The 72,089-nt window shown below is 47.2% G+C and overlaps 1 protein-coding gene across 1 annotated transcript; it reads right to left on the reverse strand.

Moving 5' to 3' along the window:
• Positions 1–21,503: 21,503 nt before the first annotated feature.
• LOC129707215 (RNA-binding protein 38-like) lies at positions 21,504–57,474 on the reverse strand. Its single transcript, XM_055652049.1, has 4 exons — positions 57,166–57,474; positions 51,278–51,401; positions 49,119–49,173; positions 21,504–22,891 (listed from the first exon to the last, which is right to left on the reverse strand). Exons 1-4 carry the CDS (start codon positions 57,331–57,333, stop codon positions 22,597–22,599), a joined length of 642 nt encoding a protein of 213 aa, XP_055508024.1. The 5' UTR covers positions 57,334–57,474; the 3' UTR covers positions 21,504–22,596.
• Between the last annotated feature and the right edge of the window lie 14,615 nt (positions 57,475–72,089).

Genomic DNA, 72,089 nt, shown 5'->3' on the forward strand with positions numbered 1-72,089 from the left:
CCAGAAGTCAGGATCGAACCTGCGTCACTGGAGCTGTGAGGCAGAGGTCTTCTCTGTTGTGCCCCTGTGCCGCTCTGCTCTCGCCTTCATGTCCTGATTCCACTCTACTCTCTCCTGTCTTGTGTGCTCTACCCTCACCTCGGGACCAATATCCATTACGTCTGAATCTGAAGAAGGGTCTCGACCCGAAACGTCACCTATTCCTTTTCTCTGGAGATGTCGTCTGACCCGCTGAGTTAGAAACTTAGCAACATAGAAACATAGAAAATAGGTGCAGGAGGAGGCCATTTGGCCCTTCGAGCCAGCAACGCCATTCATTGTGATCATGGCTGATCGTCCCCGATCAATAACCCGTGCCTGCCTTCCCCATGTCCCTTGATGCCACTACCCCCTTGACCTCTATCTAACTCTCTCTTAAATCCATCCAGTGATTTGGCCTCCACTGCCCTCTGTGGCCGGGAATTCCACAAATTCACAACTCTCTGGGTGAAAACGTCTTAAATGGCCTCCCCTTTATTCTTAGAACTGGGTGGATACTCCAGCATTTTGTGTCTTTCTTCCAGTACAAGCCCACATCCTCCTACTGCTCCCTTGCCAACATTCCTCCAGTCCCACGTCCTGTAAGTTCTCCTTCTCAGGCCCAGCTTTCCAGCCCCACTACACGTTCCACACCAGTGTGTCCATGTTCTCTTCCTTTTTCCTCAACGAAGATTGTATCTATGTCTATTGTATCAAAGTCTGAAGAATGGTCTCGACCCGAAACGCCACACGTTCCTTCCCTCCAGAGAGGCGGCCTGTCCCGCTGAGTTACTGCAGCATTTTGTGTCCTCAGCCTTCCCAGAGAGACTGTAGGGCTGTAGGGAGGGGGAGTGGATCCACACTGCATCTTGAGCTATAGATGGCAGGGGGCAGTCACCCACCTCTCGCCCGGTGCCAGAAACATTCACCCCTTGCTAGGGATTAGCAGTGCAACGGTCAGGAGGTGGCTGTAAAGCCGGTGGGTCGACCTGTCACACACAAATGGCTTCTGCTGGCAGTTCAAGTTATAGTTAGACATTCCCCTTTAATCTCACTCTAATACGTTTCAGGAACAGCTGCCTCTGTAAATAGGCCACTGTCCTTTCAAGATTAGTGGTGTTGTGCATCACATTGAGCAGCTGTCCCGCACAGCGCTGGTGTTCAGCTTCCAGGACCAAGCCCTTCATATTCAGCGGGCGGACATGACTCCCCGCCTCCAACTTCACCCGACACACGAGCTGTTTGGTGTATGATGTGCCGTCCTGCCTTGAGCTCGCTCTCCAGAATGACACAGTGGAACTGGGCAGCGAGGGAGAGCTCCTCTCTCAGTCAGACACAAAAAGCTGGAGTAACTCAGCGGGTCAGGCAGCATCTCTGGAGAAAGGGAATAGGTGACGTTTCGGGTCGAGACCCTTCTTCAGATTTCTTCCCAAAACGTCGCCCGTTCCTTCTATCCAGAGAAGCTGCCAGTCCCGCTGAGTTACTCCAGCTTTTTGTGTCTATCTTCAGTTTAAACCAGCATCTGCAGTTTCGGGTCGACATACACATGCTCCCCCAGAGGTGCTGTCTTCCATTGAAGTTGTCTGTGGGATTGACTTAGGCCAATCCGTAAGATCCCATGAAAGTATTTGAAGCATCCTGGCCAACATTTATAGGTTACCCCATGGGAGCTTGCTGTACATGGTTTAGCTGTGGCATCTCCTACATTGCATGCAACATTGGCCTAGGTTGGCTGTGAACGGTCTTGGGGAATTAATTATCTGTGTATGAAGGAACTGCAGATGCGGGTTTACACGGACGACAGACACGAAATGCTGGAGTAACTCAGCGGGTCAGTCTGAAGAAGAGACTCGACCCGAAATGTTGCCCATCCTTTATCTCCAGAGATGTTGCCTGGCCTGTTGAGTTACTCCAGTATTTCAGGGTGCTCTGCTGATAATGGATCGTGGATAGAGGAGTGGCATCGCGCTGGGCATCCAATTAGTGGATCATTTAGCGAGTTTGCTTTGTGGAAACTGACATTTGTGTTTCCTATGCTGCGATAGTGTTTGGGCTTCTAAACTGACTATAAATCCACTGTTGTTACTGATGTGACCACAGCTGAGGCCAATACCTTCAATACAACATGCACTAATGCAGTAACAAACATCCAATGCAGGAAGCGTCATGCATTTCGTTGTCTCTGTACTGTACAATGACAATTAAAATTGAATCTGAATCTGAATCTGAATCAGTTCAGGCAGCCGATTGCTGAGTATTTCACAACAGTATTTTCTGGTGTTATTTCAGCTTTCTGGTTTCTCATTTACCACTTGCTGTTTTGATCATCCCGGTTTGCCCCCATCCCTCCTCCTGCCCCAACCCCACGTTCACTTGAGGTGGATGGTGTGAATCTGCCCTTTCCCCAGGCCTCGGTTCCTCGACCCAGCATGAAGAGAGCTGGCCCAGCTCCTCCTGAAGGCCCGGGAGCTGACAGCCGCTCAGGAATTACATGGGGGAAAGAGGATTGTGTCATCTCATGGATTACTGTCAAAAACGGATTCGCAGACCTGAATTTGACCTCGCTAATCAGATTAGACGAGAAGACTGGTGATAAATTAGTGTAATTAGATGATAAATTTCCAACAAGCCTTTCCACTGATCCGGCTACAACTGCACCGCGAATTGTGCTCGAGAGCCATGTTGAGGGAAGGAAGATCCTGGCTACTGCTAGGAAGCAAGGTTGTAGATTCTTTCAAACCATAGAACCGTAGAACTGGAGATTGACACGGAGTGGACCAGACCCTCGTCCCACCCGGTCCGCACCCACTGTCAGACACACCTTCGAACGTGAATCCTACTGTTCCCGATTTTATTCGTCCCACTTTCCCCATCAACCTCCCCCACGACCCTCCCCCCCCCCCCACACACACACACACCCCCCCCCACACACACACATACACACCCACACACACACACACACACCACCCCCCCACACACACACACACACACACACACCCCCCCCCCCCACACACACACACACACACACACACACACACACACACACACACACACACACACACACACACACACACACACACACACACCCCCCCACACACACACACCCCCCCCACACACACACACACACACCCCCACACACACACACACACACACACACACACACACCCACACACACACACACACACACACACACCCCCACACACACACACACACACACACACACACACACACACACACACAAACACCCCCCCCTCTCACACACCTCGCCTCCCCGTCTTAAGTGAGTGCATAGAGAGAGAGAGCGAGGGAGAGAGGGAGAGGGAGAGAGGGAGAGAGAGAAGGACAGACGGAGGGGAGAGAGGAGAAGGGGGGCGTGAGAGAGGGGGGGGGGGGGGGTAGAGGGGGAGAGAGAGGGGGAGAGAGGGCGAGAGGGAGAGAGAGGGAAAGTGGGGTCGAGAGGAGAGGGGGGGAGAGAGAGAGGTGGGGGAGAGTGGGGAGAGAGGGGAAAGAGGAAGAGGGGGTGGAGGGGAGAGAGGTGTGTGTGTGTGTGGGGGGGGGGGGGGGAGGAGGGGGGGGGGGGGAGGGGGAGAGAATGTATAAACTCCAAACAGATATTGCAGGAGGTCAGGATGGAATCAGGGCCATTGAATCTCTTGCCTCTGAGGGCACATCCCAATTATTCCAGGGCTTTGGATCTGACAAGTCGGGTTTTGTGAATCTTAGACTATTAATTTATTCTGGGTCAGTTGCAAGCCCGTGTGAGGCCCAATGAATGGGCTCTGTACTCAACTCAGTGTTCATAGACACGAGGGTGAGGGATGTCCACCTTCTGAGTCTCTGGCAGCCAATAGCATAGCACAAGGAAGGGAAATCTGTTTACTTATTCCTGATAATCACACACATGGACCAAAGATTCAGACCCCAACCTCTATGAGCCAAAAACATACCTGCCCCAACCAATGGCAATGGGTCCTGATAGACCTGAACCAAGAGCATCAAGTTATATAGAGAGTCGTTGAATCATGCAGCAGAGAAACGGGCCCTTTGGCCCGCTGAGTTCATACCAATCATCAGCCACTCATTAACCACCCACAATGTGCAAACAAGAACCACAGTTCCATCCCTAAGTAATCTCCAGTGGGAATACTATCCCTTTAACACTATGCATCCTGGCAGTTTTCAGCTGCTGTGTATGTGGTACAGCCAATAGCCCAAAGTTTGGATACTCAATGACTGGGTCTTGATAACACTCAACCTCATGATGAGGATACTCCAGGCTGGACAAGCCCCTGCAGATTGAATAATTGAGTCGATTCTTGTGAAAAGGGAAGAGCTAGGGTGTAGAGAACCACTGGGTCTCAGAGCAGAATTGCTGGCCTCTCCTCAGCAAAGGCACATCACGGCTTAATGAGCAGTCAAATGCCTTCATCTGAAAAATTGCTCTCCCCCACACAATGTTCTTAATCGTATTCCCTTACAACAGAGAAGGAGACCAGTTTGATCCATCTGCTGCCTCTGGTGTGCAAGTGAGTAGTAAAACTATTAAGAAACGATGAGAGAGTAAGATCAGGTAAACTTGGGATCAATTTGAGAGGAGGGGTGGTGAATGCCAAACTAAAGGTGTTATATTTGAATGTATAGTATAAGGAACAACGTGGATGAGCTTGTATTTAAGAAGGAACTGCAGATGCTGGAAAATCGAAGGTACACAAAAATGCTGGTGAAACTCAGCGGGTGCAGCAGCATCTATTGAGCGAAGGAAATAGGCAACGTTTCGGGCCGAAACCCTTTTAAGAAAATTAGGTCAGGCAATGGATTACCCTATGAGCCGGAATAGAATTGATAGACCAAATTACCTTTTTCTATGTAAGTAAGTAAGTAAGTAAGTAAGTTTATTGGCCAAGTATTCACATACAAGGAATTTGCCTTGGTGCTCCGCCCACAAGTAACAACATGACATACGGCGACAGCTACGAATTACTCAGAAAACACTAAACATTAATAATAATAAAACATTAATGATAAAACACCACTGATCAAACATGTGAATCAACAAAATACAAAAATGTTGAAATCATATGAAAATCATATGATATTGAATATCATATGAAAATATTGAAAAATAAATAATGATGTTGGATTCTAACTATCTGTGTCCTCCAGGTTAACTGTGTATTCTGGTTTGGACTACATATTACTGATTTAATGCACAACATTGGAGCAGTCTGCTCTGAACTGGTTTGAACTCAAAACTCCCATTTAGTTGTTGTCACAGATTTGGTCGCATAATGCAGTCTAGTTGTGCACTGCACATCACTTGTTTAATCATGGAGACACACGAGATTGCAGATGCTGGAATCTTAATGAAAAACAAATCACTGGACATTCTCAGCAGACAGGCTGCACTTGTGGAGGGACATGGACACACGGCGTTTTGGGACTGGACCTATCGCAATAGTCAAGTCAAGTGTTTTATTATCATACCTGTGTGTCACAAAATGGAACAACAAAATCCTTACTTGCAGCAGTACAACAGATACCTGTATATAAACACAGTACTTTCTGAACACCATAATAAGCAACAAAAAAAGTTAAGTATAGATATATAAAAACAATAATGGTGCATAGACAAAATCAATCCGTCCAAGTCTATGTAGCTTGGAGCTCATTTGTAGGTTGGAGTGTTTCATCGCCTAACAGTTCTGGGGAAGAAGCTGCTCTTGCAGGAGTGAAATGAGAGTGTAGCCAATATGATGTGGGGCTCCGATGATGCTGGCTGCATTTTTGAGACAAAGACTCCAGTCGATGCCTCCCCTGATGGTGGGGATGATGAGATTGATGGAGAGGAGAGGAGGTGGCTGATGGAGAGGTGGGGAGAAGGGTGGGGCGAGATGGGTGGATCTGGTGAGAAAGGTGGATTAGCAGATATAATCATGTTGTTCCAACTCACCGTGTGAACAGGAGGAGGCCCTTTGGCCCATCGAGTCCATGCCAGCTCTGGTAAGAATCCAATTTCCCACTAATCCTCTTTGTAACCAAAGCTGTGTGACCAAATGATTGTGCATTTAAAGCAATGATCTGTAACTAAACTATAATAAATGGTTAAACTAGGAATCCATGAGTAAATCACAGATGAATTACTAAACCAATGATGTGTAAACAAACCTATACTTCACGATTCGCTAATGCGCTGAGAGTTTGGTTATTCAAGGTTGGATTTATTGCATATCACAAGTTCAGAATTTAAAAAAACAGAATCACTCATCTCTCTGTTGAACAACTCTGCTCTCTACACCTTTACAACCACTCCGTCTGTTATTTCTTCACCTCTCCTTCAATGCAACACTCTCATTCCCTCTTCCTCACTCCCCTCCCCTCCCCCACTGCCCCTTCACCTCCACACCTGCCTATTCTGATGAAATGTTACCCCCTGTTTCCCTCTACAGACGCTGCCTGATCGGCTTCTGGTTTTATTCCAGCGCGGACCTCTTTAGATGTTAAGACGAGCAGCTGCCTGCCTCTCACTAGGGTGATGGTGCCACACATACTGGGACTCGACCCGACCAGTGGTCAGAGCACTGAGGGAGTGCATGACACAACTGGATACAAATCTGTAGCATTCAAAGGTTTGGCACTGCAGCCGAACGTTGCTGTCTGAGACTCAATCACACGGAGACTACAGATTTATCGAGTTACACCGTTTTTAGATATGGCTGGCAATGAAGTATTGTGAAAGAGATTAGAAAGGAGGTCTGGCCACTCATTCGTTTCCCTGCTCTCAGATTTAGAGCTCTCCTTTGTTTCTCTTTGCCTTCTGAAGACAGCATGGAGCTTTTTCATACTTTCGACTTTAGAGGTACATTACACCACGGAAACAGGCCCTTCGGCCCCAGAGTCCGTGCCGACCAACGGCCACCATACACCAGCACTATCGCCACACTAAGGACAATTTACGTCTTTGGAATGTGGGAGGAATCCGGAGCACCGGAGAAACCCCACACGGTCACAGGGTGAACGTACAGACTCCATACAGACAGCACCCATGGCCAGGATCGAACCCGCGTCTCTGGCGCTGTCCTGGCAGCAACTCTACCGCTGCCCCCCCCCAGCTCGGAGCACAAACGGGTCAAAGCTGACAGCAAGGGAGCTGCGCTGCCAGAAACGGTATCACCTGCTCACACAGTGTTCCAGCTTCTACAACTAACTATGACGAATCGCTCTGCACTTTTAACTCTTTCTTTGCCTTGGCCCAATAGCAAGAGACAATTATAATCCCAAATACAAAACAATGAAGGATCAAAGGGCCCACAGCGGTAGAGTTGCTGCCTTACAGCGCCAGGGACCCGGGTTCGATCCTGATTACGGGTGCTGTCTGTACGGAGTTTGTGACCTGCACGGGTTTTCTCCAACATCTTCAGTTTCCTCCCGTACTCCAAATACATAATTGGCTTTGTATAATTGTATACACGTAAAATTGTCCCTAATAGTACGCAAACTCGGTGGGCCAAAGGGCCTGGTTCCGCACTGTATCTTTAGACTAAACTAATCACAAGAAGTAAAGAGCTTGTTAAATGACTCGGATTCCTGATGCCCCTTGTACTAGCTCAAGTGATGGTCAAGCTGGGCCTGGGCCCACTTTGTATCTTACCGGCGGTGCTGTGCCCTGATTCCCACTTCAGTCCAGTTCAACTGGGTCTGGTGGATCAGGTCCATCTAATTGATTAGGTTGTCATGGCAACATGAAAGCAGTGAGCTAGGAGCAGGCATCAACCATTCAGCCCATCCAGCGGGCCTTACCGTCCAAGACCAGCATGACTGACCATTCACTTTGGTATCCTGTTCCTGCTGTCTCCCAAAACCCTTCAGGCCCTTTAGCATTGAACATGAGGGGGGGGGGGGGGGGGATTATTGAAACTTACCGAATGGGGTAAAGCCTGGATAGAGTGAATGTGGAGAGGATGGTTCCATTATTGGGAGAGTCTAGAACCAGAGACCATAGTCTCAGAGTAAAAGAATGGACCTTTAGAAAGGAGATGAGAGGAATTTCTTCAGTCAGAGGATGGTGAATCTATGGAATTTATCGCCACAGTCAGCTGTATCAGGATATTTTTAAGCAGAGGTTTACAGATTCTTGATTAGTAAGGGGTTATAGGGCGAAGGCAGGAGAATGTTCTTTTTCTTCTTCCGTGTGGCGTGCACAGCCTAAATTTGTTGGACAACTTGAGGAGAATGTTGAGAGAGAAGGATAGATCAACTATGATTGAATGGTGGAGTAGACTTGATGGGGTGAATGGCCTAACTCTGCCCCTAGAACTTATGAACATGACATAAATCTCCTTCTTGAGGTATTTAATGACCGCCTTCCGTGCTGGAGACATCGGCAGGTTCAGGTCTTCCATGAGGAGTCCTCCTCCGACCTTCCACAGGAGTCTATGGGTTCACGATTCCTGTGGTAGAGGAGTCTATGGGTTCACGGTTCCTGTGGTAGAGGACTCCACATGTTCACCACCTATCCTGGTGAAGCTCCCTATCCTGTGACCCTTGGTCCTGGACTCTCCAACCTTTAGCAACATCCTCCCCACATCTAGTCTGTCTCATAGAAACATAGAAACATAGAAAATAGGTGCAGGTGTAGGCCATTCGGCCCTTCGAGCCTGCACCGCCATTCGATATGATCATGGCTGATCATCCAACTCAGTATCCCATCCCTGCCTTCTCTCCATACCCCCTGATCCCTTTAGCCACAAGGGCCACATCTAACTCCCTCTTAAATATAGCCAATGAACTGGCCTCAACCACCTTCTGTGTCAGAGAATTCCACAGATTCACCACTCTCTGTGTAAAAAATGATTTTCTCATCTCGGTCCTAAAAGACTTCCCTCTTATCCTTAAACTGTGACCCCTAGTTCTGGACTTCCCCAACATCGGGAATAATCTTCCTGCATCTAGCCTGTCCAACCCCTTAAGAATCTTGTAAATTTCTATAAAATCCCCCCAATCTTCTAAATTCTAGCGTGTACAAGCCAAGTCTATCCAGTCTTTCTTCATATGAAAGTCCTGCCATCCCAGGAATCAGTCTGGTGAACCTTCTCTGTACTCCCTCTATGGCAAGAATGTCTTTCCTCAGATTAGGAGACCAAAACTGTACGCAATACTCCTGGTGTGGTCTCACCAAGACCCTGTACAACTGTAGTAGAACCTCCCTGCTCTTATACTCAAATCCTTTTGCTATGAATGCTAACATACCATTTGCTTTCTTCACTGCCTGCTGCACCTGCATTCCTACTTTCAATGACTGGTGTACCATGACACCCAGGTCTCGTTGCATTTCACCTTTTCCTAATCGGCCAACATTCAGATAATAGTCTACTTTCCTGTTTTTGCCACCAAAGTGGATAACCTCACATTTATCCACATTATACTGCATCTGCCATGCATCCTCTGAATATATACATGACCTAACATTGCCTTGCCTCATGCACCTGTCCTGCTACCCTAGAAATCATTCTGGCCACGAGCTGCTAAACATGGAAGCCCAACACACCCATTATCCGTCTGAATCAGTCTGAAGAAGGGTACAGCAAAAGGTGTGGCTTAAATGGTCGAAGACTTGTCAACAGAAGAAAGCATCTCACAAAGGTTTGTTGACCTGAAACATTAACTGTTTCCCTCCACGGATGCTGCCCAACTTACTTAGTGGATTTGACATTTTGGTCATTCTTTTGATTTCATTAAACAAACTCTGGGTTAATCAACTAAACTAATAAAAGGAACTGTTTATGAATCAGCCAGTCTCTCGTTTGTTGACCGTCTGCCTATCATTTTAAAACAGGCCTGCTTTTTTTCTTTTGACTACAGTTCAGATCTGCTTTGTTATCAGTGTAAACAAACAGCCTGAAAACATAAATGTCAAACATATTTATCAGTTTGAAACTGAATACGTTAATCTTCCTTTACAGTCCTTTAATCCAGATCGTTAGAACGTGCTCGGACATGTCCTGGGTATCTGATTGCATCAGAGTTCTCTTGGATTTCCATTCACACTTTGTTTAAGCAGCCCAGGCGTGTCCATCTGAGCTGAAAGATCTCAATCTTGATTCATGTTGAGGAAACTTGTTAAACTAGGTCAAGTGGAAACGAGAGCAGTGGCCATATGATCACTGACAGCACTTTCACAGACTCAGTGGGGAGTTAAATACAACATGCTCTGTTCAGACGTTAGTGAGGTCTTTGGGCGTGGACATGGTGCTGGTCAAGTCAAGTCAAGTCAAGTTTATTCGTCACATACACATATGGGGATGCAAAGGTTGGTGGAAGGGTTGGGAGGGTGGGAGCAAGGTGTGGAGAAGATAGTTGATATCGCTGCTGTTCCTCCATTGCCCCATCGCTCCGCAATTTAAACCAAGGGTGATTTTTCACTTTACCCAGTTCTAAATGAAAGGGCTTCAACCTCTAACATTAACTCTGTTTCACTCACCACAGCTGCTGTCTGAATTTTGTTTAGTTTGGGAAGGAACTGCAGATGCTGGTTTACACCGAAGATAGACACAAAATGCTGAAGGGTCTCGACCCGAAACGTCACCCATTCCTTCTATGCAGACTGTACGGCTGAGTTACTCCAGCATGTTGTGTCTATCTTTACTTTAGTTTAGTTTATTTTAGTTTGGAGATACATGGCGGAAACAGGCCATTCGGCCCACCGAGTCGACCCCCCCCGCAGTAATGCTATCCTACACACACTAGGGACAATTTACAAGTTTACCAAGCCAATCAACCTGCAAACCTGTACGTCTTTGAAGTGGAGTATTTCCCGCAGGGTTGGGTTTATGCCTGAATTTATATACCACCTTCAGCATACTAAACTATCTTTTGAGTGATCAGATGAATTAAGCGACCAAAAAATTGGTCATAAATTTGGATTGTAAGGAAGGTCATAGAGAAGGGGTTGGGGGTTGAAATGTTGGGGTTAAGGGGAGGAGTTGCAGAACTCAGGAATTAAATGTTATTGACAGTGGTGAAGTGATCGAAATGGAGGATATTCCCAGTACTAGATCAGGACGGACTCTATTATAATGACTCACAATGGACTTGCTGCTTTGTTGCTGATGTCCTTTCATTGAACGTCAAAAACAGAAACAGGCCCTTTGGTCACAAGATCTGTGTCGACCACAATGCCAATTTAAACGCCACATCTGCTTGCACGTGGTCCGTACGTACCCCCTCACTCATCGCATGAGATTGTCTGGGAAAACCCCACATGGTCACAAGAAGAACATTCAAACTCCATACAAAACAGCACCGTAGTCAGGATCAAACTCAGGTCTCTGGAGCTGTAAGACAGTAACTCCACCGCTGTGCCACCGTGCCTGCTTGTTTAGGAGGAAAGAAAATAATCTTACCCATTTGCAACTCTGCCTGTAATATTCACGCTTGTGTTTGGGGTTGAGTCTGCAGGTGGGGGCTTTCTAAATCTCCGCACTGGACCTTGAGCTGCGGGTTATGCCTCACCAGTAGACTGTGTCAAAGAGGAAGCAGGCAAACTGCATTGGAAGCTTCAGAACTACTCATATCCAGAGGCCAGATCCACCAACGACCCCTCCCATTCCCTCTCCCGCCCCGCCCCTCCCCCACCCTAGTTCTCCCACTAGTTTCACTGTACTCCCGATTAATTTTACTGACATTTGACTGATTGTATGGCTCATTGTCAGCTAACAATGAACCATTTTACATTTCTTTGATCATCGTCCACTTTGATCTGTCATTTTCACACCTTACCCTCCAACATCTCTAGTCTTCCCTGACTCCCCTTTATGTGTATACATACACATAAAAACAAACAATAACAGTGCAAAAAGACAAATCCAATGCCTCCATGTCTATATCGTTCAGAGCTTATTTGAGGTTGTAGTGTTTAATAGCCTAATGGCTGTAGGGAAGCAGCTGTTCCTGTACCTGGGTGTTACAGTTTACAGGGTCCTGTACCTTCTTCCCAATGGCAGGGGTGAAATGAGTGTGTGACCAGGGTGGTGTGGGTCTTTGAAGATGCTTTTTGAGACATCGACTCCCGTTAACCCTTCTTCAGATTGGGAGGTCAGATGGACTGGGCAGCGTTCACTACATTTTACAGTCTTCTTCATTCCTGGGAATTCAAGTTGCTGAACCAGGCCACGATGCAACCAGTCAGTATGCTCTCTACAGTACATCTGTAGAAGTTCAAGAGAATCCTCTCTGACATTCCGAATCACTGCACTTCTCAGGAAGTAGAGACGTTGATGAGCTTTCTATAGAGTGTGCTGAGTCCAAGAGGCATCGGAAGAGGGAGGTGAGCCAGTTGATCTGAGGGGAAGGCTTGTTTACCTCCTTTTCTGTCAGGTTTGAGATGGAGATCATACAGTTAATTCCTCAAACACCCACAGGATGAGCAGAGAGTGCAAACAACAGTGACTCTCAGCAGTAATGCCTGCCTCCTCTGAGGTGGCTCGCACATTGTGGGAAATAGTCCACATCTTCCCAAGATCAGGGTCGGGACAGGCAGTAGTGGAGAGTCATAAATCAAGGATTGGCAGCAGCCTGGAATTGGGAATGATGCAGGGAGATCTCGAGAGGTGGGTTGGTGGGTTGGGAGAGGGTCGAGCCGCATTCTCTGCTTCCGTTACTGTTTCAGCCTCTGATGGTGGCCTGCTGAAGCAAAGAGCAGGCATGGCATAGAATGAGAGCCAGGGGCGATATGCAGGGAAATGGCATCGAAGCTTTTCGAAAGCTGTGTAGGAAGGAACTGCAGGTGATGGTTTAAACCGAAGATAGACACAAAATGCTGGGGTAACTCAGCGGGGCAGGCAGCATCGCTGGACAGAAGGAATGGGTGATGTTTCGGGTCTGAAGAAGGGTCACAAGCCGAAATGTTTCCTCCGAGTGCTCCAGTGTCCTCCCACATTCCAAAGACGTGTGAGATTGAGGTTAATTGGCCTCTACAAATTGTCTCCAGTGCACAGGGAGTGTCAAATGAGAAAGTGAAATACATAAAGCTAGTGTGATCGATGGCTGGCATGAACTTGGTGGGACGAAAGGTCTGTTTACATGCTGTATCTATCAATCAATTAAAACCACTGCTTACTTGCAAAACATTTTCCTACATCCAATACTGGATATTGGACAGGCAGCACAATGTACAATTAACCCTCTCACCCCACAACAAACTTTCCAAACGAGAGCAAAAACTAAACAGCTGGAGGACCCAGCAGGTCAAACAGCCTCTGTGGAGGCCAAGAGTTGGTTACTGTCACAGTCAAGTCCTTGTTGATTCCTGATGAAAGATCTCGAACTGAAACATCGACCATTCCTTTGCCTCTCCAGCCTCTGCCTCTGGAGAGTGCTGGACCCACTGAAATCTTCTACCGCTTGTACTTGCTTCAGATCCCAGTCTCTTGCGTCACCTCTTTATTTACAAAACGAGCCAGAAACAGGGACAAAAGCAGGAAAGGCCCAGGCTGGGAAAGCCAATGGACTTGACAACAGCAGTCAATATATTTCCAGGCTTGGAGGACAAGGAGCACTGGTCTTGTGTTATTGCATGTCAGACCTACACAGCAAAACCTCAACCTTCCCTCTCCCAACCTCATAGAAACATAGAAACATAGAAATTAGGTGCAGGAGTAGGCCATTTGGCCCTTCGAGCCTGCACCGCCATTCAATATGATCATGGCTGATCATCCAACTCAGTATCCCGTACCTGCCTTCTCTCCATACCCCCTGATCCCCTTAGCCAGAAGGGCCACATCTAACTCCCTCTTAAATATAGCCAATGAACTGGCCTCAACTACCCTCTGTGGCAGAGAGTTCCAGAGATTCACCACTCTCTGTGTGAAAAACGTTCTTCTCATCTCGGTTTTAAAGGATTTCCCCCTTATCCTTAAGCTGTGACCCCTTGTCCTGGACTTCCCCAATATCGGGAACAATCTTCCAGCATCTAGCCTGTCCAACCCCTTAAGAATTTTGTAAGTCATCAGATGAGCTCTTTGTGAACTCTCCGCCCCCACACCTCCTGAAGCACCAGTAAATCCCCACAGCACTACAGTAGCCAGGTTGTTGAAGCCACAATCTCCAGAGGCAGCTCCAGAACCTGAGGTCACAGTAACAATGCCAGAGTCCTATGGGTTAGTCCACAGGCACAGATTGAACTTAGGTCCAACCCATCTGATGGGGCATTGGAAGGCGGGCAACTCTTTGCCTTACACCCAGGCACTCAGTGTGGGTCGACACAAAATGCTGGAGTAACTCAGTGGGACAGGCAGCATCTCCGGTTAGAGGGAATGGGTGATGTTTTGGGTCGAGACCCTTCGACTGAAGAAGGGTCTCAACCCGAAACGTCATCCGTTCCTACTCTCCAGAGATGGTGCCTGTCCCACTGAGTTACTCCAGCATTTTGTGTGTAAACCAGCATCCGCAGTTCCTTCCTGCCTCAGTGTAGGTGTTGTGCTCTGCACTACAGAGACAAGGCTCAGCCCCGTGACTCCCCGGCAGGAATATAATATAGGAGCCGTAACTTGTGGCCGACATTCACCCCATCATCCATCACTCCAACCTCCAAAAGAAGACTTTCTGCACCGGCTAGGTGGCTGCTGCACGCCACTTGCCTTTGAATCTGAAGTGAAATATTCCTTTGTTATTTAATGACGGCCACATGCTCAGTGTTTGCACTGTTGCCACGTTACACAATCCTGTTTAATGAACGCTCCTCAGTTTTTACACAGACTGAGCACACACACACACACACACACGGCCCGAGTGTACATCAAGTCCCCAGTATGGAGTGAGTTATAGCTGCTGGAGATTACCATGGGCACTCCTGTAAGCCGAGAGAACTCAGTGTCGAGCTGATCTTTATTAAGAAGAGGGTTAATGGGTTTGATTAGCGAACTGCCTAGTACAAGAATAACCAAGATTCAGAGCCGTGGCAGGATTGTGTTGGAGGCTGTTTTTTCTTTAAATTCAATTGTTCCTCTCCTTTTGGTCAGATGCCTTTTGTAATGCGGCACCTCCTCTAAGTTTTGTATCTAAAACACTGTGCACCCATTACACAGCCCAGAAGAACACACGTGTAGATGAACCAGATAAAACCCTGTGTTTATAAATTCTAGATAATAAATAGCCTGGAATTCCCAGCAGGAGGGGCCCCTGAACCCGTGTTGCTTTTTAAGGTTATTGCTAGTTTGTGCACCTTGTAATAGAGAAAGAAATAGAATGGAAGGGAGGGTGTTATGAATAGGGTGATTTCACCAAATGTCAAATGAGCGTAGATCCCCCCTCACGTGACCAAAAATTTTAACTGGAGGACATATGTCAGTTTGGTACATGTTAGTGAATGGGGAAACACGCACTTTCCCACCCGTTAAAAACATGGAAAACGGCCGATTTTTGAGCTGGAATTTTCTGTGCAAGCACAGCTACCTAAATTTCCAGGTAAAAAAGAAGATAGAAAGTAAGGTAATTACAAGAGGGAACTGAAGGTGGAAAACAGCGGAAGTGAACAGCCGACATTTGCCGTGGAGATTTAAAGATCCAAAATATCGGGAATTATCGCGTTTGCTCGCTGAATTTCATCAAAAGTAAGGCATTATTAACTTACTTTTGATGAAATTCAGCGAGCAAACGCGATGTGCTTCACGGTCACCCCGACTAGCACAGAACATTTCAGCTCAAAAATCGGCCGTTTTCCATGTTTTTTACGGGTGGGAACGTGCGTGTTTCCCCATTCACTAACATGTACCGAACTGACATATGTCCTCCAGTTAAAATTTTCGATCACGTGAGGGGGGATCTACGCTCATTTGACCTTTGGTGAAATCACCCTATAGTGCTTGAATTATTTTTCTGTGATCTCCATTTTCCTTCCACTTTGTACAGTACGTATTGAGACAGGAGACAAACCCCTAACTCACCCCAACCCTAAACACAATCCAGTCAAACTTCTAGAGGCAGGCAGGACTAAGACTTTCAGGGCAAAATGTTTTCATGCGAGTTCAATGACTATCAACGAGCAGTCTAGAGCCCTTCCGCTGGGGACAGAGACCGGTGGGGAAACCCCTCAAACAAGAGAAGGGATATCACCACAGGGGGGCACATAAGTGGTAGGGGTATTCTGCTCAAAGTGAGGGGCACACACTACTGAGCATGACACTAATCAATGTACAGGCGCTGAGAATGTCTGAAGAGGTTTTGTACAGTTTTTGTTTTCTATAGATTTTTTAATCATGAATAAAGTTTATTTTTGAAAAAAATAAATCCAATGAGCAAGTAGAAACATAGAAATTAGGTGCAGGAGTAGGCCATTCGGCCCTTCGAGCCTGCACCGCCATTCAATATGATCATGGCTGATCATCCAACTCAGTATCCCGTACCTGCCTTCTCTCCATACCCTCTGATCCCCTTAGCCACAAGGGCCACATCTAACTCCCTCTTAAATATAGCCAATGAACTGGCCTCAACTACCCTCTGTGGCAGAGAGTTCCAGAGATTCACCACTCTCTGTGTGAAAAAAGTTTTTCTCATCTTGGTTTTAAAGGATTTCCCCCCTATCCTTAAGCTGTGACCGCTTGTCCTGGACTTCCCCAACATCGGGAACAATCTTCCTGCATCTAGCCTGTCCAACCCCTTAAGAGTTTTGTAAGTTTCTATAAGATCCCCTCTCAATCTCCTAGATTCTAGAGAGTATAAACCAAGTCTATCCAGTCTTTCTTCATAAGACAGTCCTGACATCCCAGGAATCAGTCTGGTGAACCTTCTCTGCACTCCCTCTATGGAAATAATGTCCTTCCTTGTAACTGCCTTGGCCCTTGCGCTGCTTAGTTAGCTTTTACAGTCTACGGCCAGTGAATCCCCACATAATTATGGTCATGGATCGAAAGAAACAGAGCAACAGCAGGCAATCCAGCCCTTGTACCTGCTCTGCTGCCATCAAGCCATCATTGATCTTTCCCTGACTGCTGCCACCTCCATAGTCCTTGGTAGTCTTAATATTCAACAGCCTGTTCTCTGCTCTCCACTATTGCTGGTGGGGGGGGGGGGGGGGGGGGGGGGGGGGGGGGGGGGGGGGGGGGGGGGGGGTAGATTAGAAACATAGAAAATAGGTGCCATTCAGCCATTTGAGCCAGCACCATTCAATATGATCATAGCTGATCATCCAAAATCAGTATTTAAGAAGGAACTGCAGATGCTGGAAAATCGAAGGTACACAAAAAAGCTGGAGAAACTCAGCGGGAAACTCCACTGAGTTTCTCCAGCTTTTTTGTGTACATCCAAAATCAGTACCCTGTTTCTGCTTTCTACCCATATCCCTTGATTCCGTTAGCCCAAAGAGCTATATCTCTCTCTGGAGTAGATTGATTCAACTCATTGCCAATGGCAGCTTACGGCAAACACATGATGGAACATTTTTCTTCGCGGACCAGTGGTGGCACAGCTGCTGCCTCACAGCTTCGGTAACTGGGTTTGATCCTGACCTCAGGTGCTGTCTATGTGGAGTTCACACGTTCCCCCTCTGATCGAGTGGGTTTCCTCTGGGTGCTCCAGTTCCCTTCCACATCTAAAGAGCTGGGCCTGTACTCGGTGGAATTTAGAGGGGTGAGGGGAGATCTCATTGAAGCCTGAATTTGTGGCCACTTTTGGTGTAAACCAGCATCTGCAGTTTCTTTCTACACACTCTCACTGGAGTTTACTGGATTATGAGAGGGCTGGAGAGTGAATGTGGAGAGGCTTTTTCCAGTGCCGATGCTGGGAAATTGACCAAGAATATTATGCAGCCCCTCCCTAGAAGCCCTACATCAAGGAGGCAGACCTTCCACACCTGCTGTTGGAGCAAGTCAGTGTTTTATCATTCTGAGGGCCACATAAACTGAAGATGCTGGATGTCTGAAATAAAAACACTCAACAGGTCAGGCTGCATCGGCGCAAAGAGAAACAGCCATCATTTCAGGTCAGAGACCCTTCCTCAGAACTGGGAGGAAGAGAACCATAGCTCGTTCCTGGAATGGAGACAGTGAGGTCCAGAAAAGGGACAAGTCAAAGATTGACCTTGTGAATGTGAAGGCAGGGGTGACATTGGCAACTGAAGTAATGAAACTATTAAGTTCTGCATGAGCAGCCCCAATGCAGTCATCGAGGTGTCAGGAAGCAATGAAACAAAGACTGTTCCACACACCCCACAAAAAGGCAGGCATAGCTTCCACCCATGCCATGCCCACAACTACGCATTTGGACTGGAGGAGGTGAATGTAGTTGGAGAGGTTGTTCAATGTGGGAACATGTTCAGCCAGGTGAATGGGTGTGGTGGTGATGGAGGGGAATTTGGCTGGGCCCCTTCCCCCTAAAGGAAGTGGGTGGGCACATGGGGATGGGGGAGGGACTGGGGGTCGATGGCTCAGATCTTCCTGCCGTGGGACTATTTGTCCATGGTGAAGACGAGTCTGCCGGGATCATGGAATTGGAAATTGTCAGAGGGATCCACCGGGCCAGAGGACCGAGGATAGATGATGATAAGAAGCAGTAGGTTTGCTAGGGCAAGAGTAGGTTGTAACAACACGTCTGCCGGGGCAATGCTGCTGGTGGATTTGGGGCAGGAGAAAGAAGTGGATGCAAGGGGCTGGGCCACCATAATGTTGGAAACTGTGCAAGAAAGGAAATAAGGCCCGTGACTGTCTGAGTGACCATGGCTTGGTGTTCAGTGGTAGAGCCATGACCTATAGGGACTGCAGATGCTAGTTTACCAAAAATAAAAACACAAAATGCTGGAGTAACGCAGCCGGTCAGGCAGCATCTCTGGAGAACATGGATATGTTTTGTTTCCTGTTGGGACTGTTCTTCTGTCTGTCTCCCAAAGCTTCACCAACCTATTCTCTCCGTTGATGCTACCTGACCCCCTGAGTTACTCCAGCTGGGCGATGCATGAAATAACAGGAGAGGGAGAATCCACTGATATGTGGAAATGCAGGATACAAGAATCTGAAACGATTGAACAGAGCATCGAGTCCTTGGGGCTGCGGCACATTCAGAGTTAAGTGTACAAGTGCAATCATCTCCCTTTCAATGAGACTCAAATGTGTTTTTGTTTCAGGAAGGCTTTTGGTAGTGGCTCCTGTTTAGTTAATAACATTAACCTGTTCAACCAACTATAGAAGTTGATAATCCTGTTTTTCATGCAGAATATGGCAAATGTTTGTTTTTTTGTGTACACTGCTAACAGATCTGCAGATTGTAAATCCCTAAAGGGTATTACTGCACGTTTAATCCTACAAACAGGACCAGGCCAGCTCAGTGACATTGCTCGACAGACAGACAGAGGCACATCCTCTTGGCCAATGGACAAATCCAGGTACTTTGAAAACTGGCATCAGACGTGGAGATGGACCTTGGTGTGGTGGCGCCATAGAGTGTGGCCATCTTTTTCCTACAGCTGTTCGTTCTTCCCCCTTTTAAAATGTTTTAGTTTGTTAAAAAAGTTTTGTGCTGGAGGCCTTTTAATATGGGGGGGGGGGGGGGAATCCGTTGTCTCCAGTCCCTACCTGCGCAAGGAGGCGTTCTTCCTCCGAGCCGCATCTTCGCCCCCTCCTCGCGGCCTACCAGCTGCAGTGCTGAGGTACCAGCGCGGAGCGGGCGATGTCTTATCTGGGTCGCGGTGTTGGAGCTCCAGAGTTCTGGGACCGCCGACTTCAACATCGGGGAGCTGTGGGGTCTGCGGAGCGTCCAGCTGCGGGCGGCGCTGACTTTAATCACCGCGGAGCATGGGATCTTTCGCCGAGATCGCCAGTGTTGGAGCTCCGCCCAGCACGGCCTGTGGACTTCGGGAGCCGCGGTCTTCGGTAGCAAGTGGCCGTTTCGAAACTCCCAGCCGCTGTGAGTGTTCTTCCGACGCTGGAGTTCCATCATTCTGGCGAGAGAGCCTGAAACATCGGGCTGGAGATGCCTCAAATAGGCCACGACCACGGGTGAACTTGGAGGAAGTGGAATGAACTTTGCTGCCTTCCCTCACAGTGGGAAACGTTGATCCCGCTGTGGGGGGGGGGGGCGGGGAGGGAAGGGGAATGTATGTTTAATGTTAAATTCTATAATGTTGCGTTTATTTTATTGGTGTGCTGCAATGGGAACTCAAATTTCACTACACTAATTGGTGTATTTGACAATAAATGTCCTTTGTCCTTTGGTGTCCCAATGTCTTCTTGCATGACAGGTTTGAGGCAAGATCAGGGCCCACCCGCTGATCTCAGGCACGATCTCTTTGTTCAGTCAACTGCTCATGAGTTGCACCTGTCCTGGATCAGGAATAACACTGGAGGAGTATCACACACTGGACCGTAATGCTCCTACTGAGCAGGGAGGCCAGTGAAGCAGCGCACTCTGCTCAACCACAGCCTCTCCTCATCTGGAGTGTTGCAGTTGCCATGTTATCTTGAAACGACCTGGCATATAGACGGCTAACCTAATGAGAACTGACTGCATAATTCAGGCTGATATTCAGACTGGGCTGATTTTGTTTAGTTTAGAGATACAGCGCAGAAACGGCCCTTCGACCAACAATCCTCATGCACTAGTTCTATCATACACTCTTGGGTCAATTTACAGAGGCAAATTAACTTACAAACCCGCACGTCTTTGAAGTGTGGAAAGAAACTGGAACACCCAGAGAAAACCCATGTGGTCACAGGGGGAAAACGTGCAAACTACATACAGACAGCACTCGTAGTCAGAACTCAGGTCTCGGGCGCTGTAAGGCAGCAACTCTACCGCTGCGCCACCATGCCGCCCATCCAAGCAGATCCAAACACGATCTGAGGAAGGTTGCGCAAAGATTATGCAAAGCCTCAGCTGGTGTGGAAACAGTGGAATTATTTCCTCTGCTGGAATATCAGCCACAAAGACAGACAAGGAAATCGGAGATGACTCGTAAAGGGATAATATCAGGAAGCACTTTGTCCAGACAATGATCAGCAAAAATGCAAGATCTTTTAAAAGGCAGTGAATTGGAGGGGTTGGTTTCAGCATTCCTGGTAAGATAATCGAGGGCACACAGTTGAATCAGAGGAATGGGGGTCAGAGCATATCAGCTGTGCTCTCATTGAATGTTGGAAATTCCAAGGATCTTTGACTGAAGACTGATATCTGTGGTAGAAGGTTGGTGCAACTCACCCAGCTGCATTCTGCAGAGCAGGGTATCGGAAAAGTCCAGAGAGTGCCTGCAGAATCCAGGGTTGAGTAGGTGAGGTGTACAGGAAGGAACTGCAGATGCATGGTCTGAAGTCTTGACCCAAAACGTCACCCATTCCTTCTCTCCATAGATGCTGCCTGTCCTGCTGAGTTACTCCAGTATTTTTTGAATAGAGGAGGAGTAACTGCCAGGTCCCTCTGCATTCTCACTGTGGCAGGATGCAGGAGCCCAGTGCTCCAATCCACCTTCCAACTATTGAAACAGCATCAGAAGGAAGAGAACAGCCATGTTTATATTTTATGCTCCTTTAATATTACAATGAAAACATTTCTCCCAATACCAGCTACAGTTCAAGAAGAACGTTGTTATACAAATGTAGCTTTGAGCCTAAAATAATTCTGCTTTCTTTTTTTAAAAACCTTTACAAAAAATTAAAAATTGCATTTATAACTTAAAATGTCTCATTCATTCCAGATGGATTTAAAATATTTGATATCCAATTTGAAACTTCCGGTCACGTTGCTTCTCAATATAGCAGATCATCTTAAAAATAAGTAGTTTCAGTACCTTGTAGGATATCGCATACAGAGCGATCATTAAAAATTACTGACCTTTTCACAGATAATTAGCTTTTGAAAAAATATATACCCAAGTTGAGATGATTTTAAGATTAATTACAAAATTAAGAAAATAGAACAGTGTTCTGACTACAGAAATATTGTTTCCCTTCCAAGTTTTTTTTTTTGCATATTGAAATTAATTAATAGCGACCTATTAGTTTTGTAGTCTACGAAGAATAATTTATACAATTGTAGCTGAATAACTTCCTCTTTCCCCATTTTTGGGCATTGCTCATCGCAATAAATATGTAAAAGTAGTCACAATTTATCTTCTCGATAAGATGTTGATAAATAATACGTTTTTATACATCAAAAATAGCATTTAGCATGTGTGTGTGTGTGTGTGTGTGTGTTTTTTAAACACCCTGCATTGTTCTGCTGCAGCTCATACCTTACAATTTGCTACTCAGACGTGGGGATGAGGAGGGTATGATGTGTAACTGGGGAAGGCACAGGGGTAAACAGAAAGGCAGGAAGAAGGGGAGCGGACCAGAAAGGGTTAACTGCATTCCTGGCTTGATCAGTTTCAGTTTGGAGGCATTTCCTTCCAGCGATTAGGGGGAGAGGGCAGAGCTGTCCCTGCAGCCCATGTGTCAGGCTGCTCCCATCCCTGTTAATACTTGAAGCAGCTCTCCACGTTCAGCTGCTCAAAGATCCGATAGCAATGTCCCATGAATCACCCACATGTCATTCCACCTCAGTCCCGAGCGGATGGTCTTCCCGTCTGCAAACGGGATCCTGTCTCCCGCGCTGCGTTTCCCTCTACTGCAGGCGGTCGGGCTGCAGGGACTGCGCGGGATACTGCACGAATGCGGCGGCGGCGGCAGCGGTGGTGGGGCTGGTTGCGGCCACCGGCTGTGGCAAGGCGGAGTAGCCGTATCCCAGGTAGCTGGCGGCAGGCGAGAGGGCGTACGGGTACTGCTCGTAGGCGGCGTACTGCGTGTAGGTGGCAGAGGCAGCGTAGTCAATGAAGGGAGAGGCCATCGAGTGTAGCTGAGTTGGCAGCACCACTCCTGGCTGCATCATCGCCTGTGGGTAGAGGTACTGGGCAGTGAGCCTGTGAATCAGAGCGGGACAAAGTTAGCACTGCGGTGGAGAAACACAAGAAAGGAAAGCAAATTGACCAAACTACTCAAAGATAATCATTTTTAGAAGAGTGAAACAGAATACAATTAACTGCATCTAGACACAGTGTGCAGGAGTAATTCAGCGGGTCAGGCAGCAAATCTGGAGAAAAAGGACAGGGGGACATTTGGGGTTGGAACCCTTCTTCAGACGTGTAATTACTGGAAACACAAGCAACTGTAGATGCTGGAATCTTGAGCAGACGCACAAAATACTCAGCGGGTCAGGCAGCATCTGCAGAGGGAATGGGCAGACAATGTTTCGGGTTGGACCACTTCTTCAGCCAATAAAGGGTCCCGACCTGCCCATTCGCTAACACATGTGCTGCCCGACCTGCTCAGTTCCTTCAGCACTTTGTGTTTTTCATCCCTAATACGATTTTTTGAATGAATAATACTGCAGATGATGGACATCTGAAACAAAATCAGGGTCACAGTCTCAAGGCAATGGCCTGAGACATCTATTCCACTTCTACTCTCTGCAGATGCTGACTGACCTGCTGAGGTGTACAGCATTTTCTGTCCTTGAATCTCAATTCTAAAATTCCAACTTTAAAAACATAATTTTTATTTTCATTCGGCCTCAGAATTGTCTTCCCAGTTACACAAATAACCAACTTGCATTTATATAACTGCCGTTCACAACCTCAAGACTTGCGAGACATTTCCATTTCAGACTGGACAAGATTCTGCAGCACACCGACAAGTCCATTCGATGAAGACCATCGTTACAACTGGTTCAGATAAAAAGCCACATGTTCTGTCGGAAGGGGTGAAGGGAGTTCATCAAGAACAGCTTGCAACCCAGCAGTATGAATATTTAGGAGTCTCGAACCGAAGCATGGGTCTCGAACCGAAGCGTCACCCATTCCTTCTCTCCAGAGATGCTGCCTGCCCCACTGAGTTACTCCAGCATTTTGTGTCTATATTCACCATCTCAACATGAAATTAGAGCAATCTACCTGGGGCTTTGTCCACTTGAGTTTGACCCGATTATATTCATGTATAGGGGATCTGACTAGATAGCTTTTCACTTCACCTCGGCACAGGGACAATAATGAACCTAAACTTCGGGTTGTTGGAGGTGAAGCCTCGCGATGATGGGGCCTCGGTGGTGGTGAAGCCTCGCGGGGCGAATAGGGGGGGGGGGGGGGGGGGGAACCCTTCTTCAGGGCCAGGGGGTGGAGAACCCAGCATGCTTTGTCACTTTGTCAGCACTGTATGTGCCTGGTATCTGTACATTGCGTTTGCAAGGAAAGAATTTCTCTGTGCCTAGTCACATGTGACAATAAAGTCTTCCTATTCCTGATGATAACAGAGTAAAACTAGTCCCAGACTTGGCTGATGATAATTTAAATGCCAATCAACCAGAGGAATGGTGTGTAACTCTGGTTTCTTTGAATGATTCAACATTATTCCAGTATCATGCCACACCGCTAACAATTTTGTAGCATTTCTTGAGGGCGAGAAACACAATTGACAACACGCAATGGAAAGCATTTAATCAATACAAGGGCAATCCGAGCAGCAAAACCCGTCTGGTCTCGGATGCACCCTATATGAATCGTGCCATGCAGTTCATAGACTATTATCAGCTACCAATGGTGGGTGGGTGCAGCCGACATTATGTGCTTCATGTGCTCTGAGCAGGAGTGAGCCGACCTTTCTGTCCTGGGCCTCCTCCATGGTCAAGAGTGAGGGCTACCACAAATTGGAGGAACTATTGCAACTCACTTCTCCTTGGCATCAGCTCCACCTACATCAACCGACTCCAACTGGTCCAGAACGCAGCCGCCCGACTCATCACCCACACCAAATCCTGGCACCACATCACTCCAGTCCTCAAACAACTTCACTGGCTTCCCATCTCCCACCAGATCACCTACAAAATCCTGATCCTCACCTACAAAGCCCTCCACCATCTGCCCCCCCCCCCCCCCCCCCCCCCATATCTCACTGACCTCCTCTCCCCCTACCAACCCTCACGGTCCCTCAGATCCACATCAGCTGGTCTCCTCTCCATCCACAAGTCCAACCTCCGCAGTTTTGGGGACAGAGCCTTCTCCAGGGCAGCTCCCAGGCTCTGGAACTCCCTCCCCCAACTGATCCGCAATTCCGTGTCCCTCACCATCTTCCAGTCCCGCCTCAAGACCCATCTCTCTTCACCTCTGCCTATCCTTAGCCCCACGTCCCCCTCCCTTTTCATCTGGGCATTAATTGCCTCATACTGTGTTTTGAATTGAATTCTGTATTTACCTTGTGTACCAGTCATGTCTCTACTATTTATTTCATTCCACTTACATGTTTTTCCTCTACCTGCTAAATTTTTGTAAGGTGTCCTTGGGACTCTTGAAAGGCGCCCATAAATAAAATTAATTATTATTATTATTATTATTATTATATTTTGCTTGGGCAACTTACAACCCAGCGGTATGAATATTGACTTCTCCAACTTCAAGTTAGCCTTGCATTCCCCCTCTCTCCATCCCTCCCCCTTCCTAGTTCTCTCACCAGTCTGACTGTCCCCCTGATTAAATGTTATCCCTGTATGCTTCGTTGTCACCTACCCCATCCTACAATGATCTATTCTATATTTACCTTGACCTTCGTCCCCTTGGATCTCTCGATTTCCACACCATACTCTTCCACATCGCTTGTTTCCCTCTCCCATGACTCTCAGTCTGAAGAAGGGTCTTGATCTGAAACGCCACCCATACCTTCTCTCCAGAGTTGGTGGCTGTCCCGCTGTTACTCCAGCACTTTGTGTCTATCATCTGAGAAAACCACAGCTGACTGAGAAGAAATTCCCTACTAGGAATACCCTGTGTTCTTCAAGTCGTAAACCAGGCCTTGCTCACACAGTTGTTGCCATTCAAGGGCCCTAAAGCAGCAGGATGCAGAGGTTGTCAGCTGTCCTGTCACACAATGATTATATTGCACACCATTTACCAAAGCAAAATATAATTACCGATGCTCTCATCGTTACCTCATAAATTGTCTATTAAACAAAGGAGAATAATTGCAGCTGAGGGCAATGACTAAGGCGAGAGAAAGTAAACATGACTGAGTGGGAGAGTTGATCACCAGACCACTGAGCAAGTAGGAGACAGCCTAGAGACCTGGACAAAGTAACCCAAGTCGCTGGTACACATCTGCATCAGAAGTCTCCATGCCAATCAGATGGTCACCGCCAGTGACTGAATGGGGATGCTCAAGCGACGGATGGCATTAAATCAACACTGGGGTCGATAATGGGTCAGAGATCAGCTCTAGTTTGTCCTTCAGGTAGGTTCTTCATTTTAATGAACTAACACAACAGCATATATCTGTTCACAGCTGAGGAGCCAGAATCGACTTAGGAAGTCAGTAAACAGGTTGAATCACTTGTGACACTATAAACAGGTGACAAATATTGATCCTTTTGCTTCAAAGAGGGGAAACAAGGTCTGAGCTACAACACCTAAGAGTTTAATCCAGTGCATGTATAATATTAGCTGCACATGTTGACCGTGTCACTGGTGGACAGAATGATACCCTTGTTGTGGAGTGATAGATATTATTGTGACTGGAGTTAATCAGCTGTCCCAGTATAGGCCAAATACTTCTCAAGTATCACATGGCATACGTTGTTGGGTCTGACACAAAATGCCCATCCGTCCCTTTCACCACACAGATGAACTCCTTGGCTGCACTTTTCCCTCACTTCACTATTCCAGAGCTGCCCAAACTCTCCTGCTTTTGGCTTCTTCAGAAGTTTGTTCTCTTCCACCTCCCCTCCTCAACTCTGTACACTCTCAACTTTAAAGGCAATTAAAATCAGATATATTCATAAGTGTGTCTTCATTCTAACTTTACAGGGGTCCAACTCAGTTTGAAAACAAAGGCAACATTCAATTAATTCACTATTTCTTACAATAATTCAACAGTGCTTCCCCTAAATTCCCGTTTGGTACTCCACAACTTCCTCATTGTTCAAAGTTCCCTTCCCTGGACGTTGTACTCCAGTGGGTTTAGTTTAAATGACACATAACTTAATAAAACCGACCAAGAGGCTGAACTTCTTTCAGTTTGGGCCGTGGCTCAGCAAAGAGACCATGGTCAGGGCAGTGGGGAACTGAGCCACACATGTCAGCCTCACCACATTGATAAAATCCAAGCGCACTCACGCTACACCGTGAGACAGAGTCTCACAATTTGCCAACGTTCATATGTTTTTACCCGATACACTTACAACTCCTTGTCCAGTCACAAATGTCCTACCCTTGGAGTCTCACTCGGTAATTAGCTGCCTGCAGGTGGGAGCGTGAATCTGCTCCATCTTTCAGTTTAGTTTATTGTCACATGTACCGAGGTACAGTGAAAAGCTTTTGTTACGTGCTAACCAGTCAACGGAAAGACAGTACATGATTACAGTCGAGCTATCCACAGTGTACAGGTACATGATGCATGAAGGCATCTTGAAGCAGATGGGATGAACCAAAATGGTGAACAAGTTCTTGACTAGTTCCACAGAGCTGGTGCTCCATCGCTAATTCCTCACCGCTTCCTGCACTCAGACACCAGCTTCACCTCCACGCTAGACTCTGGACACAACATGGGGCAGAACAACGCAGGAGAAACCTTCCATGCCCCCCTCACAATGAACAAGGAGCTGAAAGCACCACATGGCACAGTGGTAGAGTTGCTGCCTTACAGCGCTTGCAGTGCCAGAGACCCGGGTTCAATCCCGACTACGGGTGCTTGTCTGTGCGGAGTTTGTACGTTCACCCCATGACCGCGTGGGTTTTGTCCGAGATCTTTGGTTTCCTCCCACACTCCAAAGACGTACAGGTTTGTAGGTTAATTGTCCTTAGTGTGTGCAAGAAAATGTTAATGTGCGGGGATCGCTGGTCGTCGCAGATTCAATGGGTCCAAGGGCCTGTTTCCGCGCTGTATCTCTAAACTAAACTAAAAAAAAACGAAACACCTGGGAGATGCTGGAAGAACCCGGCCAAGCAACCAAGCAAATGCCACTCAACGTTTCAGGTCGGGGACCTATCTCTGACCACAAGACGACAGGAGCTTGTTGACCAAGCTCCTAAACAGAACAACACTGAAGAAGAGTCTCGACCAGAAACGTCACCCATTCCTTCTCTCCAGAGATGCTGCCTGTCCCACTGAGTTACTCCAGCATTTTGTGTCTAACCACACGGCAGGGCCTGAATTTGAACCAATGTAAACAAGGTATCAGGTAGCACTCTGCAAGCATTTGATAGCCGATGCTGCTCCCTGTTCTGAGGCACCCCGTTTATTCTGAAGCTGGGCTCACATGCTGGTTACTCAACTCGGTTCCGCAGGGACACGGTGACCTTGGGATGGCGAGGGCAGCGTCAGAGCTGTTCACAACCTCTCAGATGCTATTTACAGCAGCTCGCTGGAAACCTAGAGCAGCCGTGCTTTGTATAGCAGCCCAGGGAACACGGGGATGCTTTGGTCTGCAGAGCCATACAAGGTGCTGTCTATCCAGAGAGTAACAACTGTCAAAGGGGCAGCAGGGAATCTTTCCACTTGACATAAGTGGATTAAGCCAGATGCAAGATGGCAGCTGCTTCAGTCCCTTCCTAGGTCTGGTGACATCAACACAGACACATCCACTCTCCACTCAAGATCCACCGCCCTAAACCACAGCTCACAATTATAGGGACGTTTAGAGTATTGTGTTTTGGGCACCATGTTATAGGAATGATGCTGTCAAGCTGAAAAGGATGTGGAAAAATGTGTAGAAAAGAACTGCAGATGCCTGTTTACACCAAAGATAGACACAAAATGCTGGAGTAACTGAGCATGACAGGCAGCATCTCTGTAGAGAAGGAATGGGTGACATTTCGGGTCGAGACCCTTCTTCAGAAGAAGGGTCTTGACCCGAAACATAACCCATTCCTTCTCTCCGGAGATGCTGCCTGTTCCCACAAGGGTGCAGAGAAGATTTACGAGGATGTTGCCAGGATTTGACAGTCTGAGCTATAGGGCGAGGTTGAGCAGGCTGGGGCTTTATTCCTTGGAGCACAGGAGGATGAGGGGTGATCTTATAGACGTGTACAAAATCATAAGAGGAATAGATCGGGTAAATGCACAGAGTCTTTTGACCAGAGTAGAGGACTCGAGAACCAGAGGACATAGGTTTATGGTGAGGTGAGAAAGTTTTAGCAGCAAGGGGTAACTTATTTTTTGACACCAAAAGTGGTGGGGGTATTGAATGAGCTACCGAAGGAGTTAGTTACTATTGCAACATTTAAGAATAATTTGGAGAGGTACTTGAATAGGATAGGTTTAGAGGGATATGGGCCAAACGCATGCAGGTAGGGCTAGTGTAGATGGGGCATGTTGGTCGGTGTGGGCAAGTTGGGCTGAAGGGCCAGTTTCCACGCTGTACGACTCAAGTTGGTAACTGGATCCATCGCTGTTGGACAAGAAAGAGAAGTACTAACAAAAAGGTTAAAAGCCACTGCGGCTCCAGAGGGTCATTATTGTGCAGCTGCTGCAAAACCCAACTCTTCTTGTTCAGTTTGTTGCTCAGATACAAGGAGGAAGACCCCAAACAACTGAAAAACGGCAAAACCTGCCCAGCGACTGTCACTTGTTGAACTAAAAGTCAAGGTCACTGCAGGTCATTCGGGTTTTTGATGCACCAGTGATAAGTTCGGACGGCACAAGGTGAATGTCACGGCCAGTACTACCAGTGTCGGGTAGATGCCATTAGTCCAGACACCACACCGTTCATCTGTCACATAGTGTTTACCAAATATAACAACCACACAAACCACTGAGGTAATAGGCTTAGGCCACTTCCGTCGTATAGTTACAGCACAGAAACAGACCCTTTGAGCCTTCACCAACCATCCACTACCCATTCATGCCCATTTCATGGGATATGGGGAAAAGCGGGAATTTTAGATGATCAGCCATGATCGTATTGAATGGCGGTGCTGGCTCGAAGGGCCGAATGGCCTACTCCTCAACCTATTTTTCCCTATGTTTCTTTGTTTAATAATATATTTTCAATTCTCCCCCACATTCTCATCACTGCCCCAGGTTCAACACATTCCACAGAGGCCAATTAACCGACCAAGCAGCAGGTCCTGGCGAAGTGGGAGGACACAAGAGCACCCGGGGAAAAGCCATACATACGGTCACAGGGAGAACATGCAAACTCCACATGGACACCAGAGGTCAGCATTGAAGTTGGGTCTTTGGAGCATGTGAGTCAGAGGCTCCACCAGCCGCTCCCGTGTCACCCCCTTGGATTGTTCGAGAACATCCCAGCACCCAAACCCACACTTTCCCCACTCATAATAAACTGCAGATGCTGGATTACACAAAAGGACACAAAGTGCTGGAGTAACTCTCTGGGTCAGGCAGTATCTCTGGTGAACATGGGTGGGTAATGTTTCTGGTCAGAATTCTTCTGAAGGGACTTGACCCGAAATGTCATCTATCCATGTTCCCCAGAGAAGCTGCCTGACCCCGAGTTACTCCAGCCCTTTGTGTCCCTTCTAGCTCATGTCATCTACTAAATACAAAACCCGACAGACAAAATCGTAAAGTCAGCTCCAGTCACAAATACTGCTGGTAACAAAAAGCAACCGTTATCCAGAAATGATGGACATTTCTTTCAGTCGAGGAGCAGAGAACACAAGGGATGTTACTTTGTTCCCATGGTTGCAGAATGGGCTAGCGGATTGTGGAACATACATATGTAAAAAAAGAGAAGCATTGAAAATAAATTTCCTTGAAGCTTGTTGTTTCTTCCTGGGGAGGGAAGAAGGATTTCAGAATAACTCATTGGGAAATTGTCTATTAAAGGGGAAGGAGAAATGAAGGCAACATAATTGTAGTAAAATGTCCCAGAAATTTGGAGAACCTGCAATGAAAAATCAACAAAGATAGACACAAAATGCTGGAGGAACTCAGTGGGACAGGCAGCATCTCTGGAGAGACGGAATGGGTGACTTTTCAGGTCGAGGCCCTGCTTCAGTCTGATCCCATCCATCCCTTCTCTCCGGAGATTCTGCCTGTCCCGCCGAGTTACTCCAGCATTTTGTGTATCTTCGCTGTAAAGCAGCATCTGCAGTTCCTTCCTACACATGAAAAAGCAACAGCATACAAGGAGAAATTAGGGTTTTGGGGACATCTTGGAATTTGGAAAGGGGTAGCAAAGATGCGCAAGTAGGGAATTTTAATGGCTAAGGTGTTGGCATATAAAGCAGGGCAGTCAATGATGCAATTCAATTCAGCAGTAAAGTGGCAAGAGTTGGACATAGGACAGTGGACCATTGGAGACAGGGAAGGAAGGGCAGAGACATGGAAGGGGACTGCAAAGATAGGATGAAGGGGGAAGAAATGGGGAGGGCAAAGATTGAAAAGGTGGGGAAGAAGATGGGGTGACGGTGAGAGACAGAGAGGAAAAGCGAGGAGATAAGGAGAGAGGGGCCGAAATGAGGTGGCAGGGGAGGACATGGGGAGAGAAAGGGAAGAGGAGGAGACAGGGAGAGGGACAGAAACAGTGAGGGAGGAAAGAGGGAGGGGAGGAGACAAGGAAGGAGGGAGACTGCAGAAAGAGGGAGGGAAGTGCAGAGAAGGGGGGGGAAGGTTACATGAAGGGAACAGGAAGAAAGACGAGAAGTTTGACGTCAGGATGGTGTTTAATCAGCCCGTAGGAAACAAGCGATGAGTGACTGGGATCTGCTTGCGAGTGGACACTGGAAACAGAACCATACACTTTGAACTAGCAAACAGAGGTGGTAAAAGTCAGGGGGAAGGCATCACGCTGGAGATGTGATCCATATTGATATTCCAGTCCAGTAACCTGGGATTCAATGGGCACACTGTTGCTCGGCAGTATGCTGCTGTACAGTACACGGCTGCAGTACATACACTAACCTACAAAACAACCCATTATTTTTCCTTAGCAGCACAATAGCCCATTGAAGAGGAGAATAAAATCTATTGCAACCTTTGTGCCAGTGAGAGTGACACAGCAGAGGCAGTCAGTGGGCAGTGGCCACTTTCAGCTCATTTGGTGCAGGAGCAGAGGGCACATTAACAGAGATGGACGTCGGGCAGTAAGGACCCAGAGGAGTAAGGACCCTGCCCCAAGCCCAGAAGCAAACCTCTACGTTTGGCACAGAATTACTCTTACACCAGTGGGGACTCTCAAGCTGAGCTTAACGTGTTGCGTTTGTTTTTGTCAAGTAAAGGCCACAATGGTCACCCTGAAAGTACCACAGATCCTCAGTCCCATATCCCGCTTGCAGGTCTGGTGGGAGCCTTGTGCACCCTGCCGGTTGTGAAGGACAGCACATGAACCCACACACGTGCACGGCCAGATGTAACACGCTCCCCCAAGCCCGTTACAATCCGTCCTCGCTCAAACAGGAATGTGTGGAGGGGGAAGACTCCCTCACAGACGTAAACATTACACAAGCAGGGCAAACATCGTTTAATTAACACTAGTTGGGAGGTAGATGATTGTTTTAATCTATGTATATAAAAACACGAGCAAAGATACAAGTATTTTGGAGGATGGGCGGAGGTTACAGAATCATTCAAACAGGCCCTTAGACCCATCTGAAGCAGGTCAAACAAGATACTTATCTTAGCTGGTCCCTTTGAACACAGTTTGGCCCATATCCCTTTATAATTTGCCTATCAGTGTACGTACCAAGGCATCCAAGTGTCTTTTAAACGTTGTAATTGTACCCGGCACGACAGTTTTCTCAAGTAGCTTGTTCCATACACCCACCCACCCTCTGCTTCTGACAAACAACAGTAGACCCAGCACCAATCCCTGCAGCACACCACTGATTCAGGGGCCCCTAGTCTGAATAACAACCCTCCTCCACCACCCTCGGATTCCTCCCACCAAGCCAATTTTTCATCCATTTGTCTGGGAAAGAGTGGTTTCATTGAACAGCATACTCTAGATACAACCGGAGCACAGATTATACCAGACCTGTCATTGCACAATAGGGAGAGATTAATCCATTATCTCATTGTGAATTGAATACATTTTATTAGCCAAGTATGTACACATACAAGGAATTTGCCTTGGTGCTTTGCTCACAAGTAACGTCACAATATACTGTAGACAATTAAAAATAAAACATTATAATTTAAACATATGAAGAAGGAATACTTCCCAATACAACAGCAGTGACAATACAATGAAACATACAAACAGTATGAGGGAGAGAAGGGCAACTTCAAGACCGTCACTGGTCTTGGTTCTGTTGCAAGTACTTTCTCTGGCTGCAAAATTAAATCAGTTAGATTTCACAGAGATTGATATTGGAGCCTCAACCTTTTCTCATGAATATAATTGACAGGCTGGAAGGCATTGAGATGACACGAAGAAAGATTGGAAAGCAAGTTGTAATGGGGGCAAAAGGAGGCAACAAAGGGATGTGGACGTGAAATGAATGGGCAAGACCCGTCATAGGGTGGATGGTGTGGGAAGATGGGTAATGGTTCAGTCTGGCAGTGGAATATAAAATATAAGTATGCCAGTGAAAGAGGGAGAGACTGCGGAGGTTTGAGGTACAGAGGGATCTAGGGATCGCCAATCACGATCCCAAAAGCAGAGCATGCCGGTACAAGCCAGGAGGAAACCCAAGGAAAGGTTGTTGTTCATTGCAAGGGGAAATTAATACAAGTTGGGAGATTACATTTCAATTATCGAGAGCATTATTGAGTCCATATCTCTGTACAGTATTGGTCTCCTTATTTTGGGAAGGATGCAAATGCATTGGAAGTGCATAGAAGAGTCGAGCACAGCAACAGGCCCTTCAGCCCACAGTGTCGGTGTCAAACAAATAGTTCAGAAAAGGTTTACTGGTCCGATATCTGTTATGACACGGTGCTTCAAGAGAGAAGTTTGGACAAGTTGGGCTTGAATCCACAGGGATGTCCAAAAGGGCGTGTAATTGAAGTGTATAAACTCTTGAGGAATCGTGACACAGTGGACGTGAGAAGATTAAGCACAGAGGTTCACTGGCTGCACGGTGTCACAGCGGTAGAACTGCTGCCTGACAACGCCAGAGACATGGGTGTGAACCTAGCTACGGGTGCCGTCTGTACGCAGTTTGTACATTCTCCCCGTGACCGCATGGGTTTCCTCCCACATACTGCAGATGTTGCAGGTTAAATGGCTTCTAGGAATTGCCCCTAGTGTGTAGGATAGATCTAGTGTACAGGTGACGACTGGCTGGTGTATCTCTAAAATGCAGTTGCTTAGCCCGAGAGCTGGTCAGGAACTGGCCAAACCCTGTCACACTATCCGTCACTTCACTCGAATGTTGCCTTTGACCAATCTCTTCCCCCTGATCCAGCGCTGTCTTACTGCATGAAAGAAGAGCAGCTCCAGTACACAGGTTAACTGGCAAGTGGGTGAAGATTCCCCAGAGTTGAGGCAAGGTGTTTGGAATGCCCCTGGGAAACGGGTAGCAGCCATGGACACAAACCGGGCACCAGATCCGCCCAGGCTAAGCAGATGAGAAGGAAAGGGCTGGCTTAGACCCAACAGTAAAGAGGAAGACACACAAAAATGCTGGAGAAACTCAACGGGTGCAGCAGCATCTATGGAGCGAAGGAAATAGGCAACGTTTCGGGCCGAAACCCTTCTTCAGACAGTAAAGAGGAAGAGGTGGCCACAGTGGGTAAGCCCCTGCTCTCCCTCACCAGTTCAACCTGCTCACTCCCACAGTAAGAACAGGCTTGACTTTAATTTACCAGCCAGATGGCCCAATTGACAATGTGAAATGTTGCCCCATATAAGCATCCCAAAAGTTAATTCTAGGCATGTTAAACCATGTTAGTATCTCTTCACCCTCACCCTCACTGAAAACTAACTGACACCTCTCCCTTTTCCAGGTCTGACAACAGTTCAGACCAAAAAAATGTTGGCTCTTTCTCTTACCGCAGATGTTGCCTCAACTTTTCCTTTTCCAGCATTTTCTGTTTCATTTCAGATTTCCAGCGTCTGCAATTATTTGCTACCCATTTTGCTTGCTTTACTCTGATTCCACAGTACCACAATCTAGATGTGACCTTCTCAAGGGTTGTCAGTTATTCTGTAACTTGAGGATCTTATCCGTGAAACAAACAGCGAGGCCAAATTACATCAAAACCTTCCTGTGACAGCGGCTGTTGGTGATATCACTGGCAATGCACCAAAATCACCAGCGTGAAGGGTACTTCAGTGTAATGATGCCGTCAGTAAGGGCTGCTCCCCCTCCGTACATATGAATGAACCCAGAACGTGTGCAGTGAGAATGAGACCGAGCCTAAAATAGACAGAACTCACTGACACTCTGACTGCAATTCAAAGCCACCAACTCCCATAGCCCAACCTCCCGGCCCAAAAGAGCTAGATAATGTCAACTTTTATCAACTGTAATATCATTTGTCACTGACTACCATTCAATTAGCTTCAATAGGCAGCACAGTTGCACAAGTTGCTGCCTTACAGCACCAGAGTTTCTGCCTCACAGCACCAGAGACCCGGGTTCGATCCCGACTATGGGCGCAGTCTGTACAGAGTTTATACGTTCTCCCAGTGACTACATAGATTTTCTCCAAGTGTTCTGGTTTCCTCCCACACTCCAAAGGTATACATTTTTGTAGTTTTGGTACAAATTGTAAATTGTTCCTCGTGTGCGAGTGTACGAAGTGATCGCTGGTCGGCGTGGATGCGGTGGGCCAAAGGGTCCGTTTCTGCACTGTATCTCTAAAGTCTACATCAAAATGCTGGAGTAAGTCAGTGGGTCAATCAACATCTCTGGAGAAGGTGGCCTTTTGTGTAATCCAGCATCCGCAGTTCTTTTTTTTGCTCTATATTCTGACTGCTCCAGTGCAAAATCTCCTCAGGTATGTCTAAGTTATCCTCCTCTCTCCTACAGCTTTCTTTCCCCCTCAATCCATCTGAATGGTCAGAAACATCACCTATCCATGTTCTCCACAGATGCTGCTCGAGTTGCTGGGTTACTTTGTGACCTTTTGTGTAAACCAGCATCTGCAGTTCCTTATTTCTACATCAGGTCAGCTATAGCTCATCGCCACCGTAACAACCCCGACAACTGATACAGAGGAAGCCACATGTACTCATTCACCTGTATGTAGGCAAATTCACTTTTCTCCCTCTGCTGGTAAGCCAGCATCGTGGCAACCCACGACACACAAACTCAACAGGTCATCCACTCAACGGCAACTGTTGGGTTTAAAGCATTTGCATTGTCAGGCTTAAAAAAAAGGCTCCGCTGTCAGGTTTAAGCATACGCGATGTCTGTTTTAAAAACACCCACACTATTGGGCTTAAAAAACCATGCGCTATCAAGTTCACAAAGCACCCACGCGTTAAAAACGCCTGCGCTCTGCACTTTAAAATGCCTGCACTTGGGGGATTTACACTGTCGGATTAAAAGTCCCTACTGTCAGGTAGAATAACTGGTACTCGTACATATAAATGGCCAGCATTCACAGGCCCTCAAAGATTATACTCCCATATTAAAACTGGAACAGAGGGGGGAGGGATCTCCGTCGGTTTGCTCCTGGGCCTGGCCAAGAGGGCCTGGCCAAGAGGTCCAGGCAGCGGGCAGTCCAGGGTTGTGCCCGAGTCGACTGCATGCCCCTCTTCCGGGCACAAGAAAGAAAAAAAGAAAAAAAAGAAAAAAAATCCAGCAGCGCACTGCAAGGTACCACATCTCCCCAATGAGAGAGTCAGTGCCATCTCTCTGTGGCTTTCAGTGACATTACTCTCCCCATGTTCCCATCATCAACATCCGGAGCTTCATCATTGACCAGACCTTCAACTAGCCCTGCTATATAGATACCGTGACTGCATCAAGGGGTCGTACGCTGGTATCCTGTGCAAGCAACTCACCTCCTGACAGCACAAACCCTTACCCCCGAGAGAGCTACACGTCAAGAGTGCAGAGGAACGCTCTCCATTGGGCTGGGTGATTGCAGGGCCAATTAATCTCAAGGAACTCAACAATGTGAAGGACAAAACAGTACACAAGGTTGCTACCAACCACCACCCTAACCATTCATCCCCACCAGCACCACGTTTCACAGACTTGTACAATCAGGTTTAAAATGCCCATATCATCAAGTTTAAAAAAACGTTACTTAAAGTTTGTAAAGCCAGTCTGCTAGAAGCATTTGGACGGTGAGCTAAAAGCTACAAGGCAGCCATCAAAATCAGATTACGTTTAGGAGTACATCAGATAGTGAACCTTCCAAACTTATTTACACTTCAATATCTTCTCCAGGGCTCATACTGTACCATGTGTCTGTATGCAAACCCCCTGCAAATGGAACGATGCGACTCGGACAATAGACATGATGCCGAGAATGCTTGACAAAACAATATAGGTACAATTGTTTCATGTTCCTTTGCGGAAAATGGAGATGGGTCGTGATGCAAATAAGAACAAGACTTCACGGACAATTACCGTAAGTCTTCTTCAGCAAAGTGAAGCAGGCTCTGAATGAAGGGTTAGGCTAGTACTGTGTTAGTGTCTGGGCGAATTGTTGTTAAACGAGCCAAGCTTTATTCTTCAACCTTCCTGGGAATGGAGAGTGATTTTAGTGCCTCAAGGAGACAGCTGACGAGAGCTGCAAGCAAGTGGAGACATCTAATACACAACATTCACCTGCACAGGAACAGGCCTTTCAGCCCCCCGAGACCATGCCAGCCTTTACCTCCCCATTTATACCAACTCATTTTATTCTCCTGATGTTACCATGTGCGGCCTCCACATTCTCCTGTTCATCAAGGTGTCCGGGTGACCAACTAACCACCCATTGTTGTGGCAAAACAGTGCAGCAGGGTCTCGACCCAAAACGTCACCCGTTCCTTCTCTCCAGAGATGCTGACTGTCCCGCTGAGTTACTCCAGCATTTTGTGTTCATCGTCTGTGTAAACCAGCACCTGCAGTTCCTTCCTACACAGCCAATTCTAATTCTACCAGTGTTCCAGTCAGAGAAGAGAAAAATGGCAAAAGGGGAAAAATAAACCCCAGGAATTCAATAATCATTCCATAAAATGGGAAAGCCTTCTGAAACTGGGTGGTACAACTACACTAGGTGCTGCCTCACTGCTCGAGAAACACAAGTGCAATCTACTAGGCTGGCTGCATGGAGTTTGCACATTCTCTCTGACCCCCAGGGGTTCCTCTGGGTGTTCTGGTTTCTTCCCACATCCCAAAGAAGTGTGAGTTGATACATTAATTGCCTGCTGTAATTGATTCCTCCTGCATGGGAGTTGTGGGAGAAAAAGGTGGGATGATCATTTTGTGCGAAGGAACGGGTTACCAGGAAATTGGGGATGTTTCGGGGTGGACAACATGATTGAAGGGATTTGTCAGACAGCTGGCATAGGCTCGATGGGCCAAATGGTCCCCGTCTCTACTTTAGGGTGGCACAGTGGCAAAGCGGTAGAGGGCTGCCTTGCGGCGCCAGAGAACCGGGTTCGATCCAGACTACAGGTGCTGTCTGTACGCAGTTTGTACCTTCTCCCCGTGACCAGTTGGGTTTTCTCCAAGTGTTCTAGTATATTCCCACGCTACAAAGGCCCACAGGTTTGTAAGTTAATTGCCTTTAGTAAAATTGTAAATTGTCCGCAGTGTGTAGCATAGCGTTAGTGTACGGTGTGATCGCTGATCGGTGCGGACTCAGTGAGCCAAAGGGCCTGTTTCCGTGCTGTATCTCTAAAGCATTATGTATACAAGTAATTGCATTTGCATTATTTCATGTTGAGGCATTGTTCAGTCCTTGGATAATAAGAACACCATTGTTCCCACAGATTGCCTACCCCACAAACTGGTTCCTCCATAAACAGCCTCAGCCGTCAATAAAGCAGCTCAGCGGTTCTGTACAAAAACAGGCTCCGGGTGTCAGGGACTGGAGTGAAGCAGAACCCCAAAACAAGCGAGTGGAAGACCCCTCGCTCCCACCCCCTTCTCCCCCTCACTGCACTGGGATACTGGTGTCTTGGCAAAAGCTCTCACTGCAAAACCCGACCCGTTTACCCAGGTGGGTGGAATCAGGGTTGGCTGGGATCAGCTCAATACTCTGCAGAGCAGTGTGAACAACCTGTACCCAATCAGCCCCTCACTCCAACCTAGCCCAAAACCGTCAATAAATCACATGCTCAGGTCACACGGGAATAACATTGGTTCTGTGATTTCTCACGTCTGTCCATGGTGGCCGGTTTATAGCCCCAAACCAGTTGCCAGACACCTGGAAGCTGGCAATATTGATCACGCGTGCCGCTAGCAAAACTAGAGCAGGTGAGGGGTGGCGACATGAACCTCACACAGAATACCGTCAGGCTCAGAGGGGCAAGGTCACACCAAGCAAGGTGGATCAACGATGCAGCTAGTATAGCCACAGCCTCACCGCTGCAGTGACCCTGGTTCAATCCTGAGCTCCGGTGCTGACTGTGTGGTGTTTGCACGTTCTCCCCGTAACTGCCCACTTATCCTCCAGGTGCACCAGTGTCTCTCCACGTAACAAATTGGTGCCATAGGCTAAGGTGCCACTGCAAAATGCTCCCTTGTACGCAGGTGAGGGGGAGTTCGAGGGAAGCCAAGAGGAACATAGGCAGAGCAAAATGTGTGATTGTTGGTCAGTGTGGACTCAGTGGGCTGAAGGGCCTGTTTCTGTACCGCATGACAATGACTGTACAAGTCATCGACTTCAGACACAATCAATAACATGGGAAAACATGTCCTTGTCAAATGATAAATAAAAGTCTTGATAATAAGCGACTGCGTGGTACAGATCCTGAACTGAAGGCCCCAGCTTCCACAGACCACTGCAGCGTACACCACCAAGGTCACACTGACCTTTCAATGAGAGTCAGGAGGGTTTGCTAATCCACTTGAGACGAGGCTGGATGGTGTTGACAGGGAATAAACAAACAGTTGTCCCAGAGACCAGGCCAGGGGTTCTCAGGGAACGGACACCAAGCAGAGGGGCGGGAGAATGAGGGGACGGGTTGCGGGACGGGAGAGCACTCAGCGGAAATTTTTCTGTGGGGGGGGGAGGGAGCGCAGTGAAGGGATGAACGGGGAAGCACAGTGAAGAGGAAGGGGAGAGCGAGGGATCACAGTGAAGGGGTGGATCGCAAAGGGCAATGGAAGGAGAACGACGGAGGGGGAAGGGAGAGTGAGGGAGCACGAGGGAGGGTGGGAAAGCAATGGAGATGGTGGCAGGGGCGTGGAAGGACTGAAGGAGCAATGAGAAGCGGAAGGGAGAGGTGGAATCATGAAGATAGGATAACTAGCAGCACCAGTCTATAGAGACTGGATGGTATTGTGAATGACGTAAGTTATTGATATAATGGAATGAGGTAGGAACTCACTGTGCAATTTAACTCTGTGAAAGGTCATCCACCGAAGTGCCCTGGCCTGCACAGCACAATTACTGGCCACACTGTGTCAGTGGAACACATGAGGTTTAATTGTCTCTACACAGGGTGTAGGAGCCAGCAGGAAATACCTGGTATAGCGAGCTTACTTTAGGGGCTGCACCCTCTCCAGAAACCGGGGGGGGGGGGGGGGGGGGGGGGGCAATTTGGGCATCCCGAGTGCAGTAGAACATGCCCTACAGATTCCAGTTGCATCTCATGGAGCTCAGACAGAGTGAAGAGTAGGGCAGAATGACAGAGGGTCCTGGTCACTACCTTCACCAATGCCCATCGCACCTCAGGCCTTGGAATCCAGTGCAAGTGGCCTGTTCAGCGATCTCCGGCCCAACTAGACTTCAACCACAACCAGAACAAAGGTGGCGGTCAAAACCCTCAGTGAGGAGAGGCACCAAGCATTGTGAGCAGTGGAAGACAGCAGAGGAAGGAATAGAGGGTTGGGGAAGGGATGAGGGCCTTGTGTCATAAGAGCAGCAGTAGGCCATTTGGCCCAGCGAGCCTACTCCACAACTCCGCTCATGGGGCCGGGTTGGGTACATTGAAGGAGAGTCATGGTGGTCGAGGCAATGCGAGGGGAAGGGCATGAGGCCAACCTGGGGATGACAGACTGGGACCGGGTGGGGGGTCACAGGACCGTCCTCGTTGTTTCTTTGAGACTCAGAGTTGTTGGGAGTGTGCCTGGATAACTCGCTCACTAGCAGGTTCTCAAGTGGAATTTGATGCCTTCACCACCAAGCGATGACAGAGGAGAGGACATTCCTACAGATCCAGGGATGGCACTTAAGCAGGTCAGATATATGACCACCAGGTTCTGAAGGGCACAAGAGGTGGTCTAAACTACTGGTGACTAGAGAGGTCAGTATTAATTGGCAAGCATCAACTTCTGTCTTTTACACAACACCAAAGGCGACAGGTCCACTGGCCCACCTCAGTCTCCACCCTATAGACATCTCCTCTCGTCTTTCCACCATTGACATTAACTGTTTCTTCCTCCACAGATGCTGCCTGACCTGCTACATATTTCCAGCATCTCGTTTTCATTTCACAGCTGATCACAGCTGCCAGAGTGAGTTCGCAGACTGCTGAATATTTTTTACCTCCCATGCCCACTGGTTCACTGATGACACCAGCAGAGCAAACGTAACACAACACCGGGTCAGTGTCAGGAATCAGGGGGACCATTCACCACAATCAGAGGCAAGAAGCACTAAAAAAAAAATGTTCACCTGGGGCAGGTGTTTTGGTCATATTTGCTGGAATCCTGAGGAACTCATTGGGGTAATTCTGTTTGTGCTATTGTATCAAGGGGTACAACTACCAGGAACAAGTTCTTCCCAGCTGTTATCAGGTAACTGAGCTATCCTACCGCAACCAGAGAGCAGTCCTGAACGACTATCTACCTCAGTAGGGACCCTCGGACGATCTTTGATTGGACTTTACTGGCTTTACCTGACACTAAAACGTTATTCCCTTATCATGTATCTGTACACTGTAAATGGTTCAATTGTAATCATGTATTGTCTTTCCGCTGGCTGGTTAGCACGCACAAAAGCTTTTCACTGTACCTCGGTACATGTGACAATAAATTAAACTGAACTACCAGTTTCCTTCACCCACCTCAACAACTAAGTGAGAGTTGGAAAGAAGTTTAGACAGCCAGCCGATTCACCAGCAATGTTTGATGATAGGAAATTAACTGCTGATTGATCCGCAACCTCTCTAGTTATCAGCTACAGACGATGTACATTGACATTGCTGACCAAGCCAAGGGTAGGGACATTCTTTCACTGGAAGCAGCTTCTGATGCAGAGTTGGAGGAGGTCTCACTGTCACACCACTCTACATGGCAGAGAAAGACACATGATGCTGGAGTAACTTAGCAGGTCAGGCAACATCTCTGGAGAACATATATAGGTGACGTTTGGGTTAGGACCCTACTTCAGAAGGGTGGGGTGGGGAGGAAAGAGAAATGAGAGGGGTAGGACAAAGGAAGGTAATAAATGTATACGGGTAAGTGGGGGGTTGATAGGTAGATGGTTGAACGTTAGCCAGAGATAAAAAAAGACAGAAAGGTGTGAAACAAGATTGAAGTGTTGCAAATTATGAAATTGAGGAAGGAGTTGGAAGGGGAGGGAAGAAATATGTGCAAGTCCAGGTGGGGTACAGGGGAGAGAGGAAAGGTGGGGTGGGGGAGGGATGAAGGAGAGGAGAGAGTTATAGTTCCCCAAAATTGGAGAATTCAATGTTCATACCGTTGGGATGTTGAGTGTTCGTGCCCAAGTGGAATACAAGGTGTTGTTCCTCCAGTTTGCACTTGGACTCACCTTGGCAATGGAGATGGCCCAGAGCAGGATGGAAATGGGAAGAGGAGTTAAAATGGTTAGCAACCGGCAGATCCAGTAGGCTTAGGCAAACCAAGTGCAAGTGTTCAGTCGACACTTAGTCTTGCTGATATACAGGAAGCAACATCGTGAACACCAGATGCAGTAGATGAGGGTAGAGGAGGTACACATGAACCTCCATCTCACCTGGAAGAACTGCTGGGGGACTCTGGATGGAGGCGAGGAATAGGGACATGCAGACTACTGCCCTTAACAAGCTTGGTTGATACACAGTGCCATCTACTCAACATGGTCCAGTAATCACTTCATGAATCAAGCATCAGACAGTCATTCCAGATTGACAAAGCCACGAGGCAAAGGCAGGACAGGGCTGCCAAAGAACCAACAATGGTATGAACTGAATGGCCCGTTTCATATGCTAGGTTGCAACCATGCCAACAACACACTGTCATCTCCCAGATTATATTTTCTTTCAAAATCAGTCTTGTTGGAAAGACACAATCCTCTGCAAGCTGAAACAAACACACACAAGCCAATGGAGTATAAATATATGCCTTTGCTCCATAGATGCTGCTGCACCCGCTGAGTTTCTCCAGCTTTTTTGTGTACACACAAACCAATGATTTCCTGGTTACAAGAGCACAGTAGGTGTAAACAGCAGAGGCTCCCACCTCCTCACCCTCCACCAATCTCCCCCATCCTACAAAACAAGTCTCGTCGGCCGAGAGCTTTCTTCATTCTTAAACCCCTGTCCTACAGTACAAGTTCATTCCAAGAGCTCTCCCGAGTTTGCCCTGATTCGAACTCAGAGAATTACGGTAATGGCCACTCGTCGGTACTCGGGGCTCTCGTGGACATTTTTCATCATGTTGAAAAATCTTCATGAGTCTTCCCGTGCTTACCTGCCCTTAGCGAGTCTTCCCGAGTTTTAAACTCGGGAGATCTCTTGGAATGACCTCGTACCGTGGGACAGGGCTTTTAGCATCCAGAAACAAGGGAAGGGGGAAAAACAAAAGGGAAAGAGCAAGCAAAGGATGAATAGGAAGGAAAGGATATTAGGATCTCTCAGAATGCTGGTGGTGGAGATTTGCAAGATGGGCTCCTCATACCCCTGGGATCAGGAATGTAAGGCAACAAGGATAAGGAGGGGCTGTTGGAGTTGCCCAGTGCACCAACAAGCCACAGAGAGGGGGAGATTCCAATCACAAACCACATTGAACATGACAGTAACCAGGCAAAACTCACCGACATCTAACCAGCTTTCCTCAGCCCAAGGCAATGTCACTTCCATCCTCCCCAAAAATAACACGTGGATTAGAGAGCCACAAATAACATGCAGAGTCAAAGGCCTTTTGTGGTCAGGCTCCAACCCTAGCACAAGGGCTGATTGATACCGATGTGTGTCAATCCAAGATTTAATTGGCGATTTCTTCCTTTGAATTAATCAGGGCACAGATATGTTATTTTACCTGGCGTGGAGTCAGCAACAAAGAAACAACAGTTTAAAATTATAATACCATACCAGGCATTGACCAATTGTACAGAGTGTTTTAAACAGACAATGCAACTACAAAAGGGTGAAAATGCAAACAAAAAAAGAAGATATGGTGGTTAGAGGAAAATGGGACAGTGGGATTACTTTTGGATGGTCCAAGAGTCATAGTGGGCCAAACGTCCTCCTAAGTAAAATTGTATTGTCCTTGTACATTATCAGGAGACCCCAGCTTCTGGATCCAATTATAGACATCTAGCATGGACTTTATTTTTTTTCAAATGGGCCCAGATTTCATAGCAATTCTGTCGTGGAAACTGTAAACACAAGCTGGAGCTGGGCGGAATGAAGCAAATCTTTGACTTGCGTTGGGAGAATACAACCCAGGAAAAGATTCACCAAAACATTTCTACAGGAATATTTCAACAGCATCTGCCAGACACCTGCGTCAAAATGGCCAAACTTTGCCCCAGAACCTGAAAATTAAATTTAAGCCAGAAATGTTCAGCAAGTAAGTCAGCATCTGCTAAGGTAAGAGAATTGGGTCAGATCCACAACCTTTCAATGGAACCAGAAAAGGATTGAAACTTGCTTGGGTAAAAATGCTTGCAAGAATCACAGCCTTAATGACTCCAAAGGAAACAAACTTTAGAAGCAGAGTACTGCGCGCACACACACACACACATTATTCACGCTAACACATGAGGAAGAATGCATTGCCAGTTGTTACAACGAGTAACTAGGCGGAGCAAGGTGAAGGAGTGAAGAGCCAAAAGGTCTGGATAATGTACACGATTCAACTGGCAAAAGCAAAAATAGCGCTGCTTTAAATTGAATGAAATTAGATCAAGATATAAACCCCACTTGTCTTGCATCATCATTCATTTTATCACTTAATCTCCTCCGCCCCACCTCCCAGAGCAGTTCCATCTCTCAGGCTGCTTCCCTCTCACTCACTTATTTATTTTACATCTCTGCTTTTCACTTTTCTTAAGAGCACCTTCAACCCAGGGCAATAACTGCATTGCTCTCTACATAGTTGCAGCCTGACCTGTTGGGTGTTCCCCAAGTATTCCTGGTTTTACACAGCCCTATCCCCCGTATTCCTGGTTTTACATAGAACAAATGGATTCAAAGAAACAAACAACCTTAGACTTCAACCTGAGCGTCGGTGAAACTCAACCCTCGTCTCGCTATATGCAACACATCCGTGATCACAGGGCTTGCCAGCTCATTTCCATGGCAATTGTGGCTTTGGCTGCACTAACGCCATGCAAAACTGCTTCCTGTACCTTCGGGTGAACAAATGGTGAGACTATACCAGGAGCACAGCTAAACCTAAAAAGGGAACTGCAGTTGCTGAGTTATACCAAAGATAGACACAACATGGCCAGGCACCATCCCTGGGGAAAATGACATTTCAGGCCAGGACCCTTCTTCAGACCCAACCCAAAGTGTGTTTAATGGCCATAGGTACGGACAACAGACAATGTAACTCTTACAAGTCTTATTGATGCCACAAAATACTATAGGGTCTACAAATTATTTCCAAATCATTTATTCTAGAGCAGACAAATCAACTCCCTTTTTTAAATTTTTTGTCCTTGACCTAGCAGGTAAAACACCATTTATTGCGCATCCTCAAATGCCTTTGAGAAGTTGGTGCTCAGTATTTCCTTGCACTAAAACTGTCCGACCACGAAGATGCTCAGACAGTGCGTAGAGTGATAGAGTGTAGAACAGGCCCTTCGGCCCAACTTGCCCACACTGGCCAACATGTCCCAGCTACACTAGTCCCACCTGCCAGCATTTGGTCCATATCCCTCCAAACTTGTCCTATCCATGCACCTGTCTAACTGTTTCTTAAATGTTGGGATAATCCCTGCCTCAACTACCTCCTCTGGCAGCTTGTTCCATACATCCACCACCCTTTGTGTGAAAAGGTTACCCCTCAGATTCCTACTAAATCTTTTTCCCTTCATCTTAAGTGCAGTTGAGGAGGGAGTTCCAGAATTTAGACCCAGTATCAGTGAAGGACTGGCAATACATCTCCAAATCAAAATGGTGAGAGATTTTCAAAGAACCAGCATATGGTGGTGTTCATAAGTGATAGGAGCAGAATTCGGCCATTCGGCCCATCAAGTCTACTCTGCCGTTCAATCATGGCTCCTTCTTCTTAGGCCCCCTTCGGTCATGGCTGACCATGGGTGTCTCCAGGGTGCTATTCCCTATATGGAGGATGCCTGTGCGTGACTTGTTTAACGTGGGGAGACTGGTGCACAGACAGCCACCCCACAGTCCTTGACAGATCTGCATCAGGATCCATTTGCTTGGAGTCCAAGACGACTGGAGACCCTTTTCTGCTGCAGCCTTCATCCACCTTCCCAGCCGTTGTGACGCTCCACTAAGGTCAGCCATCGTCCTCCGCCCCTTCCACCGTTGAGGTCCTGGTTGGATTGCACTTTGTCAGAGACCTCCCCCTCGACCCTACCAGGAGCATAGCTCCAGACGGCATCGCTCTCGGGATCTCGGGTCCACACAAGCTTCTCCATCACGACATGGTGACAATCCACGGAGAAGCCATGCCTCAGACTAGAGAAACAACCATCCTGCATCTGCCCTATTGTAGGATTTTATCGCATTCGGAACTCAGGATTAATTAACTGGCTTGGTTTGGAAAACCAAAATGGTAGACCATTAACCCTTATACCTGAATTAACAATCATAGAGTCCCAAGAATCTTACAGAATGGTACAAAACACATCGTCTGGGGCAAAACAGGATTTCCTGCACCCTCTCAGCTCACCCCTGCATCAAATCTACTCCACAAATGTGACAAAATTCAGCTATGGCCCTGATTGAAAATAGAAATCTAAAAGAAAATACACTTAAATTATTGGTGGATCATTATGTAGGAAAAAATACTACACAGGAAGGGTCTCAGATACCCCAATGACAAGAGCCTTCCATCAGCTCCTCCAACAGCAGCAACCTGTGACCCCTTCACCTCTACACTCTGGTTCCACTCTGTCCTAGACAGGGTGAGAATGGTCTCAAAGTTCAGACTCATTCTGCATTTACACAGCCAAACTTCACCTCCAGGAATAAAACCAAGACAGACTTGGAACAGTACAACTCAAGCTGAGTATGTAATAGCATTCTGAAGGCAGGGTAAATAAGAAGCCTTGAACTGCCACACCAGGAGCCAACCTACCCTGAAGGTTGGGGTTGATGACAAACGATAGCGCACTCTGCATGTTGGAGGTAAAGATCAAAGTTGTTGACATTGTATGTGTGTTTTACGTTCTGAAGGGAGAAGGAAACACGATCTATTTAATTAATACAATGCCTAGCGAGTTTAAGCTCACTGGCAGTGCTACTTGCTGTGATTATTAAAGCTACAGGTTTGAGTTGAAGCAGGGAGAAACCGGGAGCCATCCTGATTAGAACAGCTCACAGCCTCAGACTCCAGTGTGTCAATATGCAGAATATGCCCCACAGTAACCAGACAGAGAGAGAGCAACGGATTTAAAGCTTTTGATAAAGAGCACAATATAAAGGAAGCGAGAATTGATTAGACAAACACACTATAAACCCTTGCAAAGCAATACAGAATTCAGTCTGTACATTCCTTCAGGCCAGCAATTTAATGCGATGTGAAAGATTCAGTTCAGTGTGAACTCATCCAAACAACGATCGGAACAGGCGATTACCCAGGGAATGGGAATTCAACTCACTACACTCAGGCCCAGAAGTTCTTTAGCACATGGGGCTGTGGGCAGGGTTCAAGGTCAGCAACCCAATCCTAGGCAGAGTTTTACGGGTGAAAACATACACAAATGTTGTTCCTTCATCAGCTCAACAACACAAATTTCTTAACGAGGGCCAGTATATCGCCCAAATGTTCATCATCCCAGCCATGGGCCAGGCAAGGAGGAGTCCCTGACATGCATGTGGTCATGCACAAGTGCAGGTGCGGATCTGTGTAATGTGTGCGGGTTTGAATGTGTGCAAGGCAGAGTGGGCGCGATTACATGGGCGTGTGCGTGTACACGTGCATGTTCACGAGCCTCAGACATAAAAACATTGATCACGTGCTGTCTCCGTGTGGATCACAATGCAATGGTGCAAACCAAACAGAAAACCAAATTGCATCCTTGCATTTGGTCTTATCGGTATTCCACACAGGGAGCTAGACAGGCAGAGAGATCTGTAGGTCAGAGCAGGGCAGGGAATGGGAGGATGCACCCGAACCTTTCAATAGTAAAGGGCCAGTCCCACTGTATGAGGTAATTCAAGAGCTCTCCCGAGTTAAAAAAAAAAATCAAACTCGTGGTAAGTACGTAGAATGTACACAACGGCTACGTCAGAGCTCGTGGATGTCCCGTAGCAGCTCGTAACGCTAACGGCAGGTACTCGGGAAACGCGGTAACTAGTGCCGTTTTTTCAGCACTGTGAAAAATGTCTACGAGAGCCCCGAGTACCTACGAATGGCTGTTACTGTAGTACTGTGAGTTTGAATCAGGGGAAACTCGGGAGAACTCTTGAATTGCCTCGTACAGTGGGACAGGCCCTTAAGATGGAGAGTTCTGCTCCAAAAACACCAGGGTTGTCACAGAGAAGGTAACTGGATGGTGGAACAGAACCGTGCTCCAGGGATGGATTGCTTCAGCTCATCTCCCGAGCCAGGGGGAAGCCCAGGTTTAGCCCAACAAAGACAAACTTCACACTGGTCCGCTGTCACCCAGGACGAGCACACTCACTTCCAAGTTCAAAGGTTGTGGGATGGAAAGGCAGTATATAAATGCAAGACTTTGATTCTAGGAGTCATTTATAATGCAAACATTTTTCTTTCTTACCCAAGAGGACGCTGCATCAGAGCTGGGTGAATCTGCTGGATGCCCAAAGCAAACCCTGGAAGTAAAACAGATTGAAGCCAAGTAAATTGTGTGCAGGGAGGGGGAGGAGGAGGAGGTAGTGCCTGAAGCAAGTGTAGATAAACCCAATATAGTCTGAAGAAGGGTCTCAACCCAGAAAGTCACCCATTCCTTCTCTCCAGAGATGCTGCCTGTCCCGCTGAGTTACTCCAGCATTTTGCGTCTACCTCCAACCCAATATAGTCGGCGGCTGAGCCAATGCCGCCCCCCCCCCAGCCTCCTCACTCTCTCAGCCATGTTGGTGCTGCCTGGACTTCCTTCCTCAACAGACTGGGTGCAAGGGTCAGAGGTACAAGGAGACATCGAGTCAAGAGAGTGACAAAGGTTTCATTATCACAATCACCGAGAACGGAACAATGACATTGTTACTTGTTACAGCTTTACAGGCACAATAACCCAAATAATAAGTGTACAATAATACAATAAATTGTCAGCAAATGTTTCATTTATTGTTGTCACATGTACCGAGGTATGAGAAAAGCTTTTGTTGCCAGCTATTCAGTCAGCAAAAAAGATATCCATAGATACATCGACAATAGGTGCAGGACCACCATTCAATGTGATCATGGCTGATCATCCACAATCAGGACCCCGTTCCTGCCTTCTCCCTATATCCCTTGATTCCGCTAGCCCCAAGAGCTCTATCTAACTCTCTTTTGAATGCATCCAGTGAATTGGCCTCCACTGCTTTCCGAGGCAGAGAATTCCACAATTTCATACCTCTCTGGGTGAAAAAGTTTTTCCTTGTCTCAGTTCTAAATGGTCTAACCCTGGTTCTGGACTCCCCCAACATCAGGAACATGTTTCCTGCATCTAGCTTGTCCAATCCCTTGATAATTTTATATGTTTCTATAAGATTCCCTTTCATCCTTCTAAATTCCAGTGAATACAAGCCCAGCCGCTCCATTCTTTCATCATATGACAGTCCCGCAATCCCGGGAATTAACCTCGTGAACCCACGCTGGACTCCCACAATAGCAAGAACGTCCTTCCTCAAATTAGGGGACCAAAACTACACAATACGCCAGGTGTGGTCTCACCAGGGCCCTGTACAGCTCCAGAAGAAGCTCCTATTCTAAACTCCTCGTGTTATGAAGGCCAACATGCCATTAGCTTTCTTCATTGCCTGCTGTACCTGCATGCTTACTTTCAGTGACTGATGTACAAGGACACCCAGGTCTCGTTGTACTTCCTCTTTTCCTAACCTGACACCATTCAGATAATAATCTGCCTTCCCATTCTTGCCACCAAAGTGGATAACCTCACATTTATTCACATTATACTGCATCCGCTCACTCACCCAACCTGTCCAAGTCACCCTGCATCCTCATAGCATCCTCTTCACAGTTCACACTGCCACCCTGCTTTGTGTCATCCGCAAATTTGATAATGTTACTTTGAATCCCTTCGTCCAAATCATTGATGTACATTGTAAATAACTGTGGTCCCAGCATAGAGCCTTGCGGCATCCCACCAGTCACTGCCTGCTATTCTGAAAGGGACCAGTTAATCCCTACTCTTTGTTTCCTGTCTGCCAACCAATTTTCTATCCACCTTACCCCCAATCCCATGCAATAAAGCCATCCACAGTGTACAGATACAGTTAAAGGGAATAACTAGGTAATCATAATAGTGTTGGCCTTCAAACCGATGTACATAGTACAAAGCCCGCAGTGGATCGATGGCGAGGAAGTGTTGTGCAGGGTGGTTGATGGCAAGAAGCTGCTCCTGAACCAGAAGGCAATGGTTCTCAGGCTCCTGAACATTCTTCCCAACATTAGCAGTGAGATGAGACTGTGGCCAGATTGTTACTGGGTCTTAGAATCCTCCACCCAGCCTCCTTAATCCCAAAGAAATTATGAAAAATGTATTGTATTTAGAAAAAGTCAGTCTTCAGATGATGTGAGGGCCCCATGTTATGGAGAGGGGTGGGTGGCAGAGGAGGATATGAGAATAGTACATCCAGTTGGTCAGTGTGGGATGGTATCTCCATGAACAACTTAGTTGACTGGGGAACACACTATAAAGCAGGTTCACACAATGAGAGCAACAGCTACCATGTAAAGAGATAGGTTACTCACCCGTTTGAATGGCTCTTGGCTTCGCCCCAAGGTAAGCCAGGTTGACATTGGCTTTTCTGCCATCAATGATGGGATTGGGGTCTTTACACGCCCGTTCCGCAGAGATCCGGTCTGCCATGGTGACCTACAACAGATGGAGAAGTCAGTGATGTGCAGCGTCCCGGCTTGATCAGCTTGAAGGGCAAGGCCTAGCCCGGGTTAGCAACCCCTGTCCCTGCCCAGGAACAACTGTGCTACACCACACACTCTTGCCAAGGCTCACCTCTGACTATGCGCTCCAGGGTGTCAGGGAGACACTAGACTAAGCTGGGGGCAGAGACAGGCAGTGGGGTTGTAATTGTTAAATTAATCCAAACCAGTGAAAAGGTGCTCCAAATGGGAACCCTGAAGCCATGTTTTGCACTGTAGACTCCCACAGACAGCTTTGATAAATGAAGTGAGGATTGGTTACAAGGGTACAGATCATGTAAGAAATAATGGTCAGGCCCCCCTATTCCTTCCCTCCTCACCCACTCCCCCACAACCCACACGGCACAGTAGCACAGCAGTGGGTTGCTGCCTTACAGCATCACAGACCCGGGTTCGATCCTAACCAAGGGTGTTCTCTGTACAGAGTTTGTACATTCTCCTTGTGACCACGTGGTTTTCTCCAGGTGCTCCGGTTTCTTCCCACACTTTAAAGATGTACGGTTTGTAGGTTAATTAGCCCCTGTAAAATTTGTAAATTGTCCCTGGTGTGCAGGATCGTGCTAATAGACGGGGTGATCATCGGTCAGAGCGGACTCAGTGGGCCGAAGGGCTTTTTTCCATGCTGCATCTCTAAAATCTAAAGTAAAGTCTAAATCCCTTTCCATGTCCCTTCCTGCCTCTTCACCCACCCCTCTTCTTCAGACTAATTCTTCAGGATCATTCACATTAGACCCACTGGGCATTAAGAGCCTTCACTTGCTAGGCTGGCCCAAGAAACAGCACCCAGCACTATCTCAGTAATGCATTGGAGTGTCAAGCTAGGGTTTAGCACATGAACCTTCATCCCTCAGAGAAAGGCGCTTTGGGAATGGGCCAATGGTTTATTTTATGGATGTTTCAGTTGAATGGGACTGTCTGTTTGTGGCCTTTATTTATGACATGGGGCATACATCCTATATCCAATGAAAACAGGTCAGAAGAATCTCCAAGTGACTAAGTCACACCCTACCCTCTTGCACTAAAGGCCCAAAGGTCGAGCACTTGACTTTATCGACAGCTCATGAAGGTTAGTAACAGCGCTGGATGGCATGTTGGGATGCAAGAAACAGCTTCTGTCCAGGACTGATAAGACAGAAGTGGTGACTGCCTTAGTCAGCCTGTACAAGGTGCCACTAACTACAGCAGAGAGCAGGATGAGGCCTTTACTTCACTATCATAACTTGTGCAATCTCCCGTTTTTATACACATTGCAATTTCAGAAACTAGGCAGCTGATATGAGATTTGACAGATTTCACAAATAGCAGCAAACTGTTTTCATTTTTCCCCATTTTATTTTCTCCTATTGAGTCTTTCCACTGGTAAATCTACCCGGCAGGAAGGTCTTGTCAAACCTCATCAAAAAGTTAGATTCAGAAAGGACAGCTGTGGGATCCTGCTGTGCAAACGCTGACTGCTACCTTTACTAAATTACCACAGTGGAGTCGAGTGCAGGAAAGCACTCCCGGATGTCTCATCACATGGGAAGCACGGGGTAAATGCAACCTTTCTCTGGAGCAAGTTCCAACTAAAAAAAGGAGGGGATAATCGCACTTTACTTCTAGCATGGCAAGCTCTGCAGTGGGGAACTAGTATTCTAGAAGGCAACAATGGAGTGAGAGACTGCGCAATGTTCACTCGCCCATTAGATCATTTAGACTTTGCTGCAGAGGAAAAAAAAGTTTGGGCCTCGTCTAATCTCCAGTCCCAGGAGCAGTCCCTGATAACCATTTAATTCTAAATGTTAAATGCATTAACCAAAGATCAATGAAACACAGAATCGCCCTGGCCTCTGCTGATACCAAGCTCACAATTTCAAAAACAAGCCAGCCAGCAACAACATTCCTTTGTGTGGGTGACTTGGTGTCTCAGCAGTGAAAGCTGGCAGCACAAGTCAAGTGAGATCAGAGTGGGGGCTGTGAAAGGAAATCAGATGCTGCGAATCTGAAATAAAACAGAGAAGTCAGGAACTTTCAGCGGGTCATGTAGCGTCCATGGAGAGAGAAGCAAGAGTTAAAGTCGCAACTTCAGAGACCCTTTGCTTTTTGTTTCTTCCTTTACAAAAAGCAAAACAAATTATGGGTGGCACAGTGTTAGAGTTGCTGCCTTAAGGGCCTGTCCCACTTGGCCGTCATTTACGCGGCAGGCCGGTAGTGGCTGACGGGCGAAAGTCGCGCGGCGTCATATGCGTCCGCACAGCCGTCTGGAGCACGTGATGTCATTTGAAGATGGACACAAAATGCAGGAGTAATGCAGCGGGACCGGCAGCATCTCTGGAGAGAAGGAATGGATGATGTTTTGGGTTGAGACTCTTCTTCAGTCTGAAGAAGGGTCTCGACTCGAAACGTCACCCATTGCTTCTCTCCAGAGATGTTGCCGGTCCCGCTGAGTTACTCCTGCATTTTGTGTCTATCTCCAATCGTTTTGGCCCCGCTCTGGGAGTAGGAGTGGGGGCGGATCTGGATCCGCAAATGCCGTGAGCCCCAGGCCGAGCTCGGCGATCACTTGCCTGCTTCTGCTGCTGTTGGAGGTGAGACGTTACGCCGCGCCAGGGTGTCCCACGTGGCCGTCATTTACGTGACAGGCCGGTGGCGCGCGAAGATTTCGTACAGAACGAAATCCTGGAGGGCTGCGGAATACAGCACGCAGCTCCACACTCCTCCACAACACTCCATGCGCCCGTCCAGCGCTACCCACACGCTACCAGGTCGCGTAAATGGCGGCCAGGTGGGACAGGCCCTTTATAGCGCCAGAGACCCGGGTTCGATCCTGGCCCGAGGTGTTGTCCGTACAGACTTTGCACCTTCTCCCTGTGACCAAGTGGGTTTCCGCCAGGTGCTCTGGCTTCCTCCAGCATCCCAAAGATGTACAGGATTGTAGGTTAATTGTTTTCTGTAAATTTTCCCCAGTGTGTATTCTGGAACGAGTGTACTGGTGATCGCTGGTCGGCATGGACTCGGTGGGCCGAACAGGCCACTTCCATGCTATAGCTCTAATCTAAACTGTGAAGGAGACTGGGTTGCTGAGGTTCAACGTTTGCCGTTTCATTTCTCCGATGGGGAAGGCGATTAAGTGTGTGTGTGTTTAGCCCCAAAATAGCCCATGCTGGCCTGATCTACCCTTGCTGCAAATCCACCTGCCGTTCACTATCACACAGCTACTCAAGCTTACCCTGACTACTCTTCATTGATGCAAATCGCCGCCAGCACTGGTCTCGCCATGCTTCAGTGCAGCTGTTACCGCAACAGGAGTGTCAGAGGTAACCCCACTTGCCACAGGTTTATTGCGAAGTTGGGACTGGAAGCATTTCATTAGGGACTGGGAGATGCAGTAATCCTCTCATTCAAACTGTATCCAACTGCACTCAAACAGAATGCCTGATTAAAAAGCAGGAAATGCTGAAAGAGCTTCGCAGGACCCGAAACATCAACGCAGTTTCTCACCACAGACTCGCTTTAACCTGCTGAGTGTTTCCATCTTTTGCTTTTATCTCAGTTTTCCAGCATCTGCATATTTATGCAAATCTGGACAAACAGTTGAGGGAAAACTACAAACAACTAGGCCACCTCCCCTCCATCTGACACTCAAGCCATCTCCTACCACCTCAGACCCAGTCGCTTTTCAGTAGTCTTTCATCACACACAAGCTTGGGTAATGCACCTTGTCTGGCAATCCCACTGTGAGAGGCATCACACGTGTAGGAAGGAACTGCAGATGCTGGTTTACACTGAAGATAAACACAAAATGCTGGAGTAACTCAGCAGGGCAGGCAGCATCTCTGGAGAGAAGGAATGGGTGACGTTTCAGGTTAAGACCCTTCTTCAGACTGGAAGGTCTCGACCCAAAGCATCACTCATTCCTTCTATCCAGAGATGCTGCCTGTTCCGCTGAGTTAATCCACCATTCTGTGTCTATCTTGAGAGGCATCACATCCCAGATTAACCATGCTGACAAGATGCTGTCTTGCGGAAAGTCACCCAATACATGGGGTCTGAATGGGATCAATTCCCTCTGCCTAGACTGTGAGGGAAGTTAGACATCCCCATCCCCAGGGATATGGGGAGAAGGCAGGAACAGGGTACTGATTGGGGATGATCAGCAATGATCACATTGAACGGCAGTGCTGGCTCGAAGGGCCAAATGTTCTGCTCCTGCACTTATTGTCTATTGTCTATTGCCTTGTGGAAATCAAAGTCCACACACCTCCTGCAAAAGGTTTGGCAAATAGCCTGGACATTCGATGACCACCCAGTACTGGGTACACCCTGCTCAGTCACCACTGATCCCACAGCAAGGTCACCTTGCCCCTCACAATGCTCAGGTCCCTGTGCCACACCAGTTCCCCTCCCCATACCCCAAACCTGTAGTCTTTCTCCAGATCCAGTCCCATCACTCCTCCCAACAGCCCCAGCTGATTCCCAGACCCTGCATTTCTAACCCTTCCCTCTCCCAACAGTCCCTGCCCCCCCCCCCCCCCCCCCCCTGCCACACTCCCACCATCCTGCTCCCCACCCGACTCATCTGCAAATCAATCCTTACCTGGATTCACCCATCAATCGCCAGTTCTTAGCTCACCCACCTCCCCCCCCCCCCCTCCCCACCTACTCCAGTCATGAAGGGTCGCCTGTCCCCGTCTCTCCACGGATGCTGCCCGACCCACTGTTCCTTCAGCAGTTTGTTTTTTCTTTGCTTCAGCTTCTAGTATCTACAATCTTTTACAACTCTAAATACTGTTCATATGGAAATAAGCCTCTCCGTGTACAACAATGAAGGAATAAGCTGCGAGCGGGGCGGCGTGTGGCCGCAGCCCGGGACAAGCTACTGTCCCCCGGGGTGAGGACAGACTGTACCCCCTTCCCTCTCCCTCCCCCTCCCCGCACTGGCTGCCCCGGGACTTCAAGCACTTCCTTCAAGACGCGGGAGACGCGCAAAACAAACGCCGCGTCGGTTGAAAACCGAGCCGCTACTTCTGCTTTCAGCAACAAAAGAGGAAGGCTGGGTTTTCAGCGGGACTGCAGGTGCAGCGGGCGGGAGGGAGGGAGGGTGGGGGAGAGGGGAGGTGGTGAAAGATAGGGTGAGATCTCCAGGAGGGGAACAGACAGAAGGGCTAGGAGGGCAGAAGGGCTAGGAGGTGGGGGGGAGAGAAGGGGGTTGGGGAGGGGGGCTCACGGGGGGGGGGGGGGAGAGAGAAGGTGAGGAGAGGAGTAGCTTCGTGAGTCAATCCGGGCAGAAGAGGTTGGTTGTTAGTCACCTGGGTCAATGCCCCCCCCCCCCGAGGCAACTGCCCTTCCTCGACCTGGGGGGTGGGAGGGGGGTTAACCCTGGGGGCTGGACTATTGCCCTTACACCCCTCCGTTGTGCGAGACTATTGTCTCCACACCCCTCCCCGGCCTGGACTATTGCCCTCTCTGGGTATTGCCCCCACTTCTGGACTGTTGCGCCCTACATACGCCCGGGGCGGGACGATTAGCCCTCCCTGGGTATTGCTCCCGCCCGGTGGATGGGTCGAGGTGGGCGAGAGGGAGGGTGGCTGTAGGAGAGAGGGCGAGGGTGAGTGTGAGTGAGTGGGAGGGTGAGAGGGCGAGGGTGAGAGGGAGTGGGAGGGTGGGAGGATGAGAGGGAGTGTGGGCGAACAGTGCTCGCTACCCTCCCGTGTACTTACGAAGCCGTAGCCGCGGGATTTGCCCGTCTGCCGGTCTGTGATCACCACCGCCTCCTCGAGGTCCCCGAACATCTCGAAGTACTTCCTTAAGGACGAGTCGGTAGTGTGGTAGGGCAGCCCGCCCACGAAGATCTTGGTGAAGGTAGTGTCCTTCTGCAGGGTGTGCATGCTGCCGGAGAGGGAGGTCGGGGAGAGGCAGCGGGCTGTCCGCAGTCCATACAGATACACGGCAGATACAGCTCTCGCCTACAGCTAGCCAGCCAGCCCGCCGCACCCGGGCTTTTAGCCTGAGCCCTGGCTCCTCCTCTCCGCCGCTCCATTGGCCTGGGATCCAGCCGCCCCTCGCTCGCTCTGTGGGAACTGTAGTTCTAGCGCGGCCAGCGGTGCCCGGCCGGCCGGCACTGTGGGCTAGGCTCACCGACAATGCGGGACCAGCCGCCGCTTGGCACGTTAGCTGGTTGGCACTTTCCCGCAGTCCTCTCCCCCCCCACCCCGGCAAAAACAAAACAAAATAATAAAGCAAATACAGGAAATCTGAAATACAAATGAATGGTGGAAAATGAAATGAAATACCCGGCAGCAGCACCTGCAGACGGAGAATAGGAGAATTAGAAAGTTGACCTCTTGTCGCAAGTTATAGGAGTAGAGTTAGGCCATTGGGCCCATCGAGTCTACTCCGCCATTCAATCATGGCTGATCTGTGCCTCCTAATCCCATTCTCCTGACTTCTCCCCATAACCCTTGACACCCGTTCTTATCAAGAACTTGTCTTTCTCTGCTTTAAAAATATCAACTGACTTGGCCTCCACAGCCCTCTGTGGCAGAGTTCCACAAATTCTGACTAAATAAGTTCCTTCTCAACTTTTTAAACGAGAGCCCTTTCGTTCTGAGGCTACGACCTCTGGTCCTCGACTCTCCCACCAGTAAAAACATCCTTTCCACGTTCACTCTTTCTACGCCTTTCATTATTCTGTAAGTTTCAATGAGGTCTCCCTCAACCTTCTAAACTGCAGCGAGTAGAGGCCCAGTGCTGTCAAACACTGATCATTGTCAGAAGGGCACCCAATGGGTAGGCTGCCGGCTGTAACGTTAATGCTTCCATCTCCAGTACGCACTCCCCAAAAAACAACTTTAGGTGAATTAACAGCTGGTTACCCCTTACCGAACAGAGACACGGACACTCCTTGCAGATCCAGCAGCGATTCCCTTGCACCTCTTTCCCAATGTGATCACAACATGGTCTCTACAACTGAGGAACCAAACAGATCGGGTGACCACATTGCAGGACACCTTTGTTAAGTCTATGGGGTGACCTGGGGCTCATGACCATCTGCCACTTTAATCCTCCGCCCCATTCCCACACTTACCTCGCTGTTTTTCTCCTCCACCCTCAATGTCCCAACGATGTCCAATATAAACTCGAAATACAGCATCTCATCAATCACCCAGTCATGTTACATGTTTAAGAAAACTGCAGATGCTGGAAAATCGAAGGTACACAAAAATGCTGGAGAAACTCAGCGGGTGCACCAGCATCTATGGAGCGAAGGAAATAGGCAACGTTTTCGGGCCAAAACCCTTCTTCAGACTGATAGGGGGTGGGGGTGGGGGGGGGAGAAGAAAGGAAAAAGGAGGAGGAGGAGCCCGAGGGCTGAGGTAGGAAGGGGAGGAGACAGCAAGGGTTAACAGAATTGTGAGAATTCAATGTTCATGCCACCAGGATGCACTCCCCAAGCGGAATATGAGGTGCTGTTCCTCCAATTTCTGGTGTTGCTCCCTTTGGCCGTGGAGGAGGCCCAGAAAAGCGAGGTCGGATACGGAATAGGAGGGGGAGTTGAAGTGCTGAGCCACCGGAAGGTCAGGTTGACACCCAACGTTGCCTATCTCCTTCGCTCCAAGAGTCAATTTAATTGTCATTTGGACCTCTTGAGGTCCAAATGAAATGCCATTTCTGCAGCCATACATTACAAACAAATAGACCCCAGACACAACATAATTTACATTTTACATAAACATCCATCACATTGCTGTGATGGAAGGCCAAAAAAAACTTATCTCTCCACTGCACTCTCCCCCCCCCCCCTCGATGACAGAGTCAAAGTCAAAGCCCCCGGCTGCCGATGGCGATTGTCCCGCGGCCATTAAAGCCACGCCGGGTGGTGCGAGGTCGCACACCGGGTCTTGATGTTGGAGCCCCCGGCGGGCGCTCGCAGAGTCCCGCGGCCATTCCAAGCCGCGCGGGGCAGTGATGTTAGGCCCCGCTCCAGGAGCTCTTCGACCCCGCAACTCGGGCGGGAGAAGTCGCCGTTGGAGGAGCCCTGAAAAGCGGTCTCCCTCCAGGGACCCGCGGGCTCCCGGTGCCGCCGTCCGCAGAGCAGCAGCAGCAGCAGCAGCAGCCGCTCCACCCCCGCTCCACCCGCTCTGGACGCGGCCAGCTTCGCGACGGTGAGGTGAGTCGGCACCAGAGTCCCCGGTCTCTTCTGTTGGAGGCCGCTCCTCATTGCAGCCCCAACGACAACGGAGACCCGACCAGAAAAGGTCGGGTCTCCAGTGCAGGGAGAGATTTAAAAGTTACCCCCTCCTTCCCACCCCACCACCCCCCCCCCACACACACACACACCCCCGCAAAAAATAACAAAAACTACATATAAACATAGACAAAAAATAATAAAAACGCGGACGGGCTGCAGAGGCCGCTGCTGACGAGAGTCGCGCCGCCTACCAAATCCATAGATGCTGCTGCACCCGCTGAGTTTCTCCAGCATTTTTGTGTACCTTCATGTTACATGTTGTTCACCAAGATGGAAAGATGTCAAGCTGGAAAGGGTGGAGAGAAGACCTAGGAGGATGTTACCATGATAGGAGGGCCTGAGCTACAGAGAGAGGTTGAGCAGGCTGGAACTCTATTCCTTGGAGAGCAGGAGGATGAGTGATGATCTTATGGATGTGTACAAAATCATGAGTGGAATAGGTCAGGTAGACGCACAGTCTCTTTCCCAGAGTTGGGGAATCAAGAACTAGAGGACATAGGTTTAAGATGAGGAGGGAAAGATTTAATAGGAATCCGAGGGGTCATTTTTTCACGCAAAGGGTGGTAGGTGTATGGAACGAGCTGCTGGAGGAAGGTACTATGTTTAAGTAACATTTGGACAGGTACATGAATAGGACAAGTTTAGAGGGATGTGGGCCAACTGCAGGCAGGTGGGACATGTTGCCCAGTGTTGGCATTGTAGCCCAATATGCTTCCAACTCTTGAAGAGATTAGAGTTGCTGCCTTACAGCACCAGAGACCAAGGTTCCATACTGACTGCATGTACGGAGTTTGTACGTTCTCCCTGTGACCTCATAGGCTTTCATGCCACTGGTGCTCCAGTTTCCTCCCACACTCCAAAGACGGACAAGTTTGTAGGTTAATTGGCTTCGGTAAAGAATTGTAAATTGGCCCTAGCGTGCCAGATAGTGCAAGTGTACGGGGTAATCGCAGGTCGGCATGGACTGGGTGGGCCAAATGGCCTGTTTCTATGCTGTATCTCTAAAGTCTAAAGTAAAGACTACTCACCAAGGCACTGTATCCAAACATGACTCCAATATTGCCCACCAGCAAACTGAACCCCAGCCATGCCCAAACGTTGCCACAACCCTCGGGGAATCTGGGCATTGGGAGCAGTACCCATTGCAGCACTGCATCCACAGAGGCAACCTCAATGCAACATTCAGGCAAGTAACATTCACACAACGTGAGTGCCAGCCAATGGCCATCTTCAAGAAGAGAAAATGTAATGTCCATCCTTGACAAAAATAAGAAGAGAAAGTGCTGGGAATACCCACCCTTGCCATCCAATGGCATTACCATGGCGTTTCCAACATCCATTGATCAGGATCTGAGTTGGACCAGCCACATAAACATGAAAGGCTACAACTGCAGCTCAGAGCGTGGGTGTCCTAAGGCGAGTGACTCACTTCCTTACACTACAACATTTCATCTACAAGGCACATCAGAAGTGTGATAGAACATTCCCCACTGGCCTCTATATATTTAACTCCAACAACATTTAAAGATAAAGCAGGTGACATAACTGGCACCTCATCCGTAACCTGAAGTAGTCATTCCCTCCATCATTAGCAGACAGTTGCTCCAGTATGTTCTACCCACGTCCTGTACTTGCATCATAAAAAGTTGACGCAGATCTAGATCAGATGCAGATTATGTGTCGGCCCTTATTGGGTTTGAGTAGAAGAATACCCATTTCTTTTGTTCCAATGATATTGAATTGTGGTGACACTGCAAATGGAATAGTGTGTACCTGTTCTCAAGCAAGAATACATTTGCTATAGTGGAGATTCACTGGACTGATTGCTGAAATGGTGTGCGATTACGCGAAGGGGTTAAACAGACTGGGTGTCTCATACCTACGGAAATATGAGAGGAGATCATACTGAAAGATACAAAGTTCCCACAGTGGAGTAGATGGAGGGATGATGCTTCCCATGGTGGGGGCATCCATTACTGGCGGAGGGGTATCAGGCTCTCAACATAAGGGGGCAGCCATGCAGGACAGAGGCGAGATTATGTTTCTTCACCCAAAATCTTGGAGATTCTTCGTTTAAAAGGGCTGAGGAGGCTAAGTCAACAAGTGTTCCCAACAATGCTACAAGTTCCCAACACTTGGAGATATTAAGGAAAGCACAAGATTTGAGGTTAATTCAGGAAGGTGGAAATGGTGCAAAAGATCACCTGGCATGAGGAGCAAAATGGTCTGCCCCACCTTTATCTCTTATCCACTCTGTTTAGATAAGTTTAGATAGTTTGTTTAGATAGTTTGTCACACGTACCTAGATACAATGAAAAGCTTTTTTGTTACATGCTATCCAGTCGATGAAAAGGCAATGCATTATTACAATCAAGCCGTGCAGAATACTGAACCAGGATAAAGGTATATCATTTTGTGCAAGATTCAATCTGATTAAAAGATAGTTCAAATGTCTCCAATGAGGTAGATGGGTCAGGATCATTCTTTCGCTGGTGAGAGGACATTTCAGTTGAATGATCATAGCTGGGAAGAAACCATCCCTGAATCTGGAGGTATAAGTTTTCAAATTTCTGCACCTCTTACCTGATGGGAGAGGGAAGAAAAGGGAGTGACCTGGGTGAGACTGGTCCTTGATTATGTTAGTGGCCTTGCCAAGGCAGCGGGAAGTGTAGGGTAGAGAACATGGATGAGAAGTTGGTTTGCGTGATGGTCTGGGTTACGTCCACAACTCAAATAAAACATTTGCAGGCAAGTGGATTGTGACCAAGATGAGATCCCCTGGGAAAATTCAGAAAGGTCTGAACTGGATAACAATTCCAGATAAGTGCAGACTAATGGAAGTCCTATCTACACAGAGCAGCTGTAACTGCTGAAGTGCTCCCAAGATTAGCCAGGCTTCCGCTCAGCAACAGCCCACCACAGTGCTGCTGTCACCCACCACCCCCCCACCCCCAACCTCGTTCAACTTTGCACCCCCTGCCCGTAGCCCTCACACCATTTCCACATCTTCTAACTGTGAATTCACACTATGTTGATGCTTTGTTTGTCCGCACCCAAGGCATTGATCTCATTCTGACAAATTCTTAGTGAGCTAAGGTGGCTTCCCACATCTCCTTACATGCAGTGCTTGCTCAGTGAGGTTTTTCTGCTGAGATTCCTAATCATCAATGTAAAAGGATTCAGACTTTGAGCTTATTAAGGTTTCTGCAGAAAATTGTACACAGACACAATGAATCATCTCAAAACAATCAAAGCACAAAACGCCCATATCAAACTGCAGATACTCAGCAAGCCAAGCAGGATCCATGAAGAAAAGAAGTTGAGGTTAAGATCAAACCAATGAACTTTTATCCTAATATATAGCTTACAATTTGTTCCAAACGTCTCATTATTCTAACTCCTCCATGTCCTGTCCTCCAGTCTAGGTGTTCCCAAACCTCTGGCCCTTTGTATATCTCCTGCTTCCTATACACCAGCACTCAAGGCAGTCTACTAACTCTGAAGCTGCACAATCCACTGCTGATACCTCCCATCTTTCCCTCTCTTTCTTTAAGGCACTGCTTAAAACCTCTCTCTTTCACCTAAATGGCAGTTGCTTTCTGAACATCGCATAGTGTTTCATTTGAGAATGCTTTTCACTCTGGGACACTTCAGGGTGGCACAGTAGCGCAGCGGTAGAGTTGCTGCCTTACAGCGCCGGAGACCCGGGTTTGACTCTGGCTGCAGGTGCTGTTTGTACAGAGTTTGTACATTTTCCCTGTGACCCATGGGTTTTCTCCCGGGTGCACCGTTTCCCTCCCACATTCCAAAGGATGTACAGGTTTGTAGGTTAATTTGCTTCTGTAAATTGTCCCTAGTGTGCAGGATAGTGCTAGCGTACGGGATAATTGCTGATCGGCGCGGACTCAGTGGGCTTGTTTCCATGCTGTATATCCAAAGTCAAAAATCTGTAAAGTCTGAAAAGACTTCAATGGCTACAGATGCAAGTGGTTGTTGAATCATTTAGAAGGTGTAGACACAGTGTATAGGGATTGAGAAATAATGGGTCACTATTAGCTGGAGCACAGATGACTGAATGTAGTGAATGTAAAGTAAGATATGGGAGCCATCTGGGCCAAGGTGGACAACCAAAGGGTTGACCATGATCTAGGACAGTGGTCCCCAACCTTTTTTAGCTCATGGCCCCCTTGGGATCTTTTAGTTTTTCTGTACCCACCCCCCGCCCCACCCCCGACATTATTAGCGGGAAAAAAATCTTCAATATTATAATACCTTCCATAAAAATATCAGTGTCTATTAATTGCACATATATTCTCTTTTATTCTATTCCACAAACATCAAAATATATTTCAACTACATAGATTTAAATTGATTAGAACTGAAATTTAGGAGGCAACAGGGTTGGAGCTCTGCGGCCCCCTTCATTGAACCTGTGGCCCCGATCCCGAAATTTTTCTGTGGCTCCCCTTAAATTTGCCATGGCATATGGCCCCAGGTTGGGAATCACTGATCTAGGATATCTGAGCAATGTATCAGAAGAGGGATGCAGGTGAAATCGGGCAAAAAGTGTAGTGGCTTTGGGATATTGTGGCAGAAAAATATGATGGGACTAGGATTACAGATCACCCCAAGAGCAATGCATCCATTTGTCCATTACAGACACCCCATCTCCCCATAGGACTGACATATCCTCCAGTAGACTCCTGGTTGCCACAACATGTTGACAGTCTTTTCTCCTGTCTGAATCCACACAGGAAAAACTGCCCCCATGTTGCTTCCTCTGTCTATGTACGTTAAAGAAATGTCTTCTTGTTTGCCCTCCAAATAACAACAGATATCCCTGTTCGCAGGCAATAAACTGGAGAATGTTCCAAAAATGCGGCATGTCAGTTCAACATGTAAAACTGGGGCTCTCTGAAGAGTTGAACAACAACGAATTGATTTTGCAAAGAAAAACAGAAAGGACTACAATTGTTTTGCAGAGGTGTATCCACAAAAAACACACAGTAAGCCAAAGAGAAGATATTGGCAGGGATGAGACATGGAATGAGGAACAACTGGAATGGCTGTCAGAGATGACAAATGTATTTTTAGGAAGGTTATGACTGATGTAGTTATGATCACTGGATTTTCTACATTATAACATGACAATTCAAAATGCACTCCATTGTCCTGTGGTGTCAGCACTTTCTGTTAAAATACATTTCTACATCTTTTTTTTATAACTTCTCTGCCTCTCTGGGGAAGATGGCTTTTACTTAACTTTGTTAGGCCTTAACCAGTGACGCTATTACAACTTTCCTTGGTGTTCTCAGAAAAGTACAAGCTTCCGTTAAAGTAAACGTACAGATTTTAAGGTAGAACAACCTTTGCTTAAATTGCGTAATCCTCTCTGCCGGCAGGAAGTATGTTGCAGCAGTACTGTCGCTTGCAATGTTGATGCAACTTTCTATTTAAAACATTGCAGCCACCACGCTTTATAATTCACTGATCTTACACAGGGTCATTGGTGTGACAGAGAGCAGCTTCCTAACGTCTTGTTAGTGAAATTAATGACAACTGAAAATCCACCGATCCCCTCCAGCCACTGAACACATTCTATTCCCATGAGTGAGTTGATAGCTGGGATCTCATCGAGGTCTGTGGTTGTTACATTCAGATAAGCAAAATTAAATATAGACGACTATCTGCTCAAGTACTTTTGCAGATAAAGTGGTGCAGGAGCCCGCTATACTCATTTGCTAACCAGCTAATCCCTTTCTTCAACACATTTAAACATAGAACATTCACAATACCAAATGTCTTCACTGTTAGAGGCTGAATCGTGCAAATTGACCCTGTGAGCTTCTAAGCTCCTGAGTTTCAAGGCTCCATCTTTGAGCTCAATTTTTATCATGTGGCAAGGGTCAACATTATCCAGTGCTGCAATCCACCATAACGTTAAAGGCCTCTTAGAAAGTCTTAAATGATCTTCCATGCCTGAGAAGATCCTGCTAAAGCAGCTTTAACATCTAAGGTCTTCCTGTGCAGTCACAGAATCACAGTGTGTCTCTCACACAGGATACACAAACCATTGTGTCTGTGCCAGTCAAGAAAGAACTACCCAATGTAATCCCACCTTCCAGCATGAAGTCCAGAACCCTGCACGTTCACATCAGATACTCATTAACTCAGGTGAGGGTTTCTACTGGTGAACACTGCCCAGTCCATCACCGGCTCTGACCCCCCCACCATCGAAGGGGTTCATCGGAGTCGCTGCCTCAAAAAGGCAGCCAACACCATCCTGGCAACACACTCATTTCATCGCTGCCATTGGGAAGAAGGCACAGGAGCCTGAAAACTGTAATGTTCAGGAACAGGCTATTCCCTACAGCCTTCAGGCTATTTAACACTACAACCTCAAATAAGCTCTGAACCACAATAGACTATTATTATTGCACTACTAATGTTTGTTTTTTTGAATATATGTGTATATATATATATATATATATATATATATATATACGCACATATGTGTGTATATGTGTGTACATATGTGTATGTGTACTTGTGATTATGTTTATATATACACACTGAACTTTTTTTTCCTCTCTTGTTTATCATATTTTTTACATACAGTGTACCATGTTTCATTGTTCTAGTCAAGAGACAAGAGAGTTTTATTGTCATGTGTCTCAGATAGGACAATGAAATTCTTGTTTGCTGCAGCACAACAGAATATGTAAACATAATACAGAACAGGAGATAAAAGTTCAGTGTGTCTATATACAAAAGACCATATATGTACACAATAAATAAACAGATAAAGTGCAATAGACTGTTATTGTTCAGAGCTTGTTTCATGCCGTGTTTAGTAGCCTGAAGGCTTGGGGGAGGAAGCTGTTCTTGAACCTGGATGTTCCAGATTTCAAGCTCCTGTTCATTCTTCCTGATGGCAACGGAGCGACGAGTGCGTGGCCAGGATGGTGCGGGTCTTTGATGATGCTGGCTGCCTTTTTGGTGGTGGGGAGATCAGAGCCGATGATGGACTGGGAAGTGGTCACAACTTTCTGCATTATTTTCTGCTGTTGGACATTCAAGTTGATTCGTCCCACAACAGTGGTGTGTCGTCAGCGAACCTAAACGATGGAGGGCGCACTAGATGTTCTGGCTACACTTGTTTCAAGAGTATAGAGCCTGCAGGCTGGGGGGAGGCTGAGCTTGAACCTGGAGCCCAGATTTGCTGATTCTTCCTGATGGATGGAGCACATGAGTGCGTGGCCAGGATGGTGCGGGTCTTTGATGATGCTGGCTGCCTTTTTGGTGGTGGGGAGATCAGAGCCGATGATGGACTGGGCAGTGGTCACAACTTTCTGCATTATTTTCTGCTGTTGGACATTCAAGTTGATTCGTCCCACAACAGTGGTGTCGTCAGCGAACCTCACGATGGAGGGCGCACTATGTCTGGCTACACAGTCAAGAGTATAGAGTGCAGCAGGTGGCTGAGCAAGGAGCCTTGAGGTGCTGATTGTTATCAAGGATGACACATTTCCACCAATACGGACAGACTGGTCTGTGGATGAGGAAGTCGAGGATCCAATTGCAGCGGGATGTACAGAGACCTATATCCGTGAGACATATATCTGGGACATATGACAATAAAACATCTCCCTCCTCCCTAATCCTTCCCCCCCCCTGCCCCCCCCCCCCCCCCCTGAGACTCTTTTAGGTCCTACTTGCTTATTCTATGACCCTCATCATTTCCATTTCACCTCCTTTATTCCAAAGAAAACAGATCAAGCCCATTACATCCTTTCTGCACAATGAAAAATTTCCAGTCCTAAATGTTCGTGATAAACCTGCTCTTGCCCTGTCTAATGGCACCATGTCTTTCCTGGTGTGTGATGACTGAAACTGTTCACAGCACTCTAACTGTAGCCTTTCTGTTTTTTGTGCAGCTCTTGCATATCCCCCATGCCAAGTGTTTTATGCCGCAGACAATAAAGGAAAAAATCCATGTGCCTTTTTAAATCCATGTGCCTGCAAGGTGACTTGGATAGGCTTGCAAGGTGACTTGGATAGGCTGGGTGAGTGGGCAAATGTTTGGCAGATGCAGTATAATGTGGATAAATGTGAGGTTATCCATTTTGGTGGCAAAAACGGGAAAGCAGACTATTATCTAAATGGTGGCCAATTGGGAAAGGGGGAGATGCAGCGAGACCTGGGTGTCATGGTACACCAGTCATTGAAGGTAGGCATGCAGGTGCAGCAGGCAGTAAAGAAAGCCAATGGTATGTTAGCTTTCATTGCAAAAGGATTTGAGTATAGGAGCAGGGAGGTTCTACTGCAGTTGTACAGGGTCTTGGTGAGACCACACCTGGAGTATTGCGTACAGTTTTGGTCTCCAAATCTGAGGAAGGACATTATTACCATAGAGGGAGTGCAGAGACGGTTCACCAGACTGATTCCTGGGATGGCAGGACTGTCTTATGAAGAAAGACTGGATAGACTTGGTTTATACTCTCTAGAATTTAGGAGATTGAGAGGGGATCTTATAGAAACTTACAAAATTCTTAAGGGGTTGGACAGGCTAGATGCAGGAAGATTGTTCCTGATGTTGGGGAAGTCCAGGACAAGGGGTCACAGCTTAAGGATAAGGGGGAAATCCTTTAAAACCGAGATGAGAAGAACCTTTTTCACACAGAGAGTGGTGAATCTCTGGAACTCTCTGCCACAGAGGGTAGTTGAGGCCAGTTCATTGGCTATATTTAATAGGTAGTTAAATATGGACCTTATGGCTAAGGGAATCAGGGGGTATGGAGAGAAGGCAGGTACGGGATACTGAGTTGGATGATCAGCCATGATCATATTGAATGGCGGTGCAGGCTCGAAAGGGCCGAATGGCCTACTCCTGCACCTAATTTCTATGTGTCTATGTTTAAGCACCTTATCTATACGTCTTGCCACCTTTAAGCATATATTGATGTTAATTCCAATAGAATATTCAAAATATCAAATGGCTTCCCTCCTTACAACTCAATATTCTGCAATTTATTTCTTCCTTTCACACAATGAGCCTTCTTTAATCTATCACACCTCTCTGGATTAAATTCCATTTACCACTTCTCTACCCAACTGCCCAAACCATCTACCTCTGCCTGTGGTCTTAAATTTTCCACTTCACTGTCAACCACAGGAAACATTTTGTACTGTTTACAAGCTTCTTTATCATGAACCCTTCATTAAAGTCTAAATTATTAATATGTATTAGCAAAATTAAGCGCCTAGGTTCAGAGACCAGTGGTACTCCTTTGATAATAACTCACCAGTCAGAAAACACCATTGACCATTACTTCCTCGATTCACCTCAAGTTGAGACACAGTCTTCCGTTACCAAATCCGTGCTGACTGTCCCATATTATGCTGAGGATTTAACACAATCCCTCAGAATTTGGTTGCCCTATTATAGGGAAAAATGTTGTTAAGCTGGAAAGGGTGCAGAGATGATTTACAAAGATATTGCCAGGACTCGAGGACCTGAGCTATAGGGAGAGATAGAGCAGGCTAGGATTTTATACGTGGAGCACAGGAGGATGAGGATGATCTTATAGATGTGTACGCAATCATGAGAGGAATACATAGGGTAAATGCACAGTCTTTTACCCAGAGTAAGGGAATCAAGAATCAGAGGACAAGGTTTAAGGTGAAGGGGGAAAGATTTAATAGGAAGCTGAGGGGCAACTTTTTTACACAAAGGGTGGTAGGAATATGGAACGATCTGCCAGAGGAGGTAGTTAAAGCATGTACTATCACAACATTTTAAAAACATTTGGATAGGTACATTGATAGGATAGGTTTAGAAAGATATGGGCCAAATGCATGCTGAATGGACAAGTGTAGATGGGGCATGTTGGTCGGCATGGGCAAGCTGTGCGGAAATGCCTGTTTCCACACTGCATGAGCCTATAACTCATTCTACAACTAAAAAACCAAGCAGCCTAGTCTCACCAAGATTACCAACTAAGTATTGCCAAACAGCTTGCGATTATTATGATCTTATCTCTTCCTTCCCTTATATACAATAATATATTATCAGTTCTCCAAACCTCCAGCATCTCCTGTCACTGTGAATGATTTAAAAATGCAAGTCGGAACTTCACCAATTTCCTCCCTTGGTACTTTTCTTCTGGGCCTGATGATGTATGCACTTTCAAACATGCAGAACCCTTCAATACTTCCTCTTCTACAAAACTAATCTAATATTTCACACACACTTTCTGCCTTTTTTGGTGGAGACAGCTGTAAAGTATTCATTATGAACCTTACACATATCCGCCTCCACACACAGGTGCCTTTTGGTCTCCAGCAGGCCCCAGTCTTAACTTAGTTGTCCTTTTGCTCTTTATAAGCTTATAAAAGATCTTCAGATTACCTTTGCCAGTATTTTTCATACTTTCTTTTTGGTTTCTTTGTTTACTTTTTCGCTCCTACACTTTCTACATTCTCTCAGGCTCACCCCTGATACCTGCTATTAGATTCCTTTTTTTTTCCCCCGCACCTTGCATCCAAGGGGATCCAGATTTGACAGACCCACCTCACTTCTTTACTGGAACCCTTTGAGCCACCTTCTTAAACTCCTTCCATTACTCCGAGGCTGATTTACCTTCAAGTAGCGATTTCACAACCACTGCTCAGCCTAATAAAAGTAGCCTTTCACTGTTCTCGAGCTTTTACTCCTATTTTATCTTTGTCTTCTTCCGTAACTTTATCAAATCTAACTGGATTATGCTCCCGATCATTAAAAACATTCTTCCACTGCCAGTCCCTCTGCCTGCGTAGCTTCACCCCCTGAAGTAAATACAGAATTCACCGCACACTTGTTGCATTTCCTACGTACGGCCTAAAAAAATGTTGTCCTTATTACAAATTTAGGACATTCTGTGCCCTCTATACACTGACAGCATCCTTATGCAGTGCAATGTGGAAGAGGACACAAACTTTCTAATTGATTTACATTAGTGATAACTTACATTTTAATAGATTAATAATATTTTATGGTACCTGCAACTGACACTGCTGAAACCACAGGTGTGATAGTGGGTAATGTCTTCAACAACTTAATTAAAGCTGACTTAGTGTAGTGATTCAAAGCCGTCTGAATGGAGGCCCAATGAGTTGTCAGTAGAAAGGAACTGCAGATGCTGGTTTTAATTGAAGATAGACACAAAATGTTGGAGTAACTCAGTGGGACTGGCAGCATTCATTTCTATCCAGAGATGCTGCCTGTCCAGCTGAACTACTCCAGTCTATTGTAATTGTAATTGTAATTGTAAATCTTTATTGTAATTTCCTGAGTATTCGCATACTCAGAGGAAACAAAAAAACGTTTCTCAACCAGTGTCCATTCAGTTTTCGTTACAAAATAAATAGCAATTAAAATTTAAATAATTTTAGGACTATCACTATCTTTGCTGTAGTGATTTGCCATGCGGCAGGCAGGGCCTGGAACATGATAGGAAATTGTTTCCTCATGTGTATTGAAAAAAAAGGGGGAATCTCCACTGATGGAGAGAAGGTCTGACTGGATTTAGTCAGAAATTGTGAATGGTGCGCAGGGCCACAGACAAAAGAGAAGATATTCTTATATTTGTTTTTGCCAGCAGTCCAGAACAGCAGAAGGAATGTGAGAACTCTGTTCTGCGTGAAAATGCTTTGTTTCCCGGATCAATTGAGCAGACTTCCCTTTTGCACTGCGGTCACGACTGATATTGAGGGTTATTGATGGTTCTTACATTTGCCGTTGCCAGGGCCACTACGAGCAAAAGGGCTATGTTGTTTACTTTAATAGAGCAAACTGCTGCTCCCAGTTTCTAATTGCTTAATAAAACCATGTTTTCAAAAACATATCGAATGGATCAGAATCAACGTGATGAAGAAATGTTTGGCAACATTTGAAACCCCCCCCCCCACTGCTAACATCCGAGGAAACCTGCTGGCAGGCACACTTGCTCAGCTGCAGATTCTGTGCCTCACTCAGTCTGATACTGAACCGGCTTGGGTGTCGACAATACTGCGCTGATAATGTCCAACGCTGCTCTCTACCCATTTCACTGCAAGAAATGAAGCAGTAAGAAGAAAAAAAATATCTCAGCATTCATTTCAGTAGTGAAAGCACACAACTCTAATGGAATAATCCAGAACTTTCACTTTCATTATTATTACTCAACGATGCCTGTTTCTGTTCCAGTACTTAATTCATAACCCTTCTCGCATTCTTTTCTGATTCCTTCAATTTAACCTTCTTTTCACTGTCCCCCTCACACTCACTCCTCTTTTCCCTAATCTCCCCTGCCCACTTCCCCCACCCTACACCTTCTTCTCTGTCACTCTCACTCCTTCCCTCTCTTTTTCTCT

This window comes from Leucoraja erinacea, chromosome 21 (assembly GCF_028641065.1).
Source record: "Leucoraja erinacea ecotype New England chromosome 21, Leri_hhj_1, whole genome shotgun sequence".
NCBI classification, from domain to species: Eukaryota; Metazoa; Chordata; class Chondrichthyes; order Rajiformes; family Rajidae; genus Leucoraja; species Leucoraja erinaceus.

Excerpts from the sequence above, each read along its gene's own strand:
- LOC129707215 (XM_055652049.1), bottom strand. The coding sequence starts at position 57,333 with ATGCACACCCTGCAGAAGGACACTACCTTCACCAAGATCTTCGTGGGC. Across the intron at positions 49,174-51,277 it reads GCCAAGAGCCATTCAAACGG|GGTTTGCTTTGGGCATCCAG; the intron begins GTGAGTAACCTA and ends TTTTACTTCCAG. Across the intron at positions 22,892-49,118 it reads CTGATGCAGCGTCCTCTTGG|GCTCACTGCCCAGTACCTCT; the intron begins GTAAGAAAGAAA and ends TCTGATTCACAG.